Below are 57,998 nucleotides of genomic sequence, written 5' to 3'. Positions count from 1 at the left end.
AAAAAAACAATTAATTTATCAAGAATTTAACCTCGTATTAGTTTCAAAGAGCTGGTATATAAGATTTATACTTTATTTTATTTAATTCTATTGGATTTTTTTATTGAAAACGGCTTCGAAGATCAAGTTTATGTGAACTTGTTTTTTTCCAAACCTAGTCCTAATGTTCAAATTGTGGCTAAAAGAGGAAAACTGCTTTATTCTCTTTATTTGGGAATCTTGATATTATCTTTAGGGAAATTCTTCCTCCAACATATTAATTTTAACTGTACTCTGTATTTTTTGAAATTTTTAAAATTATCCTCTATTTGATGTTTGAAAATCTGAAACACAAAATAAATAATTCAAAAGTTAAAATCTCGTTAAAAAAAAAATTGAAAGACAAAAAATATATTCCAAAAAAAATTTGAAATACAAATTTTGAAATACATTATAAAAAATAATTTCAAATTTTCAAAAATTTATTCTGGAAATACAAATCTAGAAATGTATTTCAAGAAAAGGATTTTGGAAGTATTTTTCAATTCACATATTTCTTTCATTTAAGGTTATTTTTATCATTTTAATGGTAAATTAGGTGCAGATTAAAATTGATACTGTGCAGGAAGAATCTGTCTCATCTTTATTATGAAGTTTTTGGTGGGCCAATAAAAGATAAAAAAAATTAAGCTTTTAGTCGATAAGGTTCATCTTGTAGTTTTTTTGTCGTTATAAAATTAGGTCTATCAAAAGTAATAATTAACGACATATTTATGTAATTACCATGATAAAGTTTAGCACTAGAATGATGATATATTCTCATGCTTAAGTACAAAATATTAAAATTACGACTCCATATAAAGACGGTTAGTAGAAAACTATCCTAAAAAAAATTGTGGCAATTTTGTAGTTATATTGTATTTTTAACGACGGTTCTTGAGACATAAAGACGATTTTGGGAAGAATCGTCATTAAAAATTGTTTTAGGAGAGATATAAAGACAATTATGGAAGGAATCGTCGTTAAAAAATGTACATTTTTTTTAAAAGTGTTGTGTCGCATGCGTCTCCTTCTCCTATTTTGTCTCGTGTTCATTCTTCTCAATATCACTTCTCTCACTCTAACTATCACGCATTCGTCTCTCTGTCACCACACTCTAGTCGCGACCTCCATCACACCACGAAATCACCATCGTGCAACCAATTGTTGTGCAACCTCCACCACATTGCGAAATCGTCTTCGCAAACCTCCATCACTCTAGCCGCGCGACCCCGCCCCAGTCGCACTGCACCGGAAAAGCACCAGCTCATGTGACACTGCAACCTTCATCCTCAGCCTCAATCACACCTTACCGAAAACGCATCAGCTCCGCGCTGCAACTTTGCACCGATCACAATTTTCGCGTCCACTCGCCCCTCATTGGAGTTCTTCCCTACGCCATTTTTTTATTTTTATTTTATTTATTATTTACTGAATTAGCGACAATTCTAAATTCATTGTTATAAATTGTTAATTTATAACTACATCTAAATTAACGAAGATTTTAAAACCGTTTTGGTTAATGTTATTTTATGCGGTAATAGTTATTTCCAAAACTAATTTTAAGACACGGTAAATTTTAAATTTATTTTCCCTAACTAATGGAAAGTTTCTTTACATAACTTGTTATGCTATGTGTTAATGAAATATATGTTATTATTTTAATTACTTTTCATCACTCTTCGTTGTAATATGACTCTTCCATTTTTAAAGACTATCTCTTGAAGTTATATTGTGTGAATTTTCCATCTCACATTCCAACACATGAATGTTTAAGGTTATCATATTAGAATAAAGCATTATAAAGTTTGAAGTTTAATACTAAACCAAGTTTAAAAAAAAATCAAATTTTAAGTGTTCCTAAAGTTCAAAGATTAAAAAAAAACATAATTATTGATAATAACTACCTGATTTCAAAATTTATCACAATTACATTGATTAGTTTGTTATATCTTTATTTACAGAATAAACATGAACTATATGTTCATCATAACCTCCAAATTTCAAGAGTTTTTATATTCTTATCAGTCATTCAACTGTAACAATGTTCATTAAATTTGTTATAACGGAATTGAAAATATTCTCAAACATTATGATCTAAAATAGGGAACATAGATTTTTTTTATTTACCAGAAAAATGATCTGTTTAAAACAATTAATGATTTAGACTTAAATAACGTTTAACAACCTACAAAGTATGATTTTGTTATACAAACTCTAAATCAATATTTCATAATTTGAGAAGGAACTTTTATTGAAGAATTTTTTAGAAAGTTTTGTCCAAAATGTAAATATTTACAAACAACATGATAGCAGTGAATATAATTTCTATTAAAATCTAAAGTCAATATATGTATCTAATAATTTTTTATATTTTGTTTTAATTTAAATTCTTAACAAATATTACCTTCAATGCATATACGAAAATCAAGAGAAAAATTAGAAATAAAAGATGAGGAGAGAAGACCTTTTAAAAAGAAGAGAAAACCTATTTAAAAGCCGTCTTCAAATTGTTTTGTTCAACAAACAACCTAAGAGGAAAGTGTCAAGATTAACATGATATTTTAGCAAAAACTATTTTTTTTTTTAGATTAAAAATTGTTTTGTTTCTATTTATATTAGAATTACCGCTTTATAGATTTGAAATAGATATTTTGCATAAATATATCATATATGACTTTTTTTATTAAAGTTTTAGAAAAAAATAGCTATATAATTATAAGACATCTTAATCCGAATAACCTAATCTTAATACATTTTGACATCTCCATTAGCATCTAGTATTTTCAAACATGCTCTATTTATTTATATTAAACACTTCACATGGGATGTTATGATTAACACTTCAGATGAGATGTATATGTTGTTCACCTTAGCCCACTCATTCATTGAAGTAGAACTTGTCCATTCTTTGGGCCACTTTGACAAATTCTTTCACATCTTCATATTTAAAACCTTCATATGCTATAATATGCTAATTAGATTGTTGAAATGTTTTGTTACTTTGGCACAATATTCCCAAACTTTTTCTGAGTTATTTGACCTTCCATTTTTTTTCATAATTTTTGTTTTGTTTTATAAGGTATTACACATAGATAAATGTTGGGATTCCTCCTTAATTTAATGGGAGACCATGATCAATGATTGATAACTGATCCATTGAATATATTCAATGATGGTCATTCCAAAAGTTTTTTGGAATTGTAGCTCTTTTTTGAAAATGTAATGAACATTAATCTCTTTATGAAGAAGTATTCCTCTCATCCTCTGTATAAAGAAAATTTTGAGGGAGAGAAAAACAAGCAAGTGAGAATAGCAACATAGAGAGAAATGAGAGAATAAATAACCACCATAATGGTGAGATTAGAAATCCTAGTGAGATGCTAGAAAAACTTTGTATTCCATCTTTCTTGGTTGAGATTATAGATTCTAGTGAGATGTTAGAGAGACTTTGTATTTCATTCTTCTTGGGTGAGATTAGAAATTCTAGTGAGATGCTATATAGACTTTGTATTCCATCATTCTTGGGTGAGATTAGAAATCTTAATGAGATGTTAGAGAGACTTTGTATTCCATCATTCTTGGGTGAGATTAGAAATCCTAGTGAGACGTTAGAAAGACTTTGTATTCAATCCTTCTAGGGTGAGACTAGAGATCTTAGTGAGATACTAGAAAGACTTTGTATTCCACTATTCTTAAGTGAGATTACAGAGATAATAGATATCCACCATAGTATGAGATTAGATATCATAATTAATATATATATATATATATATATATATATATATATATATATATATATATATATATATATATACACGCGCATGTGAAGTGCAATCCTTACCTTATACTTATCTTATACATTAATTATTGGTTTTGTAGGATTGAATTAAGTATAAACATAATTAGTAAGATATTGTCTATAGCTAGTCATATACCCTTTAACTAAGTTAGTTTTTCTTATTTATCTCTAATGTATTATGATGATAAAAAAAGAAAAAACTCTCAACAAAGATCTATTTATACCTTATTGATGCTTAAAAATATATTTTCATAGTTTTGTAAATGTATGAAAATATGAAGCATAAAATAAGGAAAATACAAATGTAGTTTGTGAAACTTAACCAATTAAACTTGTCATTATTATGAAAAGGGTTAAAGTTGTGTGGGTCCAACGTGGAAGATTTATTTACTCCATTCCATGTTGCCGTGGCAATATAAACCACCACCTCTTTAGTGCTGATGATTTGGCTTCTACCACTACCAGCCTAACATTGTCACATGCATGGACGGTGGTGCCTTCTGTTTTGTACGCAAAGGACATTAACTAATAAGTTTTTGAATGGTCCTTTATGCTTTATTTATAATCATACACAACAATGATGCTTGTATATATGCATATATATAGTTATATTCCATCATAGTTAAACGAATAACCTCATCTCTACACTTTCCTTGGTATGAAAATCTCATGCCTACCACCACATATCCTATGAACCAATTTATCCAGTTTTCTTCAAGTGAAGCATGTGGAGATAACACATTTGTCAACATGCATGGAGTCATGTAAGTTTGCAAATATCAACTCCTAACTAAAGGATTGAACCTAATACTTAATGAAAAATGGAGCAGTTATGGCAGAGAAAGTGACTGAAAAAGTAAAGATAGATGACAAAGTCTCAACAATTGAAAAATGACGATGCTCACCACCTCAGAAATAGTTTGTCACCTCGCACATTATGCGTAGTGGTGGGGTCCTCCTACAAATTCATATGCATATATGAATAGATTTTGTAAGCCACGAACCACCATTTCGTGCAGTAGAGGTATTACATTGGAACACTCTAGTTTACTTTCGGGTAAAGGTACTATTACGTTTAGTTTCCTGCCACTTATTGCATTTGTTTTTTATCTCTGTTCACTAATGTTAATGTTCATAAAGTCTAGATATGATTTTATTTTAAATAGGTTTATTTATGTGGTTCACATTGGTAGGCATGTTTCAACGCATTGATTATTTAACATAAGTCATGAAATGACTAATACTTACTAACTTGCTATTTTCCTAACAAGCAGATTCCAGTGGAGAGTATCGAACTATAAATTCACCATTTGGCTTCTGTGTTAGTAATCCTGTGATCTACTTGATCAGTGGTGTATTATCTTCTGATCAAATTTGGTGAGTTAATGCTTAAACTTTTATACTCCTGCTTTGAAACTAGTTAGCTATGCATGTTTTAGTTGGTTCTATTTCATACTTTTTCAGTTGCTCATATTCTTATAAGATCATCAAAGTGCAAATATAGTGTTCATTATGCTATTACTGATGTTTGTTGCAGATTTTGAACTTCAGCTAAGATGGATACTGCTCTCAGGAATGCTGGAGTCAAGTACGAGTGCTTGCTTTTTGGTATGATTGGTGCAACTCAGTAACCTTTTTGCCTCTTGATTTAACTTCCCTCCAGCCTGCTAGAAAATTGCCCAATGAAATATTGGCTCAGTTTTATTTGGAATTGTTGGACAATTAGCAAACCTTAAATAATTCAAATTTTCTTGTTTCAAAAGGGAAATAAAGGTTAATGATGGTGTGTTTTCCCCCTAAAATAGAAAATGGAACTGATTTCTAATTCCAAACGTTGGTCACAGATATGGATGACACTCTCTACCCGTTGAGCATAGGTCTCAATTTGTTTTGTCGCAAGAACATACAAGGTACATATTCTAGTGTTATAATAAAATCGTGTATATTCTAATTCAGGTAATCTCATATGTGATTCAAGTACTATGTCAACCAATCTTTTATCTTTTGCAGAGTATATGCTAGAACACTTGCATATTGAAGAAAATGAAGTGCCAAAAATGTGCTTGGATTTGTATAGAGAATACGGAACAACTATGGCAGGATTGAAGGTATGAAGATTTGGTTCTGCCTCATTTTTCTCTTCATCATACTTCTGAAATCGGTTCACTGTCAATGATATGAACTCACTGGTTTTACGTAGTTTGAAGAGAAATTATTTTTCTACAATGTTTTCTACAACTAGGATAGATAGATAAACATAGGAATGAAAAGAAAGATAAGATAAGAACCATGATGGGATGAAAAGAGACAAAAATGAATCATTTGTAAGAATAAATAATTCTAATTTGAAGCCTTAATTTGATTTAATAATTCCTCTCAGGTCCTTGGTTATGAATTTGACAATGACGAGTTTCATGCTTACGTTCATGGAAGGTTACCATACGAGAAACTGAAGCCTGATCCAGTATTAAGGAACCTTCTGATTTCCATGCCTCAACGTAAAATAGTATGTCAGGAAAAAAAGTTAAACCTTGTACATTTTAAATTTGTGCAGTGAAGAGCATTCCATAATATCCTTTGACTTGAAAATGTTATTTCCAGATATTCACCAATGCAGATCACGCACATGCAGTTAAAGTTCTCAACAGAATGGGTTTGGAAGATTGTTTCGAGGGCATCATATGCTTTGAAACGCTTAATCCTCACAAACAATACATGGATTTACCGAATGATAATCATGTTCTCACGGATATAGCAGAGAGTGGATGTTTCAATTCCCACACACGTATCCTCTGTAAACCATCTGTGGAAGCCTTTGAAGCTGCTATTCGGACTTCTAATGTGGATCCAAAGAAAACAGTAAGATTGAGAACTACATGGGATTATTACTTATGTTATATGGTTATTTATATAATTTTTTTACCCTCATTCTAAAAACTCTAGGAATCAATTCATAGCAGTTCTATCCTATCTTCTGCAGATTTTCTTTGATGACAGTGTTAGAAATGTTGCAAGTGCAAAAGTGGCTGGACTTCACACTGTTATAGTAAGCTCTAGTCTGCTATCTATGCATTTAACGAGAAGATAGAAGAAATTAAATAACTCAACATTCCTGTTCATTTGTTATGCAATATGGCAATGTAATCTAACAAGTAATAACCTATTGATGGCAGTTGGGGCATTCAGATTTGGTGCCTGGTGCTGATCATGCCCTGAATAGCATTCACAATATCAAAGAAGCATTACCTGAAATATGGGAGATTGAAGAAAGCAACCAGCAGCAAAAGATTCAACCCCCAGCAGTGGAAACCATGGTCCTAGCTTGAGTTTTGCTTCCATGAAATATTTTAGCACACTTATCAAGCAAATCAAGAGTTACAATAAGTTTGAAATCTCTCCATAGCATGGCGGTGCTTAGATATATAAATGTTCAAGTTGGCATTTTGAATGGATGAGAAAGTTGTAAATGTAAATTGCAGAGCCAAAAAATGGTGAGAGAAAAAGCATCTACTCATGTACTAAATAAGGTTTTCCATTGGTCTGGTAAATGGTAATACAAGATATGTTGTTGTATCTCTCTGAACAATAGTTCACTAAAATGCACCAACCGAGAGCAATGGTAATTCAGACGCATATAAACACTGCAAATATCCACACCCCTACACCCTTTTCAACTGAAAATATTAATTGACAGTTTGAAAATTGTACTGCATTTCAGTGTTAAGATAAACTATATAGTCAGTTCACCAGTAGCAATCTTGCATGGCCTCTGAGGGCTATGAAACTTTCTTGTCTCCTGTGTTCAGGGTCCTCTAAACATCCATTCCATCAATGCAATCTACAGACACAGCATTAAGGTTCTCTAACCATGGAGTCTACAACATAAATCAACATCATTTACTTAGTAAGGCCAAAACATAAACAAATTTTAAGCTATGTGTGTATGCAATGGTTGAAATGAAAAACCTTTGGATGGCTTAGCTAAGGAATTGAGCATTAAAATAAGTGAACCTACATTGCCAGAAATATTTGTGTATAATGGACCAAAAGTTGTTGCAAATGTATTTGGTCAACTTCATTTAAGAAAAAAAAAAGAGTTGATTTTTACTATAAGTAATAATTCTTCCTAAGGACAGATATCGACCACAAGTGAATTATAAGTTCTTTGATTATGCCCATATAAAAATTATTTATATCGATTTTTCATATATAATTTTTTTTTAAGAATGTTGTCTAATTTTTCGATCTCTCGCATAATTATAATAACAACTTAGAACAAAACTCAGACGCTAATAGCAATTAACATTTCAAGTTTATTCTTAGTTTTCTAGGATTAGATTGCTTACTGTGTCGCGTTAATAGGCTAAATGATAAAATATAAAAAAAATGTTCAATCTTTCTTTGCATCTTTTTCTCTTTTTAGTTCAAATTATTATTCTTTACTCAAAATCTTCGATCCTTCCTAAAAATCTGCAATTAATACCAAATTTGAAAATAAAATGTTCTTATTAAATAAAGCTCATAAAAATATAAAAAGTATAAATTTATAAATTAAAAATTATTTTATATGTAAATTAACAATAAATCTTTATAAATGTTTATATTTTAATATAAAATATTACTGAAATTAGACACTTTCCACAACTTTAAAAAAATTAAAGAAATTTCGTGACAGAAACACATAATAATACTTAATTTTGACAAAATTGCATTTTTTTAGCTTACTTTTAATTCTTCATATTTGATTTTGGTTTTTTAGTATCAAAATTCGCAATTTTTTATATAATACTTAATTTTGTATACGGTGTTTTCTTGTCCAACTTAACGTTAATCCTTACATATTTATCTAAATACTATTTAATTAATTAAAATATAAAACACAAAAATAATTCATGATACAAAATTAAAAATTAGACAAAAATTATAAGTTGTGAATTTTTCTTATCAATAGCAAGCATTCATTATTATCCTCAGTGTAATAGATGAAGGTGGTATTTTTAATTAACTATTTAATAACAAAAATAGTTGGGTTAAGTTGTAAAGATTTTTGTTTTGTTGGCGACAAGTTCAAGAACATGGCTCACGTAGTTTTGCGTTTTGCAAGAAGAAAAAGAGTATGGTAGAGAAGAGAAGAGAGCACCACAGAAACAATGCGCGCCATTCCAGTTTCCTCAGAATCACACTCCGCTTTTCTATTCCCTCAACCACCCCCTTCCTTCTCTTCTAATTCCGTTCCCATAACTCACTCCTCTCTCTTCTTCTTCCACCCTTTTCATTTCAAGCCCCATCATTCACTATCCACTCCCAAACCTTTCTCCTTCAAGTGCACACCCTTCTTGTGCACTGCTGCTTCAGAACCCGACCATGTGGGGGTTGAAGAGTCGGAAGATTCCTTAGTTGAGGATGGGGTGTGCATAGAGGTGACGAAGCTGGATAAGAACTCGCGCAGGATCGAATCGAGGATTTCCATTGAAGCTTCTCTTTCTTCCATTTGGAACATCTTGACTGATTATGAGAGGTTGGCTGATTTTATTCCTGGCCTAGCTGTCAGCCAGTTGCTCCAAAAGGGTGACAATTATGCCCGTCTTTTGCAGGTTCCTCTCTATCACGTGTTGTTCTCCAAATGGGGTTCTTAAAGTTTGATTTTTTATGAAATTAGTTGCATTTTTTTGGCTGTTTGGCTCACGGTGCATTGTGCTGATTTGATTAATCTCAAATTAGGTGCTAGGGTTGTTTTGGGCCTGCTTTCATTTTCTGAATCAAAATCCTTTATTCTTTATTAATTTGGAGACGTAATTAGAGTATTTCTTATTTCATTACTGAAGTTTATTTGTATTGGACTACCCTCGTGAGGACTTGTGCAGTGTGTATAGAAGTTTAATTGCTTTCTGTGTTGCTGTTGCTACGTAGGGATCTTCCTTTACGGGATAGTTTATTTTGCTTCTCTGTTGTGGAACTCATGGTTCTTATTACCTAGCCGCCCGGAAATTGCTATGTAAACAAGAGAGAGGGCACTTATGAATGTTTACCGAGTAACAACTTGTTAAAGCTTTGTCTTGTACTTCGTTCTTTCTTTTTGTTGTTCCATGTATTATTAGAAAACAAGCATCGAACAAGTGTTTTTAAAACAAGAGTGAATTTTTAGAAACAAGCTCCATTTTGGTATAAAATCAAATGCAGGCTAGGCATCAATTTTGGGTGATGATGGTGGCATGATACGTACATACATGAATACTAATTTTAGTGAGTGATATGTATTACAAACTTCGTTGGTGCAGCATTTTATCTGGAAATGAGAGTGTGACCATATGCTTACAGTACTATTATAGTTTTGGTTACAATGAATGATTCGGGTTAACGTCAAACCTTTTATATGATTACATTGTGGTAAGGTCAAACCATGGTTTTACCTAATTTACTTCATCTGAGTTGCAACCTTTACAAATTAATGTCACTGTATGTTTTATTTGACTGTTACCTGAACTAAAAATTTACATCATTTGAAGTATTTTCTTTGCTAATGTATTTGACTTGAATTATATTTATTATTTTACCTGAACAGATTGGACAGCAAAATATAGCATTTGGAATTAAATTCAATGCGAAAGGAATTGTAGATTGTTATGAGAAAGAATTGGAGACTCTTCCTACTGGTATTAAGCGTGAAATTGAATTCAAGATGATTGAAGGAGATTTTCAACTCTTTGAAGGAAAATGGTCTATTTTGCAGGTAGGAATTAATATGCTCCCTTGATTTCAGAAATCTTCTGGATCCAGGATAATATATCGCATCAATTTGCATAATATGAGGCACTTTATCATAAATATTGTTCAAAGGTCAAACTTTTCGTTTCTCAGATTGATGTTGTGAAATTCTGCATGCATCATTAATGGCTGACCTTCCTTGGCGAAAAACTAGAAGTGGAGGGTGATATCATATTTTGGAAACTTAAATTTAGTAATTAATTTAGTCTATTGACTAAGTTGTGATTATGATTTATGCAAAAGTTGACAACTAATATTTATTTTGACAAAAAAATACCTCCTTTGCCTTTAGCTATTGACAAAAAGGAATCTCCTTTGCTTTTTAATTTGTTTCAATATTTATTTTGAAAGATGTTCAAATTTTATATTACTTTGAAACCACATATTCAACGGGGTTGGTTAACATACTATACAATAGTAATTAAACAATGGTAATGGTTTTGCAGCATTTCAACAGTGAAAATTGTGAGCCGTCTCAAGTCCGACAAGGTAGTACAACTCTCTCATACGTTGTTGATGTTAAGCCGAAGTTGTGGTTGCCTATTCGTCTCATAGAGGGTAGACTTTGCAATGAGATAAAAACGAACCTTGTATCAGTCAGGAACGAAGCTCAAAAAGAATGAGTTATGTAATTAATGATATATTGTGGATCATACAAAAATGAATGCAAGTATAGTTTACTCCTCCTTCCTCATTTGGTAAATCTTCATGCTTGGTCTTACATGCCCTCTACATAAGAATATCTTCAAGGTCTGCCCACCCTGATCTTTACATTGAAGGTTGAATCAATATTCATTTTTAGACTTGTTGAATGTTGGGTTTGAACTAACTATAAAATTCGGGTGGTTCCAAGTTTTAGAGTTAATTAATTTTGTCATGAGTTAAAGTTCGTGATGTATATAAAATCAGCCAGTGTTTAATACTTTTTACAAGATTTTATTCAATGAATTGTATGAACTTAGGCAGGGCTCAAGACGATGATTTTGTAAATTTTCATCCACATTCTGCAGCATGGTTTATCAAAATCCAAGAATGACTATTTGTTATTCACACATGGATCTTGTTCTTCATTGATTATTTTACTGGTTTATGTGGATGACATGAACTTAATTGGACCTAATATCAATTATGTTGTTATTTTAATTAAAGGCTCTTGGTTTTCTCAAATATCTTTGAAGCTTGGAAATTGCTAAGCCTATCAAAGGAATCTTGAGTCAGAAAGTTAACTTTATTGATACTGATAGTCATTTCTTAGGTAGCAAACCTAGAACAGACCTATGGATCCAAATTTGAAACTTAGTATAATGAATTGCGGATTATATAAAATATTATAAAAGATTGTTTGGAAGAGTTACCTAGACTGTCTTTTGGCCATACATTGCTCAATAAGATAATTTCGTAGTCTTGGCTAAAAGGGTGTTTTAGAATATAGTAAAAATATGTCTCCGTCATTTATATTATATCTGCATTTGTTAAGGCTGCTTAGGTACAGGAACCAAATGTCAACACGTGAGTTGGTATGGGGTTAGTGTATTCAATAATGGTTATTTATTGGTGTAGATTGTTTGGTTCCATTCAATGGTGAGAGTAATTTGGAGTTTGTAGAGCCATTGAATGAAAGTGAAGGTCATCCATTTTCTAAACTCCTGCCACTAGTCCAAGCCTTCAGAGGTTTACAATTTATTCGAGTACCTTGATATATACAAAAAAAAATATAGTAAAAACATAAAAGCTAACATTCAAAATGGGTAGTTAGGTTCCATGTTTAAGAAGAAACTCTACCAGAATGGGCTTCTCGAAGGTCTCATGCCCGATGGAAACTCTCCACTGGCATTGATGTAGAAAATACGAGGTCACACTTGCAAGCTTGATAGTCAAGAGAATCAACTTCACCTAATAAATCCCCAACATCACTGCTTCCTGCAATCACAAGAACAGTTTATGATAACGAAGTGAATTGATTTAATTTGTTGAATAATGTATTAGGAATTCATTTTTAGACAATAAAAGCTATTCAATTAGGTTCTATCCCCATTTGCCATGTCTATACAACAACAAAGCAACCTAGTCAATTAATACAGTTTAGGTTGTTTCTTGCATGGCTGGGATGGAAATAAATTATACAGAATGTAGTGCTTGATTAGGGGTTTATCAACAGAGATATTTGTAAAAGAAAGATAAAAAAATGAAATTTAATATTTTATAAATTAAAATTAAAGTTAATTTTAATTTATAAAAAAAAATATGTTTTTAGTTCTTACACTTTTTTAAAAATTTGATTTTAGTTCCTACCTTTTAAAGAATTTAGTCCTTCAATCGTTAAATACTTTTTTTTCCAAAGATTTAGTATAAGCGATCACTTTCTTTTTAACTTTATATACATTTAATCCATTCAGTTTTTTTAAAACACTTTCCTTCACCTAATTCATAAGGCGTATAATAGTGTGTTTTCAGGACCAAAAGCACAACAGTGAAAGTGAAACTATGAAAGCAACGGTAGAACTGAAGCTCTGTGTGTCCAATGTAAAGGCCAGTCCATTCCCAAGGTTGTTCAGATTTGATATTTGATGCCTTGCCAATGTTCAAAACTCGATATATCTCTTAATACTGACTCATAAATATAATACTCTGATAACTACTATAGTACTGTAGACAGACCAAACAAAGAAAAAGAAAGCAATCAAATGATAAATGTGATTAGACTAAATAATATGTATTAATAAATAGCCAAAACATAAAAACATGAGTGGTTTACTTTTTGAACTGAGTTTGGTTGGAGAAAAGGAAAAGTGGAAAAAATAACAGATGATGAGGTTTTGAGTTAATAACAATGCATGGGAACACTGGATCTGTCAATCATCTTACATCTCTCAATTCTCAACAAACATTTTTTCATTAGATAGCCAATAAGCAACATCCAATTAATCTTTACATTGATTCCTGTAAGTATTTTTACCAATTGCTTTGAATTTAAGTTGAAGGACTTCATTAATGCTTTACCCTCACATCACTACTTCCATCTACCCTGTCCATAACAATTCCCTGTTTACAAATCATGCATGTATATATAAAGAGAGCAACTTGCCACATTTCTCACCATCCAAAACAAACATTCCTCTCTTATCTCTAGCTACATAATAGTTTTTTTCCTGTTTCCACTCATCGATCTAACGCTTTGCTCTTGCAATTGGTATAACTATCATCATCCAAAACATGTCACCAACAAACATTTTGGCAATTTTTGTCATCTTCTGCTCTGCCATCTCCTTTGCCTTTGCTTCTGACCCTGACACACTTCAAGACCTTTGTGTGGCACTTCCCTCTTCAGGTACTATGCATTACCATTCACTATTTTTTTCTCTCTCTCCCTGCTCTCATATGGTTCAAATAAATGTGCCAAAGTTGTGTTTTGGAAAATGGTATAATAATGTCAGTGGTGGGAATTAATCATGTGCAGGTGTGAAGGTGAATGGATTTGAATGCAAGGCAGAGGCAAATGTAACAGAAGCCGATTTCTTCTTTGCTGGCTTAGCCAAACCTGGAGTAATCAACAACACATTGGGATCTGTGGTTACTGGAGCCAATGTGGAAAAAATTCCAGGACTTAACACATTGGGAGTGTCTTTCTCTAGAATAGACTATAAAGCTGGGGGACTTAACCCACCTCACACACACCCTCGTGCCACTGAGATTGTGTTTGTGTTGGATGGTCAATTAGACGTGGGGTTCATCACCACAGCCAACAAACTCATCTCAAAGTCCATTAAGAAGGGTGAAATCTTTGTGTTCCCTAAAGGTTTGGTGCATTATCAGAAGAACAGTGGGGATAAGCCTGCTTCAGTGCTTTCTGCCTTCAACAGCCAGCTCCCTGGCACCTTCTCTGTAGCTGCAGCTCTTTTCAGCTCAACACCAACTGTGCCTGATAATGTTCTTGCTCAGGCTTTCCAGATTGATACTAAAGAGGTTGACAACATCAAGGCCAAGCTTGCTCCTAAGAAGGGTTAATTTAAATCCTGCTTAATGATAATCAAGAGAGAGGGATATGACTCATTGTATCTGTTATGGTGTTGCACTTTCCTTGTTATTATTTTTCTTTTATCATGTGTCCTTTCCTCGTTTATGTCCCATTGAGTATGATAATATATTTGTATGGCGGAATATGCAGTAGAAGGTGTCACCTTTTATGTGGGTATACTCATTTCTTGGTTTTGTGGTTCATTATTTTGTCAACACTGATCAATAAAGATTAGACCTTTTCCACCTCACTTTCTCTTTCATGTTGGTTAGAAGTTAAATCAGTTTGGTAAGACGTCAGAGACATCTTATAATTGGAGGCCATCAAATAACCTTTTTAACTTAGGTCCTCTCCAGTCAAACTACTCTTCACTCCTACAAAATCTGAACCATCAATAACAGTTGTTAAAGAGAGAATGGGATCAATGGTTTTATGTTGCAGAGAAAATTCTTCGGCAGAAGGGATAAAATTAATAGGGTGATGAACCACGAGTAAATTGGGTTTGGTGGAAAAAGATATTCATGGTGATTAATGTCCATATATAAAAGAAAACCAAAAAGTCTCCCTCCGCACATCAAGACAGCTGAACTTGTGAATTTGTAAATTATGAATTATAAGTAGACACAGGTTTCATTTTTGCAGTGTGTTCATTTCCAATCATTTCTCATTCCCTCAGGATATAAGTGCATGCATGCAATTAAGTTTGATAGGATCACTCCATTGAAATTGACTCAGATTTTAAGCATATATGTTTTTGTTTGATTTGGATTATCTAGCTGTTCTTTCGATTAAGAAGTACTAATTTATTTGATAACATATCCTCTTTATCTATATGCTAAGAACTTGCATTTTAGTGTATGCATGGTTTTCAGTTATCATAGTTTCCAATACACGTTGAATTGATGTTCCAAGCTTTCAAAATGGAAAACCAAACACAGCATTACTTGTTTGCCTCTTATTTGCCTCAAGCGGAGAAAAAAATACTAGTAGTTCAGGACTCTTAAAGTGTGTGATATGTATGTAACAGCATTATTAATATTAGTGTAACATCCAAGGCCGAGACCCTTGGTAACCACTAAACTTCAATTAACACAAAATTAAAATTAAAAGGAGTATTAGAGGTAAAATTATGCAAGATTTCAAAGGATTAATCCATAAAACCATGTTAATACAGATTCAAGAATAAGAAAGCACAATTCGTCCTTATATATAGGTTCTCCCACACCATGTCAAGATATTCATTTATTGAGCATTAATTATACTAAACAACCAAAGACAGAAAACTAATTTGACCGTCGAAAAACCTTTTATAAATATCCTTCTAACACTATCGACCAAGCACCAATACTTCAGCACATACGACAATAGTACACAACAGGAGAAAGATATTTTCTCGGTCCAATCAGAAACAAATCGCCCTGCACCCCACCGAACAGACGATAACAATACAATACACAACTGGATAAAGATACCTTCCTGATCCAAACATCCAACAAACTCTTGTTAAGATAAGTTTTAAATGGCTATGATACCATATTAGTTTTATAAATCTCATATAGAGAAAAAAGAGAAAAAATAAATAAAAAATAATATATTTTATTAATAAAAAATTGTTACTCACTTGCATTGTTAGTATTATATTTATATAACACATAAAAAATAAAAGATAAAAAGAATAACAAAAATTGATAGAGATAGAGTAATTATGACGGATGGAGCATTAAAACTAATAAGTTATAGTTACAATTGAAAAAGTAAATGAAATCATATTTATCATCTAATAAACTTTTCTAATTTATTGGTAAAATTAATAATAGTTCAATTTATATTATACATAGACTAATCATTACGAATCACCTAAATTTGCTTCACTTATTTTAATACTTCATATATATATATATATATATATTCATATTATCAATGTTTTCATTTGTTTCGGATAGTTCATACCAATATTTTACTAATATATGCTGATAAAGTGTCCAAGTTCTTGCATTTACCTGTGTATTGTAGCAGTAGGTGGGTGGTTGAGGGTAGCAGTGAAGGAAATGTGGTTGTAGAATGTTGAAGGGTAAAAACGTTACGTTTAAACTTTGGCATCCCATTCTCAAATGATGCGTTACTGCTAAGAACATGGGACATTCCAAACAAACAACTACAATAGCAGCAGCTGGCCCAAACAAACGTGCTGCCATAGACAAATGAAAACCAACTACTTCAATCTAAACACAATAATTACATGAAATTGTAAATCATTATTATTGTTTAAAAGATTAAATTAGACTGAAATAGAATGAGATAACTTTTTTGTTTTATACTAGATTAATTTGATACATTAATAACATTACATTTAATGTTATCAATCTGAATGTAGAGTTTAATTTATTCAAATTCAATTAACTCACTAATTTCGGTATATTGGTGAGTTTCAGGTAAATGTATGAAAACTTGTGTTTAAATATTTGAAACTAAAGTCCTATACACTATATTAATTTAAAATAATTTTATTTTAAAATTTTAAAAATAGATAATTATAAACATCTTATAATTTAATATGTAAAGATAAGTAAAAAGAATATTATGACTAATTAGCCTTAAAAAATATTTTTGATTTCAACTATCCATAATGTTGAAAGAAATAAAGTGAAATAAAGTCATCCTTGTTGTTTGTTTTATAAAAGAAACTCTGATATTTGTTAGGTTTCATAATTTGAATAATAAAACATTAATATAGAATATATGTAATATCACATATAATTATCTTAATTTGTTACTTATTTATTTATTTATTTATTTGTTTTATATACACGGCTATTAAAAATATTTTTTTCAAGTTAAAAGACATGCATTTTTATTAACTCACTAATTTAGAAAAAAAATTAATTAAGTTTTAAGTCATCATAAATTTAATTAAAATAATAATAATAATGTAAATATTAATAAAATTAATAATAATTATAATAAAAAATATTATTAATAATAATAGTAATAATAATATTAATATCAACATTAATAATAATGTTAAGATTAATAATATTAATAAATATAATAATAATATCAATAATAATATTAATATTAATAGTATTAATAATAATTAAAATAGTTTTAATAATAATATTATTAATGATAGTATTATTAATATTATTATTAATACTATAAATAATAATATTAATAATATTAATAATAATAATAGTAATAAATAATAAAAACACAATAATAATAATAATAATAACAAACTTCATTACTAAAGCGCATTTGGTTTAGTGATTATAAATTCATGTAATCAGTCGATTTAATTCAACTTCTTCCTACAACAAAAACATTAATATTATTAATAGTTTTAAGATATGATAACAATATAATAGTTGTACAAAATAATAATTAAAAAAACGGAATCACAACAATATTATTTTATATTAATTATAAAATTTCATATTTCTTAATATCTGAATTCAATTAAAATATATATAAATAAGTAAATATTCCATAAAAAAATTAATACAAAATTGATTAAAATAATCAAATCTGCGATGGATATATCACTTAATTAACCATGCAACAGTGGAACTGCGAGTCAGTGTCGCGCTACTAAAGCCCCAATCCATTTCCTAAGGTTATTCAGATTTGGCAATTGAGTCAAAGTTAATCTCTCTTTTTTTTTTTCTTTTTTTTTGTCAGCAAGTTAATCTCTCTTAATGACTCAAAATATAATATAATTAAATTGAGAATTGATTTTTCCAAAAATTTAATTTAGTTCATATAATAAGTACATTATTGAAACTATTAGTTTTAATGATTAAACACCTTTTTTCTCTTAAATTTAGACATATTTTTTTCTTCCAAATTTAAAAGTAATATTTAATTTAGACATATTGCATGGATAAAGTCTACATCTGACTATAATATGGCATCTCTCACCAAACTCCTCTTCATTAGACTGTCAATGTCTGCATATTATCTGCAAGCAACAACCTAATTCATACGTTGATTTCTATTTACATGAATAATTTTCTTTTCTAAGAAAGACTTGAAAAGTTCATAGGATTCCTATCAAGCCTTATTACACAATCGCTTTGAATTTAAGTTTAGGGACCACCGAAAAGCTTTATCAGCACATCTTTCCCATCTACTTACTATGTCTATAACCACTGCCTGTTTACAAAATAATGCATATATAAAGAGCCCAACTTGCCACAATTTTAACCATCCAACACAGACATTCCACTCAACTCTTATCTCTAATCACATCAAAAAATCTTTTTTTTTTCTACTTAGCATTTTGTTATGGTCCATAACATTAATGAGTAGCCCGATAACAAGGATCAAGCCAAAGAGATAAAACACCAAACCTAAAAATATTTTGATGATTATGACTACACTATTAAAGGTAAAAGGAAGTAATGGTTGAGAATCTCAGGAAACAAAGGGCATAATAGTATTTTCTCAAGTTGTTAAGATCTCATAGATTTATTTTTCTGTTGAGACATATTTTTACTCTGTTTTGTTTTGTTTTTCTTTTTTTTTGTTTTACTATTTTGGCTATATGTATGAGAATCTTTGAGAGTAAATGGAAGCAAAAATAATTATTTAGTCCTTTATTTCTTTTGGAGGAAGCCTAACCTGTAATATAAGCATTGCAATTTGGTGTTTTCATTGAGAGCCAAACACAGAGAGACGTCATGCCTATGTCCAAAAGTGATGAAAAATATTCTATTATGAAATTATTAGAGAGGCAGAAAACCTTATAAGAAGCAATGAATATTCGCATGACCAATTTGAAAACTAAGATGGCACTTCATATTGGAACCTGAGAAAATGCAATGAAGGATTCCACCCTTCAATCTTTTACTCGAACTTCCTTGAAACTGGATATGCCCTGTTTTGATGGGTCTGAACCATTAGCATGGATTTTCAAAATAAACCAGTTCTTTGACTACCACCGTACTCCAGAGGACCAAAGGCTTCAATTGGTTTCTTTTTTCCATGGAAGGAAAAACTCCCGCTTGGTTATAGTGGATGTATGATAACAACTTAATCTTAAGTTGGCAAAATTTCCTACATGCCTTAGAGGTTCGTTTCACACCATCACATTACAAAGACCCAAAAGGAGCCCTCTTCAAACTAAACCTCAATCGTGCGAGAATATCAAAATCAGTTTGAATCGCTAGCAAATTTTATCGTGGGACTCCCTCCTCCCTTCTTCCTCAGTTGCTTCATTTCAGGTTTTAAATTCGAAGAGAGGTGCAAGCCTTTTGATAAGTGCCTAATTTCAGTAATATTTCATATTAAAATATATGCATGCAGATTTATTGCTATTTTACATATAAAATAATCCCTAATTTATGAATTTATACATTTTTACATTTTTTATGATCTTTATTTTAATAAAAACATTTTATTCCCAAATTTGGTATTAATTGTAGGTTTATAGGAAAAATTAGAGATTTGGATTAAAGAGTAATGATTTGAGTTACAAAAAGAATATCGAAAGGTCCCAGAATGTAGAAAAGTGCCGAAAAAGCCAATTTTGCAATAGGAGATTCTTGCTCAAGCGAGAATGCTCCAGAATAGTTTTCGGAAATTGACGCCTTACTTTCTCAAGTGAGGGATTATCGCTTGAGCAAGAATGTGTCAGACATATTGAGTCTTTATTTTATATTTTATCACTTAGCCCATCAGCGCGACACTGGAAACAATATAACCCTATAAAATTATGTTAAATAGGGGGCTAGAGGCTCAACCATAGTGTGCCAAATTGAGAGAAAAACACCATGGAGTGAATTGTAACCCAATTGGGAGAATGAAAGGTGCTAGAAGTATGCGTGGCTAATTCTATCCTTTGGGATTGTGAGTAATATGCTCAAACTCTTATGTATTAAGGTGATATCTTATATATTAATATTCAATTCTTGATTGATTATTGGTATTGTTGTTTTACTTTTAATTTTCTGTGACAAATTGAGAATCTTAAATCTGACCGAGATATATTTTTAGGGTTTAGACCTAAACATCAATACTTAAAATATTTGAGGGCTAGAGATAGACTTGAAATGTTAATTATCATTAACGTTTGATTGTGATTTCTAAGTTGTTTTTATAAGTATGCGAGAGATGGATATTTAGGAAACATTATGCGAGAGATAAATATAAATGAATTTTCTACGGTCATCAATTTCAATTAAAGAACTTAATATTGACATGTTAATCAAAATACATAAGAGTGAGAGAAATGAAACCTAATCCCTATTTTTCCAACTTGAAGCAACTAATTCTTTATCTGTTTTCTTATTGATCATTGCCAACACACTCAATTCAATACTCTTTTTATTGTTTGTTTTGTTCTATATTTAGCAATTATTGTACTTGATAATTCATTGTTCCTTGTGGGATCAATATCCGTCCTTAGGGACAATTATTACTTCTGACAAACGCGATGCACTTGTCGTAGAAAGTCATCAAGTTTTTGGCGTTGTTACCAAGGAATATGTTTGATTTGTTGAGTATAGTTTCCTAAATATTGTTAATAGTCCCCAACCGAGCTCCAAAGCCACTGTGAAAATAACCTGTGTTATTATTGTGATGAACATTATCGACCTGGTAAAAAATGCAAGCAGAAGTTCATGTTGTTGATAATAGAACCCAGTGACCCAGAAACAAATGAGATTGATTTGAACAACCTCCTTCATATAGAGGCCCGACGCTAAATGAACCTTATTTGACCGACCTGCCAGACACAAACCCAACCCAAATCAGTTTACATGCATTGATGGGCCAATTAATTCCGCAGACCCTTAAAGGGTTCTCCAATTGCGACACTAGTAGATAGTGAGAGCACCCATAATTTCATCCAAGATCGCACAACCAAATTCTTGGGTCTTCAGGTTGCCCCTTAAAAAAAATCCACTTCTTAATGGAGAGGAGCTCTCATGTTCATCTGTTTGCAAACAGATACCGTTACCGTTGGGTCCTCACACATTTCCTGTGAATCTATATACGTTGCTATTGAGTGGGGTCGAGATCGTATTTGGAAACGTTAGAACCGATGTTGACTGATTATGAACAATTGACAATAAAATTTATTAAAGCAAGAAAATTAGTTGAACTTAAGGACCAAAACCTAATTTTGTTTACATAATACATATTCATTAAATTAAATTAATATGTACTCATAATTTAATTCTCCAATTTAATCTACTTCGTATAAATCTAAATATTTTCAATGAATGCAACTATTTTTAGGAGTTAACGTTGAATGTACCCATAATTTTGTTTTCTTCAAATTTTAGCATTTTCAAGAGTTATTCCTATATCTATAATGCCACGTGTTTTTACCACTTGGTTTTACTTTTTTATATTTTTAATTTTAACTTTTAACTTTATTTTGATTTAGCATAGAGCTTAAAATATTTATTTTTTAATCATCTCATATCCTTATATTTTTATCTTATTAATATTTTTTATTTTCTTAATTGTTTATCACTTTTTATTATCCTCTCCATTTTTCCCCAAAAATTATGAATATCATTTTTCATATTTGAATAAGAGTATTTTTAGGTAAACAAGAAGATAAATAATTGTGTTACCTAGGCACTTGGGTTTACTTTTTTATATTTTTAATTTTAACTTTTAATTTTTTTTTAATTTAGCATAGAGCTTAAAATATTTATTTCTTAATAATCTCATATCCTTATATTTTTTATCTTATTAATATGTTTGATTTTCTTCATTGTTTATCACTTTTTATCATCCTCTCCATTTTCCCCCAAAAATTATGAATATCATTTTTCATATATGAATAGTATTTTTAGGTAAACAAGAAGATAAATAATTGTGTTAACATATAATAAATTTGGTAGTAATTATCGAGTCACAAATTAATATATCATGGGTTTCTTATTTCATTATGAATTTGTACATTAAGTTGCCTTGAAATTGGAAAACATTAGACAGACATGAGAGAAATTCGTGATCAAATTTCAAACTATTACTCTTTTATCTTTGTCTATACATATTATTGTTAATTTATTAATTTGTTATTTTATACTTATTTTGAATTTAACTAATTTGTTAAATATTGTAAACAATTAAAGTGTATAAAATATTAACATTATTACAAAATTGTGATAATAATATAGTCTATATATTCAAAATATCCATTTAGGATAAATTACCAATATAAAAAATTATCACCTTGTTTACATGTTAAAGCAATAATTTTAAGGGGGAGTCAAAATCATATTTTTGAGCTAAATTTTATTGAAGGAAACAAAAATATTAAATTGAGAAGTGTTGTTAGCGAGTGTCGAAGGGGTAAAACGTTACGTTCAAACTTCTTCGCTGCATTCGCATACGATTCGTCTCCGCTAACATTAACAACGATGGAGGATTCGAAACCACAACAGCAGCGAAAGAAAAACTACCGACAGAGAAGCGCTCCAACAGACGAAGATCAGCGTCTTCAATCTCAGAACAACAATGAATCCGACGACGAACGAGAAAGAAGGTTTGACGCTTATTTCAATTCCGCAATTCTTATACGGAATTTTATGTCAGGGTTTCGGTTTCACTGATGCTATTACGCTGTACAGAATGGCATTGGAGGAAATCAAGCTTCTCCAGAAGCAGCGGGAGAGGAAATCGGGAATTCCAGCAAACCCTAGTTTGCAAGCGCAGAGTGGAACCGTCGGCGCTTTGGCTGCTAAAGCCGCCGAAAAGAACGACGGTGACGGCGGCGACAAGGATGAGCTCGTTCTTCAAGATACCTTCGCTCAAGAGACCGCTGTTATGGTTGAAGACCCTAATATGTGCGTCTAAATTATATTATGTTGTGTTTGTGCTGAGGCTTTTGAATTTGGATGTGGTTGTTGATGTTGGTGTATGTTGTATGTTGTTTGTTGATCAGGGTGAAATATATTGAGCACGAGTTAGCGAAGAAGAGGGGAAGGAATGTTGATGCTGCTGATCAAGTTGAGAATGAGCTTAAACGTGCTGAAGATGAACTTTATAAGATCCCTGAGCATCTTAAAGTGAGGGACTCTTCTTTGTTCTTTGCTCTTCTTTATAGTTTATAGCACCTGGTGACAGTATTAAGGATGTGAATTATTTGTCTTATAGTTAGTGTCTGATACATCCTGCTCTTTCGGTATGGATTACCTTTTCTTGGATTCTCCCTTCTTTTAAAAATGTTGTGTCCTGTCAGGTAAAAAGGCGAAATTCAGAAGAAAGCTCTACTCAGTGGACTACTGGTATTGCTGAGGTTCAGCTTCCAATCGAGTATGCTTTCTCATGCTTGTGCTGGGCTGTATTTGAAGTTTGAATTATTTATTGAAGAAGCATTTAATAATTGAGTGTATTTTTTTAAAAATGTTTATTTCTAGTTAATCATAGTTTGTATGTTATTCATCTAGGGGATAAACTGATCTGCAGTTTGATTACAATGGCTGCCTTTTGTTGACAAGTTAAAAGAAGACAGATCATGTTATTCAATGTTTGGTGCATTTTAAAAATAAATTACAGTAGGACATGGAGTTAGGGAGTGGTACTTGTTTTGTTCCACTGAAAGGGGTGGAACCAAGGAGGACATAATATACTTTGTTGTCTGCACACAAATGCTAACTTAGTGCCCGTATATGGGAAACAAGCAACCATATTTTAAGGACATTGGCATTGAGGCTTATTTTTTTCAATTTATATACTCAAAATTACTCGTCTTGTCCTTGCCTCCTTGCTTGATTGCTTTTTAAGGGTAATGATTTTTTTTTCGTTTCTTATATGTTGCGAGTACATGATGGTTCTTGTTTATTGTGTCTTTTTTTATCTATTTCAACAAGGGAAAAAATGGTATACTTTTTTAACCGATTTGACTTTGCATTTATAATTTTTTCCTGTTGAGTTAAATGTTGGCTACGTGTAGTCTCTGGGTGATTTTTAGTACCCATGATTGGAAACAAACAACCAAATTTTATGAATTTTGGTTTTTCAGCTAAGTGCTTTCATTCCATGATTAATATTCACAATGTTAATCTTTTCCTTGGTTCGTTGCTTTTTAACTGTAATAGTTTCTTTCATATGTTGCAAGTACTTGTGTTGTTTGTGGTCAATCTATTTAACGAGGAAAAAAGGGTGATGTGTCTTAATCGGTTTGATTTCATGTTTGCAGATATAAATTAAAAAATATTGAAGAAACAGAGGCTGCCAAAAAGCTTCTACAGGAAAAGAGACTTATGGGTCGGACAAAATCAGATGTCAGCATTCCATCGAGTTATAGTGCTGATTATTTCCAGCGTGGCAGGGATTATGCTGAAAAACTTAGAAGAGGTTTCATTTCCTTGATGCTGTTATTTTAGAGTACATTCAAATACTTGCTTGTTTACAGTCTCGATTTAGTTATCAGTGTATTCATCTTATGGCATTTGCCATAATAGATAGAAGTCTGACACTTTGTTGATTGTTTTAAAGCAATCTGTATCCTAATTACTGACTAGAAAGCCCCCTATTTGCAGAACATCCAGAGTTGTACAAAGATAGAAGTTTACAGGATGATAGTTCTGGATCCAAACAAAATGATTTAAGCACTGATGCTGCTGGAGCAGTACAGAGGCAGGCTGCAACAGATGAATTCATGTTAGAGCGCTTCCGGAAAAGAGAACGTCACCGTGTAATGCGAAGATGACATGAATGTATATTTGTGGCATACCTTGCAACAGTCCATCAAAGATTGGTGGAGGTCCTGCCTCTGTCGATTGGGATGACAATGCCATTGATTTGCACCAGTTCCTTAGTTCAAACTGTAGCCGCCAAAGATCATAGGGCTCTTTGAGCATTAATTTTTTGTTGGTTCTCTTTAGATCAAAAAAGAATATATATTTATTCACTGCCAGCGGCCTGTCCGACTGTTCAGTGGCTTATGTTATGAGGTAGCAATAGAATTGTGATAATCAGCGTTTCTTTGACTTCCTGAGAGGCTCTAAGATTGTATGAACAGTTTTAGCGAGGGCTACAATAGTGATGGGGTTACCTGCAGACTTGTAAGCCGATTTGGATGTATTGTAATGACACTCAAAATATTTAATCTATCCATTGAAAAGTTTCCTGCTACGTTGGTAATGTCAGAGTGCTCGTTCGAATTGGTGTAACAACCTTGTGTCAAATAATTTGTGTTACGATTGTATATTCTCGTATAATTAAAATTTATCTTGTTTATCTATCAAAACTAAACACATGTCAGAATTTTCAATAGATCTTTGTTCAATTGAGTTGGGTTAGACCCTTGACAATTTGATAAAAACAACAGTTTATACATCTTGTTCAATTGAATTAGATCCCTTGAAAATTTGATAGAAATAAAACTTGATTGTGATTACATGAAATTTTTAACTGTAAAGATGAGTAGAATTAATAGTAAGTATCTTAGTGTAAATAATTTAAATTTAATATTTAAAGTATCATTTTTAATTCTACCAAAAACTAAAATAGCTTATCGAAATCCTACTTAATGCAAAGCAATTTGTTACTTTTCCTTTATTGGCAGGTGAATCATTAGTTGACTCAATGCTAACTTAGTAAGTAGGCATGTTCAGATAAGAAAAAAGAGGGCTGGTAAAAAGAAAAACAGTTAGCATAGATGTTCTGCTTCGTGGGGATATATTTAGCAGTGTATTTGAACTACGAGCCTTTTCAGGGATGGTAGTACTGGGTAATTAGTCTTCATAATCTTAGAAAGTACTGGGTAATTAGTCTTCATAATCTTAGAAAGATAAGTAATAGGTATGTAGATAATTTTCCAAGATATAAGTGCGTAACTAGATCCACTTGTCTGGCCTTACATATTTGGTGGGCTTCATCACGAAATGCTAAAATTTCGGAGCCACAATCCCTTGAAAGCATAAAAATTTAACATACATTCCTCATATAAACCAGTCAGAAGCTGGATATAATTATAAAAAAGACGAAGTAGAAGAATGGTGCGTAAAATTTGTATGTATTCTTCCATTCATAACTGAACCTTGCTGATGAAAGACTGGCCAAATCTCCAATTGGACGGTGCCAAATCATTAGCTGTGAGAGTCTTTCCGTTACTGAGTTGGACTCTGAAGGACAAGCTCTGGCCGTTGAGGTAGCTTAAGCTTTGCCAGTTAGAACCCCAATTCCTTGACATAGATTCCCAGTTACTCATTTTGGACCCTTTGATCCAAACTAGAGAGATATCCCCTGCTCCTCCTACGTTGCTTATAAGCACCAGTTGGAAATAGTCCTTACCATTGATGGTAAATCTGATCCCTCCACTTCTTTTGCACCCAACTCTGCATCAAGTTTGAACATGTGTAAGTTGAAATAATTTTCACTCTCCACAAAATAAAAGAACACTGACATAACACAATATAACATACTTTCTGTAAAAAATTGGTACAATTCCAGCCTTGTACTTGGCTATCATCTCAAAGGCAGGTTGAGACATGTCAAAGTGTGGTCTAGGAGGATTACACCAACCCCCATTGTCACTGGGTAGTGCATAGTTTGGAGGGCAGAAATTTGTAGCAGTGATTGTAATGGAAGTGCCCTTGAGGCACCATTGGGGCACTTGGTTTGCGTCACAAACTATCTGATAGCAACCACCACATGACTTGCCATCATTAAACAAAGCAGTACTCAAAGCAGCTGTTTTTATTCCATAACCATCTGTGTTGAGATTTCCATAGCCACATGCACCACCTATACAAGTACAAACAACCAACTCTTTCATATCATGTGAAACTAATTCCTCTTATTTTGCACTTAAATTCGAATTGAAGAATGCTTTAATGTAATTCAGAAAAATAAAACATTAGTCAAAATGTAGAACATTTTTTACCCATTGTTCCTGAGGCATCACTTCCACCGTAGAAAGTTGCATGAGCTTGCAACCAACCTGCGGATGCTACTCTAAGTTCTGTGGTGAATAACACCACAAGTAGTATTAGACCACTGAAAACTAGTTTCTGCATCTTCTCAATCTCTGAGTATGATTCTGAGCAAGAATTTTCTTAGTTTTGCTTAAGATGACAAACTCTTACGATGTATTTATAACTGCTGGTAGGGACGTTTTTGCCCATAAAAAAAATTGACTCAAACTCAAATTCGTATTATCTAACAAAACAAGTGGTGTTGACCCAAAAAATGTTCTCTTATTATAAAAAGAATTGGTATCTAATACACGTCTTAAAAAAATAGAAGGCAGTTAGGTGGGTGTGAAGAAGACTCAACCCATCAAAATTGTACCCAAAAAAACGCTAATTGCTTTAATATAATATACATCTTATAGTTTCTTCTTATGATTGTTTAGTCTCAATATGCAGTGAAAGAACATGCTTTGTTGGTCATAGGATCCGTGGTACGTAAGTGGTACAGTCAAATACAGCACTTGCTTCAAAGTAAATCATGCATAATAGTGATAAGTTGAATAAATCACTTTTGAGTATTGTCAGAATGTTACACTATTTTAAATGCAAACTAACTAACAACAGATAGAAGAGAAGATTCTTCTCCTCCCTTCTTAACTTTAATCATCTCCAGATCAATAATGATTTAACTACAGATTCAATAAGTTGAATCAATTAAACCACGACATAGAACAAGGACAGATCTTTAAAATATTGAAGGGAGGAATTAAAAGACATTAAAGCAGTAATTTTAAAAGCTGAAAGCTAAAACAGATTTTAGAAGAAGTTCTTAAGCAATCTTTACTTCACTTGTGCTCGTATGTATTAAAAGGTGTTGTTTGTTACAATGTGCTAATAGTGATTTTTTTAGATTATAGTTTATATTCATAAAATTTGGAATCAACAGGTTTAAAAGATGTGAGTTGTTCCCAGTTGATCTGAATTCGTAGTCTGTGAATGCTGATATCAGGAAAAAAAATGCTAATACAGCTTTCCAGAACAATTTTATAATACACTTTTTACTATTAGTTGGATAGAATTTACAAAAGCATTGCTAAATAAATTAAACTTCACTTGTTAATCACCTTCCTTATTTAATAAGTCTGGTGTAAATATTATTTAATAATAGGATGGATATTAGAAACAAAGTCAATTTTTGCAAGCAAGAGGATGGAAGAAAACACGAGCTTTAATGGTGGTAGTAACATGCAATGGCCTTACCTTGTTTATCAAGAATGGAAACATTTTATATTGCAACTGCTTAAGAAGTTTTGACAATGATAAGTCAGCTATGAATATGGATGAATATATGGCATATATTGTGCCTTATCTGGCGGAGCTACGCCCATATGGCACATGGCTGATGCCATTCCTTGCCATTGCCATGTTCACCAAATCACTGCTTCACATACGAGGTCCCCTTTGGCCATTGCTGACTCTGAACTGCTTGTATATTTTCCCCTTAACCAATTTAAATCTTTTTTTCAAACAAAGAAAGATGGTGATACTAAAACTGAAAGTGTTTTATATGTTTTTTGTCCTGCATTTTCATTCTTAATAACTTTCATGTTAGTGATTAGTAACATTAAATATCGTAATTCACACTGATACTCTGTTTGTTATGTAGAAAAGAATACTGATTATAACTCATTCTATTAGTTTTTTCACTAATATTGTTTAAAATGTCTAAAGTTTAAACTAGAGATAAAATTCAATACACGAAAAACATATTTAACCCAAGATAATATTATAATAATGTTAAAATATCTTCTAACTCATTTTCCTCTTTAAAAATTACAATAATTTAATAAGATAAAATTAATAAGAGAAGAATAAAATTATATTTTATCTTTCCACCAATATTCTATCTTATATATTACCATGTAGCCAAACACTCATTTATTAGTATAATGACGGTTAAAGTTAACAATAACATCTTTTATATATATATTTTCGCTAGACTAACCTTGATCCAATGTTAATATATATGGTATTATATTGAGAAGAAATGGAGGACAATTAAAAAAAATGTTATGTGAATCCCACGATATATTATTTGGATATAAATCAAGAACAAAAACCTTTTCATCTTTTATTCAAATACTTGGTTTTGCCATTTGAAACTTAATGATGTATTACATGAACCCTGCTCTCTCTCATTTATTGCTACATTTACAAGATGATATTGCTTTACCTAGAATGAGGGGTTATTTGAATCTAACTTACTATTTATTTTAAGAAACTTGTTTTTCAATATGTTAAACCTAAAGAAAATAATTTAATCATCTACTACAATTAAATTACCAAAATTTAAGGTGTATGTCTCAGTAAACATTTGAAGACAAAAATAAACAAAACCAATTTCTTTACAATTAAAATTATCTTACAGTGTGTAGAAATTATTTTCTGTTAATTTTTTCAAAATTTAATTTTTAAATTATGAAGGAATTAATTTTCAATTTTCAATTTTTCTTCTAAAAAAGATGTTTCCTCCAAACATGTTCTTACTATATTCTCACGTTCTCACTTTTATGTTTTATATTACACCGACATATATATGCTATTAATTTAAATCCAATCAACTAGTTTTCCTTGTGAACTTACTTGGTTAGAATTTAGTGAAAGTAATTAAAAATTCTAAACAAAATTTAAAAATAACTATAAGCTATTTGATTGAATTTTTTCTATAAAGTAACCAAATTTACTAATAATGTTGGAGATCCCACATCGACTAGAGATTAGAGCCTTTCATTGTATATAAGTGGGTGCAAACCTCAACCCTATGAGCCGGTTTTATGGGGTTGAGTTAGGCTTAAAGCACCCTGATTTTCTGATTATCTTTTTTAAAAGCTTTTTTCCGGAACATATTTTCTCAAACTCATGAAATGTATTTTGGAAAATAATTTTTTTCAGAATAATACGTTTTGAAATGTATTTTTTAAAATGGATTTTGGAAAGAGCTTTTCAGAATGAGAATGAATTAGATAAGAAATTTGATCATTTCATCTATTTAATGAGATGCAAGAAGAAATACAGGATGTGAATTGATAGTTGACTGATTCTCCCTACACCTGATCATTTTGAACTGACACCGAATTGTAAACATGAAAAGACTAAACTGTCCTTAATGAACTTGACATTAGGTTAGTGAGAGATTTGCACCCAATACATGCACCCAACGTTTTTCTCTTCTTCCTTTCTGCAGTGAACCTTACGACGCAACACTCATCTTCGTCCGTCACAACCACCGTCGCAGACAGCATTGTCGTAGGAGCACCACTGTCGTAGGCAGAGCAGGACCTCTGAGGCATCGAAACCCAGGAGCGAACTTCGAAGAAGGAAGCATCATCGGAGAAGACAAGGTAAGTGTTGCGAATCTATTTATTCAGAATTCATGTATGCCTGCGGATATATTCATCCGAAACTCATCTGTGCCTACCGGATATATTTATCCAGAATTCAACTTTGGATACCGGATATATTTATTCGGAATTGATGGTTTGAGCTACGGATATTTTAATCCGTAGCACATTCCATGTCTTCTGGATATTTTTATTCGTATCACATTCACCATTCAATATTTTCAAAAGTGAAGAGACAAGGGCATAATAGGATTAAAAAAAACGTCGGGTGCTAGTCACAATTGATCGGGTGCAAGAAGCAATTGCCTTGATAGTTTGATGTGAATTGATATTTTTGTTGTTATCGAGTCTTAACTGTAGTGTAGAAGGTTTAATATTTAGTTTTAGATTTCTTTTTGCACCCTATATCTCTCTTGTGTAATTCTTTAAATACGAAAATTTCTACTTTGTCTTTGAAATTTGAAAGATTTTTAAATTGATTATGTAATTGGAAACTCTTTTTACTTCAAAATTGCGGAATCTTAAACTTTTTTTTACTTTCAATTTATACAATTGAAAGTAGTTTTTAGGTAGAACATTTTGGATTGGATAATCCATAAATTATTTTTTAAAATTTATATTACAGAGTTTGGAAGCTTCTTTATGTAAAAAGTGATTTGGGAGGTTATAGAATCTGGAAGTTCCTTTTATATTGCATTTCAATACACTTTTTTCTTTAGTTCATGAAAAATATAAAACAAAAATAAATAATATAAAACAAAAATAAGGGTGGCGGCAATAACAATAAAAGGAAGACTTAAGGGGGTGCCGGTAGCAAAAAGGAAAGTTTAATCTCTTAACCACCTCTATGGTTGCATATTGAAACTATGAGTTCCACGAATAAATGTCCGTTTTGCAATCTGCAGTTTGATACGAGAAAACGCGCGCATTTCAAAATCTGAAACGAGAGAGGTTTCTGTTTCAACCGTGGACTTGTACATTAAAAACATTTCTACACTTATCATATTCTTCGCTCTTTCATCAAACGAAAAACTAAATTCATCAATCTTATTTGTTTCTTGTTTCTGAGTTTTTGGTGAGTAACTGATACGTGCTACTCAATCTTTCATCTATATTATTACACTGTTTCTTTCGTTTCTAATTTCTAATGTCTTCGATCCTGCTTTCGCATCAGGTTTGCGTTGTCGTTCAGCTAACATGATTGTGTTATTTGGAGCGACTCTATACTGAATATGATTTTACCTTGCCTTTCTAATTTGGAATGTTCAAACTCAGACACTGTGCTAGGGTTTCGGTCAAGTCAATTGCACTTCAGTCTAATATATGCTGATATTTTACAGTCTTAGGTTAATTTTGTGAATGTTTCGGTTATACTCATAAAATTGCTTCTAAGTTGCGAACATTAACATCATATGTGGTTTAATTTGTAGTTTTAGGCGTCAATGTCAACTCTAAGGGAAAGCACAGAGAGCGGAGCTACGAGGAAACGAATGAAACCGGAGGTAATTGTTTTTTTTGTCTTTCAATCTTTTTGTATCCTGAATTTACCTTCCGTTCTTTTCGGCGTCATTTATATCTTGTTTTTTATTGCATAATAAATAGGTGGAAGAAAAGGTGGGAGATGAAGCGGAATCAAAGACTGTAGAAGAAGAACAACAACAAGAATTTGAGGCCGACGTTACTGGATCTGAAGAAATGGAACTCAGTATCTCTCTTATTCTTGAGAAGATTGAGAATTATACCCAGAGGGTAGCTATATTTAGTTATACACCGTGTGAAGCTTGGAATCGTTGTGTATAATTAATTCATCTAACTCTTTCACATGCTGAACGAATTGCATGTAGGTGTCTGAGCTCCTAGAATCAGGGAAAACAATGTTAAGGGCGCTAAGCGATGAATTTGAAGGGAAAATTATTATGTGAGCTGTGAAGTTGTCACTAAACATTCAGAGATAAGAACTCTTTTACCTTTAATATTGTTAGCTTTCTGCGGTATGATCGTACTTCACAATATGTAGGATTCACAAGCATCAAGTCGAAAAATGGCAGGAAGAAATCAGAGAATTGCGTGCACTCGATGCTTCAAATGAGGAAGCCAATGCTCTTCTGCATAATGCTCGATATCTTCTTCAGCCCATTCGTGATGACTAGTGAGGGTAATTTTCTGATGTCTAAGATCGTTCGCCCTTGTTCCCCCATGTATTAATAAGAAAAATATATAACCTTGGTATGAGTTCTTTTATTGTCAGTAGGAATTGAACAGAGGTTTAGAATAACTCACGCAACCTGTTCAGCCAATCGAGTTAGACTCTCTTGACCTTGGTAGGTGTTTGAATGAGTGCTATGATACCCAGGGAAATACTCAAGCAGTGTTGAGTCATATGGAATTTAAGATTGAATTAGTTTGAATTGGACTGTGGTCCATCATCTGGCTAATCTTAATGTGCAATATATACTCATCACAATTGGTTAATATGGGTGGAATAGCATAATTTTTACTAGTAATAACACTCGATCGGCAAATCTGTCGAATTTAATTTCGACAGCTGGCAATTCAAAAGCAAGAAAGCTGTTGTTTTAATTTAGCAAGTACTACATGGTCAAAAGATGCGTGTCAAGTCCTTATTTCTTAATGCATTTTTTATCTGAACTTGCCTTTTCTTGAATCCAATTTGTTTTGACGAATTTCCCGACTATGAGTTGACCTATGCTAGGACCTAACATTTGTAAGGTTTGACATTGAGATGTATGTTCACATGCAGGTTTTCCAAGGTTTGCGGATTGAGTGAAAAATCATGAGATCTATAATGTCTTACCATTTACCTGGATCCCATTTGTGCATTGTTAGATGTAGTCTCTACATATACATAGAAAATGTATAGATGGTTAAATAAAAGGAAAAAAATTCAACATTACCAATTTAGTGGTTGCTTTGCTTGGTAGCAAGTGAAGGGGAAAACTTTAAGGTTTATAGATATCGATACACTGTGCAGGAAATTAACTTTTATAGCTTTATTTGTATTCTGCTATATACTTACTGGCTAACAATAGGTTGAGAATATCGTACAAAGGACAATATGATATGAACATTGCATTGAAGAGAACAACTAGCCATCAGTGGAAAGAATGATAGCATATGCATGTTATGTCACTGTTTATACTCTAGTCTTTGTGTATAGATTCCCTTGTTCAGTAGTCATGAATCACTGAAGGACATAAACCACAGAAAGGATAAAAATACTCTACACCTGATGAGTTGTAATCTCATCGTTAACGCTATTCAAAGTACATGACAGTGTTGGCAGATTTAAGTTATGCTGAGGCAAGGATTACTCTACGAATGAGGTGACCTGAGGAAGCAAACATAATTACGCTATTTGCACGTTTTTTAAGTCATCCTCTTATGGCTTTTTTTCATTTAGCATGGATTTGGGTCTAGAACGCAAATATGGTCACCTATATTTCTCGATCAAAATGTTTGTTAAATTCATACAACTTCACTTTTAACTTGGACAAGTAAAATGAAACATAATTGTTGTTTCCACATTATTCCTGATTTGTTTTTCCAAATTATTGAATTGCGAACATATTTTAGTCAGTGGTCCCAAATTGCAGCAGGGAAAGAAGGGGTTGGAGATACGGAGAAAATGCAGAGTATGTAACAATTCACGATGTTTTAATGGTGTAATTTTCATTAAAAAAATATTGGTTTATTTGAGCTTTTCATCTTTTTTGCTTGTTTTCGGAATACTTTTTAAGTTTTTGAATTTTTATAAAATTTATTCAATAATTCTTTTATTATAATCAAGAGTGTTACAACTATTTTTTTCTAACAACCTAAAAATTAAAAGATTGATAATAATTCAGCCTTAAATATAATATACAAACTTAATGAAAATTTGACACAATACATTTTAAATAACAAAAAATATTATTTTAATAATCACGTTTTTTATTTTATCTTCTTCACTTATTTTTTTATTCAACATTAATAACACTACACGGGCACTTTTGATAGAGTCACATTGGTTTTCTTTTACTGAAACATATTTTGTTTTAAACTTTAACATGGTTATTTTTAATAAAATGGTTGGACCACATTAGATCTTCTGCAGATTAGATAGTAAACTCTGAACATGCAAACAATTTATTAGTTTTATGTTATAAAACGTTTTACAAGTATAAAAACATAAAAAATAGAATAAATAAATATTTTAGGATTATATTCATTAATTCATTTTTCTCAATTTATGTTTTTTACATTTTAATATGTGAAAAATAAATTACAATAAAAATGAAAAATAGTAATGAACAGTTGTCATTTATGGGTCATTTAATTCTAAGGTATAGAAAGAATTATTTGCAAAAACATTAAATTTTAATAATCAATTAGATTAAAATTAAATTGACACTATATCACTTGTCCTCTAGATAGCAAGACACACGTCATAGTTGACACATGTCATAGTGACAAACATATGACGGATTGATCTATTATTCTATATCTTACTTTCACGCTAAGTTTTTGTTCGTAATTTTTTATGTGACAATTTTTTTTAAAAAGGATCTTAAAATTTTTATGATAATTTTTTTTAATGTTATATTATTATAATATAGTTTATATTTATTTTGTAAAAAAAATATAAAAATTTATTTCAATAATTTTTTTATTACAAGTAGTAAGAGAGTATAAAATTTGAACTAAGAAAAAAAATCAATTTCACAAGATAAAAAATATATTTAATCTAAAAATAATTTTTCTTTCAAGTCACAACTTAAAAAAAAACTTCGGTGATCATATAACTCAATAATTACTTCAAATAAATTATCTACTTTTCCCAAAAATACCAAAAACTTAAATAAACTATTTTAGTTTATTTTTCATTAATCCTCTTACTAAATTTTATCAACAAACAATAACATATAAAAAAGATATATTTTAAATGACTGACATTAAATATTTCTTTTATTAATAAATTACTTTTCACCTATCATTACTCCCAAGTTAAATATATATATATATTAAATCATTTCACCACTTCCTATCTACATGTGTTTACAACACTTTATCACTTACTAAACAAATTAATAAAAATAATAATTAAACAACTTCCCAAAGAAACTCAAGATTGGATGTACACAAGCAAACTTCACAGTCAAAAGCTAATAAAACATCAATCAAAATATGGTGTATTTTGAAACCCCGAATTTCATGATTTTCTTATTAAAAAAATATATCAAAGAGATAAGAGAGAAGATATAAGATTGTTAAATATACGACCGCTATAAATTCAATATTTCTCATATTCAACAATCAATCCATACAAAAAATAATAAAAAAATTCAACAATATCATAATAATTATTTAAATTGTTGTGTTAGATAACTTAATCTAAATTATCCTGTTTATAATGTTTTTAAAATAAGTTACACACTACAACTAAATCCTCAAAGTTCACACTCTTTTGTTCTAATTTATTTGTCAGGGATTTCAACATTAATATTTCACATAAAAATTATTGAAAACTTATTTTACTCATAAAGAAATAATACTAAAAAAAGTCTGTCTTTGATGATTATTAAACTTGACCTAAATTTTATATCCATTTCTGTCATCAAAATTTTCTTAAAAAAAGTCTTACATTATTACAATTGAAACGTCATAATTACATATTTAAAAAAATAAAAAATAAAAATTTAAGGTTTTTGGAATCAACTCCTTATTCTAATAAGCTTATATAAAAGTGATATTTTAAAATTAAATATTTTATTTAAATTTCCCCTTAATAATAACAAATAAAAACGAGAAGAATAAAATTAAGATAGGAGTAAAAATCTTATATTTAAGAGGAGATAAATAAAAGAAATGATAATTACTATGAAAATAAGGAAAAAATAATTTTTATTTTATTTTGTTTGGATTAAAGAGTAAATTTTGGGATAATTTAAGGAAAAGTGAAAGGAAAGTAAATTTTTTTGAGTTAAAATAAATACAATTGAAAATGAATGAAAAATTTGTAAGTTATACGATAAATATAATTAAAACTATATTTTTAATTAAAAAATAAGATTATAACTTTTTTTATATTTAAAAATAATTAAAAAAATAAAAATTTAATTTAATTTATTTATTAATATATTTAATTTATTTGTAATTAAAATATTATTTTCGGTATTGTTGTCAACTTTTTAAAAAATTATAAATTGTATAAAATTGTTGGAAGATGAAATTGTTAATTTTTGTTTGTTTCAATTATAAATAAAATCTCAATATTTATAATTATAAAAAATTAAAAATTTAATATTTATAATTATAAAAGATGTCTTCAAAATTTAAAAAATGTGATAAAATTTTAATAAATTAAAAAAAAGTTACCCATAAAACTGAAAAATGTTATAATTTTTATTATTAGAAGACCATATCACTGCTTATTATTGTTTCTCTTTTGGATGATTATATTATATTATTTCTTTAGGGTCAGGGTTTTTGTTGCTCACACCGTCTTCTCTGCAGCGCGAGTCACCTAGGGTTTACAATCTCGCAGTTCAGAGAATATGGCGACAGTGGTGCCAACCTCCGAAGAAGACGCTGCACTCTCCGTCGTTCGATTCACCTCTGAACTTGCTTGGGCCGATGCCGGTCCCGAGGTCTTTCTTCCTAATTCTTCTCTTTATCTTCCACTGTCTTCAGCACTTCTCTGTGTTTTTCACTCGATGTAATTATAGATGCCTCCTTTTTTTTTTCTTTGCTTTTGTGTTGGTTTCGGTATGAAATATTTGCTTTCCATTGTCTGCTTGGGACATGACGGTCTGTTCAGGATACACTGTCTATATGCTTAGTTGAAAATGCTTGGAGAACTTAAAATTTAATCTGAATTTGTAAAACTCGGTGATTTTGGATTGAATACTCAAATTTTCCTTGGAACTTGTTCTGCATCATTATTTTTGCTGTAGATATTTCCAGATTCACGTTGCTGTTCAGAAAATGAAAGAGGGAGTGACATTTAATTGTTCGTTTGGTAGGTTGGATGGGAAGAAATTGATTTAAAAATAGCAGGAATAGTATTTTTTGTATGTAGCTTTAGGGTTGGTCTACAATATTTTCCTCTATTGCTTCTCTGTACACTCACTCTTCTTGTTACATTGTTACATGTGTCGCGTTGTTGCATTATTGTTTGAGTTTGGTGTTTGTATTATTCATGAATTTAGTTCTTCCCATCATGTTTTGTCAGGTTGCTGAGCCACAAGTTAGTAGACTCTGCATGGAAGCTGAAGAGTTTATTGTTATGGGAAAGTGGTTGGAGCTAGCATCGTTGATGATTACCTCTGCTGAATTGATTTTCTCAAAGGTTTCCGAAAAAGGTAGAGTTATATTTTTTGCTTGATATTGGTATAAACAGCTTTTGGTGTTGTATTCCTCTTGCATTTTGGCCTAGTTCCACTTCATTGCTGAAAACATGAGCCGTATTTGGTGTTTATGTGTTATGCAAATCATCTTTGCTGGGATTCTCCTGCAACTGTGCCACTTTGGTTGGTTGTGCATTGTTGACCTGTGGTATTCGCTGCTGTCTTTCTTCTTTATTCTCTTGCATTCGTGGCTTCCTTGTTGGTTGTTTCATTTCTCGCTTTTTGCTTTAGAATCCAATTTGTTATTGCATAGAGAACTGCTCAGGGTGATAGGATATGCCATTAATGGTCCAGCTCAATGTGAGTGTGTTAACAAGTTCTGCCATATCTTGTATCAGATATAGAGTCCATCTTCACTATCATTTGCAATCTTGTTACAAAGACTGTGAATCCAGATGAAGCAATGGAGATTGTAAAGGTTGTAACTGCAAAAATACTTCAGCAGCCAAACGAAAAGCCTGCCGTGCGATTGAAAATGTAATATCATATGATGCTTGGTTTTAAAATTTCTGGTGATGCATGCTGCTGTGAATGTTAATATTATTGTTTTTGAAATATCTTTTCTTATCTTTTCTCTGCAGTTTGATCAATCTGTACAATCTTTTGGAGACTCCATACTGCCAGTTTTATGTCTACATGAAGACTCTCAATTTAGCCATTGATGGGAAAGTCACTGAATTTATTATACCTTCATTCAAAAAGATTGACTACTTCTTGAAAGACTGGAAAATTGGGATACCAGAACAGAGAGAGCTCTTTCTTGCCATTTCTAACATTTTGAAGGAAAATAGAAGGTATAGCAGAAGTGAATTCCTATTAATGCCAATTTTATTTATTTCCTCTTAAACTCTCTTCAGGGTGGGAGTACTGTACTACCTTAAGTTTTTTACCATCAGACTGCTCTCCTATGCGACAGCAATCTTCTATCTATCTTTCAATCCTCTTACATGTTTTTTAAAGACAAGTAATTAGTATTTCATCTTATTTTATCTCAGCATGTCAAAGGATGCTTTAAAGTTCCTGACCAGTTATCTGGCAACTTTTTTGGGAGAAGATGCCCAAGTTTTGAGTGAAGCCAAGGAGGAGGCTGCACATGCAATTGTGGAATTTGTAAGGGCTCCTGACATCTTTCAGGTACCTTCTCCAATATGTAATTATGATGTTTAATAGATTGTACAATCTTTCAGTTTCATCTTCCTTCACTGTTCAACTATTTCTAGGAGTTAACTTTTGTATTGTCTAATAATATCACATGTTTTCGATTGCTTCTGTTGCTTTGATGCTGCATGATTTTGTGGTCTGTGTCTGGATGTGTATAATTATATATAAGTATGAACCAGTGGAAATTACAATTTTCTGATCAGTACTTAAACGACATAAGGTGATTAGGGCACTTTCTTGTTATAGGGTAGGCCGACTTTATTTAGAAATTGCAATTTTTGTTTGCCATCATGGTTTTTTACTTAGACACCTAAGTTTGCCATTTTTAATGCCATTGTTGGTCTAGATTGATATGAGTTCTGGAAAAAAAATTCACTAAGTTGATTATCATGTAGTGCGATATTCTAGACATGCCGGCTGTTGCACAACTGGAGAAGGATGCCAAATATGGTTTGTTATATGAACTTCTTAAGATTTTTGTCACCCAAAGGCTGGATGCATACTTAGACTATCATACTGCAAATTCCACCCTGTTGAAAACTTATGGTAAACACTGTTCATGAACGATTATCATTTACATGTAGTTACATAACTGCGTTTTACTTGATGTTACTATCAAAATGTTATGATGTTGTTAGGCCTTGTACATGAAGAATGCATTGCTAAAATGAGGCTGATGTCATTGGTCGATCTTAGCTCTGATGCATCTGGCACCATTCCATATGAACTTATCAGGGACACATTGCAGGTAAATTTGTATTTGGTTTCTATGTGTTGTAATTGTGTTCTTCGTATCATAAATGAAATCTTGCAATGCCTCTTTCAGATCAATGATGATGAGGTGGAACTGTGGGTAGTTAGAGCAATAACTGCCAAGTTAATTGATTGTAAGTTGGACCAAATGAATCAAGTAGTCGTTGTTAGGTATGTTCTACTTCCATCTATTGTCTTTCTCTGAACCCTACTATCTTTCTATACTATAATCTGGACACATGGATGTGCACCTCTTGGCCATGATTATTTTGTTGAGCATCATATATCTCCCCATGTTGAAAATTCATTTTGCTGTTATGCACAATTTAATGCAAGTGTTAAATTTGCAGTCATCCAACTGATCGTGTGTTCGGTCAGCACCAATGGCAAGCACTGAGAACAAAGCTAGTGACATGGAGGGTAAACAATTTCTTGTCTATAATTTTCAGAACTATAATTAGTTATGCCATAATGCACACAAATATTTATAGTATTCCAATTTTTGTACAGCCATCCACATAGTACGAGGATGACAATTGAATTCATAAATTCATTTTAGAAAGAAAAGAACTATCGTTGTTAACGTTTTTTAATCAGAATTTTTGAAATGCTTATGACTTTTTTATGAATAAAAATGCAGTTTGTTTACCACCAACGTAAAAATTTCATTTATTCACTATTGATGGTGTATACATTTTAAATATTATTATTTTTTCCTGGAGAATGTTTGCATCTGCTTATCTAGCTAGCTTTTCACATTAGATCATTATTATGCGATATGTTCTACATGATGGTAGTGCACTTACTCGGATTTTGATTGTTGAGTGATATGTGATGAAGTGTCATTGCTTCGGCACAAGTAACTGATGTTATATTCACTCTGACGTTTGATTACATGTTTCCTATTTTTAGGGAAATGTTGCAAATGTTATCACTACCATTCAGGCAAACAAAATAACGGAGGATGGGCCCCAGGCAGCCCAAGGTTTGGTAGCTCGGTGAGGACGTTTTCAAGTGAAGCAATCTGAGTATCTAGATTTTATCCAGGTGGAATTTTTTGATCTTAAAACAGTGTAATTTGTTTTGTTACAATTTTATAAATTTATTATAGTTGACTACTGACTCTAATTGTACTACCCAACTTTGGGAGAGAGCTATTATTATTGAATTTTACGTTTTGTTGACCTGCCTCACGATTGCGTCGAGGATATTCTCCCAGTCGGTCCTTCACCTTTTATTGACCCAAAATAATAGCTAGACTGAAAGTCGGAATTTGTGGTCTTATCTTGTCAATTTAGTTGGGAGTTTAAAAATGCCATATTTGCCTAATTGCTCGAGGTGCTACTTTTTTGCTGTTTGAATCTGAAAAACGGTGTGGTAGGGTACTTGTTCTCAAGATCACTGAGTGGTGTGTCTCGCAATTGCTAGAGGTGATACATGTATTGCGTAAAATTAAGATGCACAACTTAAGTTGTCACATCAAAAATTGATATCTAACCATGTTTATTCTGCTTAATACGTGTACAATTACCGAATGTCATTTTATGCTGTGGTATTTTTCACTGTCCTCAACAAATGAGAAATTGTCACGGTGAATAATCTCACTTTTAAAAATTAGATACTTGTTCAACTAAAGTGCAACATGAACTGAGTTAGAAAGATCAGATACAGTTGAACCTTGAAGCAAGTCTTATTTTAGTTTAACAATTAATTTTTTGATAACTGGATACGAGAAAATGTACAGGGACTTTCATTCAATAGCAAAGATGCAGCTAATGTTATCGTTGTATATCATTCCTAAAATACTTATCAATCCTGTTATAACTCTTGTTTGGTAAATTATTTAGACGACAATATTCTTACCTTTTTTAATTTAGATAGTGTGATGTTTTTTCTTCATTATTTTTAAGTAAGTGAAGGTTGCTTGTAGTGAACTTAGTGATTAATGTAAGTTTTATAATGATTATATTTTTGTTCGTTTTCCATTTTTTTAAACGTCAAAACCATAAAAAATCAACAAGATGAAAAAATGGAAAATAAAATTAAAAAAAAATTACTTTTATTTTAAAGAATTCGAAGACAATGAATCTTCTAATCAACTTTCTCACAAACAATCAACTGATAATAAAACATGAAATTAAAATAGAGATGTGCAGTTGTTAGAGGTAATTAAAAAAATGAAATTATGTTTATTTAAATTATTTAAAAAATTTAGAAAAATTAAAATCGATTTTAAAACTAATATGGAGGTGAAGGTACTAAGTTAAGCTGCTATACTTCTAGTGTGTCGTAGGCTAAATCGCCCGGCCCAATGTCAGAAAAAGATTTACCAGGGCGCCGCACAGTCGGAATGTACTAGAAGGAATCCAAACATGAGTAAAGAGACTGATTGCCACCAATTACAACACAAGTGAGTGGAGTGATAACAACAGAAGAGAACAAACACGACAATGGCTTCTTTGTGTGGGCGAGGCACAATAACAGCAATACGTCGCACTTTAATTTTGACCTCCAACTCTAACACTAATGCTAACACCTTCAACCACACTTTTTCCTCACTACTTTTACCGCCTCCATCCCCACCCATTTCGGTTTCAAATTCTCACGCCCTTCAGCGCCATTTCAGTTCCACCAAAAATCCCGTCGACACCAAGCTCAACTTCTCCCTCTCCGACTCCGACTCCGACTCTGACGACCAAAACATCAATACCCAAAAAGAAACCGGCAAAACAAATAGGGTAGTCCCACCCCCTTACGACCCCTTCAGCAAGAAGCCCGCAACAGAAGACCCGAAGGACCCAAAGGACTTGCAACAGATTTTCCACGACATGAGGAGCGGCGATGGGTTGTTAAACCACGCAGTGAAGATGTTCGACGCATTATCCAAAGACGGTCTGACCCACGAGGCACTGGAGCTCTTCGGCCAGATCAAGGACAAGGGTCAGATGCCCGACGTGGTGGCCCACACCGCCATCCTCGAGGCCTACGCCAACGCTGCGCAGCCAAAAGAGGCTCTCAAGGTTTACATGCGCATGCTCGCTTCTGGGGTGTCGCCCAACGCCTACACCTATGCTGTTCTCATTACGGCTCTTGCTGCTGATGCAAAGTTTGTGAAGGACGCTATTAAGTACCTTTTGGAAATGATAGGTAAGGGGATGAAACCCAATGCAAAAACTTATACCTCTGTGTTTGAGGGGCTGCTGAAGGAAGAGAGAATAGATGAAGCTACATGCTTGCTGGAGCAAATGAAGGCTAAGGGGTTTGTTCCCGACGAGAAGGCTGTGAGAGAGGTTCTAAACAATAAAAGAGGCCCTGTGTTTAGAAATCTCATAAACGTTCTTTTTGGCAAGTAGTCAAACGTACTCAACTCTCACTGTAACATTGTTTGAACATGTTCAAGTGTGATAATGAAATATATTTCTTTGTCTTTGGTTTATACATGTACTATTTGTTCGTTATGCATTTCACTTTGGTCTGCATGGATGACAAATAGTAGATAGCGTAATACAAACACTCGTCACAACATTGGTAAAATTACGGCCGAGACTAAATTGTGTGACAGAAAGTAATATCATGATTCATGAACTAGTGAAAACCATATTCCTTGTCATTTTTTGAAACATGACGGTTAAGCTGACAAAACAGCATTGTACAGTTAACTGTTCTTGCCACAAAAAATACAATGATGCCGCAATGAAATGATAAAGAGATATTACAATAAGGGTTAAGACAAAAATGTTCATTCTTTAGACGGGTGGAGACCTCTCCGTAGAATACTAATAAAACAATAGATATGTAGTGTAAGATCGATTCTGTGATTCTTTGGGGAAAGCATCTTCAATTTCTTGAACCCCCCACGTGCATAGTGCAGCTCAAAGCATCTTCAGGGCATCCATAGTGCAGCTCCCTAAGTATGGGATTAGGTGGTGCCAGAGCGAAAGATGTACAGACTAGAAAAAGTCTCGTTTTTGGCGACAATCTGATGCTCGATGCCCAGGTTGTCCACAATTAAAACAGGCCCCTCCGTGCCCGCCGCCTCTGCAAATGCACGTTCAAATTTCGTTACGTATTAAATATTACATAGATAAATAGACACAAGTAAAACAGTTACTATAAGTTTATAACTTGGGATGTATAACCTGTTTGGTGATGAAAATCTGTTTGATCGTCCACCTCCAATTAGCCAGTCATCGCCGCAGTTTTTTCCCATTCGAGACCTGTTGTTGCCTGATCTGAAATTTCTACCGCCTCGTCCAAACTCATCATCAGAGTCTTGGCCTCCTTCCCATCCCCGTGAACTTTTAAAGCCTCTTTGATCCCTAGAATTAGAACCCCTTCGGTTACTTCTGTCTCTGTCAGAAAACTTCCCATAGAAATCACTTGCAGGTTCATCATCTTGCAAAGGAGGTAACTGCCAATGCAATGTGAATTTACATTTGTCAAATTGTTATTCCAATACCATAAACTGATACCAAAATAAGGTTGCTTAGTAGGGGGAGTACACTACACAAACAACAAAAATTAGAAAAGAAGATTAGCCAAACTTTGTTATTTACCTTGGTGATTTTGGAAATAGTGTTCCCAGATGGCACTTCCTTTTTTAGCAACTCTCTAGCAATTTCCTCCGGGAGATCAAAAACAGCTCCTTTAATCTGATACAAACATTACCAACTTTAGAATAAATTGAATGGTGCGATGATTATCTTAGTAATACTGAAGTTCCTTACAAAAAAACTAGCAGAATAGAAATAAATAGTAGTACTCAGCTACAGACCCTCTCATCTGCAATTAAATGTATTTTTCCAACTTCATCAGCAGCTGAAGAATAAACATCAGAAAGAAACCCAGTGACAGATCTTGCAGAAAAAAATCTTCCAGAAGTGTCTGAATCTCGAGTCAGTTGCAAAGTAATCCATCCCTACAACACCCGAGTTTTAATAAACAATAAAATAACCCATGCCCACACATCAGACACACACATACATATATATGAACTTTGATATTTAAGAAAAAAAAAAACAGTTAACTTAGAACCAATATTGTGTTCTAATTTTTCTTTGACGATTAGTTCCAGCTTAAAATCAAGGATCAACTGATCAAAATATTAAACGAGTAGCAAACGTTAAATATCAAAACCATTTATACCGTGATATTTAGCTTTTTATTGTGCTGAATAGATTTTCATTAGATTCAGATGGCACATCCTTTTCATGAAATATAAATCATTATGTATAGTATCCCAGAAGGAATATGGGAAAACAATAAATCCTTTAGAAAATTTCAAGACTTAAATTGCAATTTGAAAACATATGCTTCTACAACACCTGTTCATGATTGATAAGAGACCGACATGATGGAGGTCTAGAGAATCCACTCATATGTGCTAGAGCAGCTGCAAGGGCTCTTGCTCCTTGTTCTTCAACCAGTTTTTGTGCAGTTGCAGTGAAAAATTCAACAGACTCTGGATGAACTCTATTAAGTGTAGCAACAACTTGCTCAGCAGATGACTCCAAAATTTCTTCCATAGCTGGTGGACTAATGAATTCAAATTTGCAGCCAACATCATGCTCAAGGGATCTAACTGTTCTCTTCTGGCTACTGGTGTACATCAATATGGCAGTACCCTCTTTTCCTGCACGCCCAGTGCGACCAGAGCGATGTACAAAAGTCTCAGCATCATTGGGAAGTTCATAATGTATAACCTGAAAAAACAAAGTAACACCAAGGAGCTTCTCAATATGTTGACAACAGACAGCAGTTCGGTATTTGACAAAAGTATGAAAGTAGATTTGATTTCAACAAGATTGTATTACAAGTTACAACAAGCAAACCAAACTTAAGAATTGAGATATTTTAATCTCAAATAGGCAATAAAGATCTAATCCAACCTAGGGATAAGATATCTCAAGACTCAAAGTACAAGACCCTCATTTTCCAACAATTGAATAAAACATGAATCTTCATTAAAAATCCTAATATCTAAATTACAATAATCCAAGTGGCTGGGTTTACTACTTCAACGTTAGTTGGCATCAAGTATAAAATTAACAATAGAAAATAAATAAAAAAATTGCTAAAATTTCAAGAAAAATCTTAATAAAATAAAAAGTTGGAAAGAAGGACTTGACCAAAAATCATCATTTTGGACTTACCAAATCAACATTGGGAATATCAAGTCCACGAGCTGCAACATCAGTGGCAACAAGCACTGTGAATTTCCCTTGCCGAAAACCATTTAATGTTCTCTCTCTCTGATGCTGAGATATATCACCATGCAGTGCTTCAGAAGCCATACTTCTCGTTAATGCCATCGATACTTCATCAGCATCCCTTTTTGTCTGCGTAAAAACAATAGTCTTTCCACCCTTTGCATAAACCTAAACAGCACAATAACATTCAGTAAAATTATTGAACTTGAAGTATATTCACAAATTTAAAACTAATTAAATTTGACACACATGTAGTTTAAATTTGCAACAGTAAAATGAGCCTTAGAGAATTCTTAGCCATAAGTTCATGTCAGGGTATAAGATTGTGATTTGTAAAATCATAACAGCAAACTTACAGTTATAAGATCAGAAAGAACTATCCGTTTTGAAGTGGCAGTGGCTGATAAAGCATAAAGTTTGATCCCTTCAGCAAGTTTCTCTTCTTGTTCACCAACCTTGTTCAGAAGAAAAGGGAAAAACATCATAATCAATTTCCTGTCATTAAAACACATCTTAATCATGACTAATTTTCATTCCAGAATAATGTAAGCATTATTAGAATGCACAATTGCATCTGTTTGAAAAAAAAAAGAATCAGAAGAAAAAAAGTCAGTTTAGTGGAAATTCATTCATGCTTTCCCTCTGTCTCTCCGAATCCATTATATCAAACATACAACAAAATGTTTCCAAACAAATGAAAAAAGTTTATGATGAGGAATTGCATCACTGATGTTGTAGATTATTTAAACACACAGTGTAGTTATGACCAGCTTTTTACTCACCCAAAGAAGCCATGTAATAAGTCAGTAACACAAGCTAAGGATTATGCTAATGCGGTCAAGACAAAGAACCTTTCTTTCCAAGGTTCCATCCAGGTCAGTTTTAGTGTTTTGCACCAATAAGTTACAAATAGTAGGGGGTGGTTACACGTACACCTACTAGATTTTGTAGTCAGGACAGATTGAAATACAATTGATAAATTACTAATTATGAAATAATAATCCACTTGTAAGTACAGAACATGTCTTCTATACTGGACAATATTTTGAAAAGTATCCTCACAGGCTCACTCATTACCAAAGCAGACACTGTTTTAAACCACAATCCAACATATCACACAGAGCCTATTTCCCTGCACAGCACCACTTCTTGTTATGAGAAATCTAAGATGACCATGTTATGTGTCTCGTGCTAAACAATGAATCTACACTCGTAGTCCATAAATAAGTAAGTGCATAACAACTCTGCACATTCAGAGAGAAGACAAGCCAACAAAAGCAACAAAAGATTTTACCAAATCAATTGTCAAAGGATTGTTCAAATGCTTTCTGGACAGTTTCTTGACCCAACCAGGCATGGTAGCAGAAAACAGCATGGTCTGGCGCTGCGTGGGAACCTTATCCAAAATGACCTCCACATCCTCCTCAAACCCAACAGCAAGCATCTGATCTGCTTCATCAAGCACCAAATACTGCACCTCACTCAGATTAAGGCTACCTCCATTCACTAGATCAATTATTCTACCCGGTGTTCCAACCACCACATCAACACCGCGCGAAAGTGCACTCTTCTGTGTTACATAAGAAACACCCCCATAAACACAAACCGTTTTCAGGTAAGGTGCTGATTCTTGCATCTCCTTCTCAACTTGCTTGGCCAACTCCCTAGTAGGTGCTAGGACCAATGCCTTGGGAAGATTCCCATGCCTCCTGCAAAAATTAAACACAAACGCACACGTGAATATATGAAGCAAGATAACCTAAAAGACTAAATCATATGCATGAATAATAATAGTGTGGACCTGTGAGAATTTTGCTCATGACCATCTTCATCAGCAGTGAGGCCCTTGAGAATTGGAATTCCGAATGCCAATGTTTTGCCAGTGCCGGTCTTTGCTCGAGCAATGATATCTCTACCTTCTAGTGCAGGCAGTAACACAGCTCTCTAATCACACCATAGAACAAACGTTTACATTTGTGGTAGTTGAAAAAAAAAAGAAAAAAAAAAGTACTGATACCTGAATGGGAAAGAGGCTTGTGATTCCACGTTTTTGTAGGGCATGGACGAGGGAGGAAGGTAAAGACAACTTGGAAATGTCGAGTTCGTGGTCGCTGACGTGGACAGGGGTGGTGCCGGGTTGGTGGTCATAGCCAAATTGGAGGCTATTGTTAACGTCGTCCAGAGTTAAACCCTCGAAGGGTTGTTGGGTGAGAATGGAAGAAGTGGGGGTGGCAATGGCCGAAGGAACGGAAGAGAGCGTGGGGTTACGGGGAAGGGCGTTGAATGAAACGGAGGTGGTTGGTCTTCTGAGGAGTTGGAGAGAGGGGTTTCTGAATATGGAAATGGAAGAAGAGAGAGGTATGGTGGAAGAAGAAACCATGTTTGTGCTGTGAAGAAGAATATGAAGAAGAAGAAGAAGAAGATGAAGAAGAAGATGAAGCGGCGAGGGGATAAGGCCACGCACTTTGTTGGCTCTGAAAGTATGGCCTTTTAAACCTCTCTAAGGCCTGTCTCTCTTGCACTGAATCAGAGATACTTGAATTTCGATTCGGATCTTTTCCGGGTCATGTCTGCAATACAATTTATATAATTATCATTTAATATTTAACCTTTTTTTAAATATATTTCATAATTTATATAAATTTGGTTGACATAAAAATATATCATGTATTAACAATGTGATTTTATTATTTGTTAAATTTTATGTTAACTATTTAAAAAATATTTTTTTTATTGATTAATCCTGTAAAGCACTCCTTTATTAAACATGAACATAAGAGTTAAATTAATTAATATTAAATAGCTTTTAAATGTGCGTAATTCAGTGTTCAAATTATTTTACAATATTTCTATTTCTTTTCTTCATTATGTACTATATCTGTTTATGTTTACTCTGTTTTTCAATTTATATTATTAAAAAATCATTTACGATGTAGAATTTCTTAAATTATAATTTACAATACATTTGGATTAAGGAAAATAAAATAAAAATATAAATTTATTCATAAGTTAAAATTAATTTATAATGACATAAAAATTTACTTGTAACAGTTTTTAAAATTACTTATTTAGTTATATAGAATGTAATTTTAAGTTGTCATAATAAACTAATTTGACTTTTATATGTTTATTCAAAGCTAAGCCTATAAAATTGTGTTTTTTTTAAATGCCATAATTTGAAAACGTGGAATTAAATAAGAAAAGTTACGGCATTTAAAGAGATTAAAAATTAAACAGATAAAGACGATTAAGAAGAATAAACAAAAACATTAGACAGAGAATATAGGAGTAAGAAAAAAGTGTGAAAAATAATATAGTAATAAAACCTTAAAGCAAACATGAATTAAATAAAGCATAAAAAATGATCGAAATTATATATTTTTCTGTACCGTTGTGCATGTGAGCACTGGGGGAATAGAATTAGAATTAGAAAGGAAGAAATTGAGGTATTGGCGTGTTAGCGGCACTGTGTCTCCCCTTCCAAATTCCGATTCCTTCATAGCCGCCATTCTTTGGTGTCCACTGCATCTTCCTCTCCTTTTCCCGTTCATTCTCTTCCGACAACTTCCCAGATCTGCTCCTTTTCCCGCCAACAATCTTTTTCTCCCATTCTGCCTAGGGTTTACACTATCCTCTTTCTACCGGCTCCTGCATCAGCCTTCGTGTCATGAATTCGGCTCCGTTGGCACCACTCGCCGATTACCGCTGACGGAGATTCGAAATTCGGCCTCAAAATGGTTCCAATCTTATTGTACATCGTCGCTTTCCTTTGCACGTGCGGAGCTATTGCGTTGTCCTTGCTTCACATTTATAAACATCTTCTCAATTACACCGAGCCTACTTATCAGCGCTTCATTGTTCGTATCGTTTTTATGGTCCCGGTAAGTCATTCATTATTAATGCCTCTTTCGGAATTTGATAATTTATCATTGTAATAATTATTATTAACGAAGTTTTGTCCTTTTTATTTTCGGAAAATTAAAATATAAATTGTTTTGTTGTTTTTTTTTACTATTGTTTTGGTATAGCAGCTGAAATCTGTGCTGTTGTGCTTTGTTTTATTTGCCGTCTTTAGTAGCTTAAGTGATTATGTTACATTTAAACTTAGTTGAAATATGAAATTAAATGCAAGTTATGGCGTGGGTAGCATGCATGTCAGAAAAGATTGTTAAATGAGGTATTTGTGTTAATGGAGAAATGGAGATTGTGCGTTGTTCCATTTTCTTCGTCTTTGAAATTGAAAGTTCTGGAAATCTTTGCAGCTCCTTTGGTGGTCGCACCTTCGTTTATTTGGTTTTTGGTTTGGTTCTAGGCCACACCTGTTTTACTTTCTGTATCTGAGGCTTTTTTGCTGATCATTCGTTACAATTACTTTCCCGTGCCGTGTATATGTGATTCCTAGTTCGTTAAAAACATTTGTATATATTTTATTTACTCTCTATTTTCATGTCACTGAGCTGTTGATCTTTTACTGGGAAACATACCGGTTTGCTTTCTGTTTTCTGTCTGTATGATTTGGTCCACTCAATTTTAAAATTTAATTTTCTAACAGGTTTATGCGTTGATGTCATTCTTGTCGCTTGTTCTACCTGATGGTTCAATCTATTTTAATTCAATCCGGGAAATGTAAGTTATTTTATGTTTCTGTTTTTGTTGTGGTTGTTGCCATCTTGAATTTTAATAATTTATTTTATTATTTTGTGTGTTCGTTTGTGTATCCTGGTTTACATGTCAATTTTTATTTGTTCCTTTTGTTCGTGTAATTTGGGAGATAACCTGTATCCGTTTATGGCTGAACTACATGCAATTATTCTGCTTAAATCTTATCTGGGTGAATAGTCAGATCAGAAGTAGTTCTAGGTGTCATTCTGTCCAGAAATCCCTAGAAGTTTCTTGTGGAACTTACTGGTTTAGTATCCTTCTCCGGATGGAATCAATCCAACCCTGCGTACAATTTCATGTCTTTTCCTTTTAAAAAAATAGTTTAGCTTTTGTACATATCTGATCATGTAGCCACTGAACAGAGCTTGAGAGTAGTATTATTGTTATTCTCATATTCTGTTCATTACGTGACTACTGAGAGGTGGCAAAGGAGGATGTTGCAGCAGAAACCCTGCTTATTCATGTGATGTTGACAGTCTTTTACATTTTTGAGTGTCCCTGCCTTTAATTCGTTAATGTCATTTGTTACTAGTTTAAAATATAAATGAATTTGTGACCTATTTTATCAACTGGAAGCAGTGCATTTAATAACATTATCCTGGCTGCTTTTTCAGCTATGAAGCTTGGGTTATTTATAATTTCCTATCACTGTGTCTCGAATGGGTTGGTGGTCCTGGAGCAGTAGTCCTAAGTTTATCTGGACGGATTCTGAAGCCATCATGGTTTCTGATGACTTGTTGCTTGCCTCCAGTGGCACTTGATGGGTGAGTTTTTGGTAATCTGATTCATATGTTTTTAATTTTTTTATTTCAAGTTTCTGTGCCTGAAAATTGATACCTAGAATTTTCCTTAGAATTAATGTATTGCCAACTTTTGTAAGTGGGATTATGTAAGTTGTGTTATTTGAAAAACTACGAAGTTTTGTGCGAATGTAAAATCTTCGGATCCCAGGGAAACAAAAGTATGATTCAAACATGTAATGTGAGAGCTTTATTATTATCATAGTTGATGATCATCTCTCATTCCTGAACATTCTGCAGGCGTTTTATACGCAAATGCAAGCAAGGGTGTTTGCAATTTGTGATTTTGAAGCCCATTTTAGTTGTTGTTACACTTGTACTTTATGCAAAGGGGAAATATAAGGATGGAAACTTCAGTCCAAAGCAATCATACTTGTATCTCACAATCTTCTATACATTCTCCTACACAATGGCTCTGTATGCTCTTGCTTTGTTTTATGTGGCATGCAAGGATCTGCTTCAACCATTCAACCCAGTCCCAAAGTTTATTATAATAAAGTCTGTTGTATTCCTAACTTATTGGCAGGTACTTCTCATGCCTCTTTCTTTTTATGGTCTATCCTTTCCTTGTATTATCAACTCTATCTGTTGCTTTGTGTAAGCTATAAGACTTCACTTCTCTAGTTTTTTGCTCAAAACCCAATTATTTAAAACATCTCCCAACTATATTAATAACCCCCATAAAAATCTCTAGTCCAGAACTGATTCTAGTAATAATGGAGTGAAGACTATGACTCATGGGTTTGTGTATATATGCTAAGATGTCATTTTGCTATACTGCCATGATTAATTTTTGGGCTGTATAAGACTGTAACTCTTGTCAATCATGCAAAAGTTGTTCTGCTATTCTATGAGATTTAGAGTTTGAAAATGATTCACTGTTAATTTGATACTGTATTCCTGATAGAGGTTTGACGCAACTTTTTGTTTCTGATATTTTAGGGTGTCTTAGTTTTCCTTGCTGCAAAGTCAGAATACGTTAAGGATGCAGATGAAGCTGCTCTACTTCAAGATTTTATCATTTGTGTTGAGATGCTTGTTGCAGCTGTTGGACATTTTTATGCATTTCCATACAAAGTATATGCTGGTGCTAACATAGGTGGATCCCGTGGGTTGTCAGCTAGCCTTGCTCATGCTTTGAAATTAAATGACTTCTACCACGATACCGTCCACCAGGCCAGTCTCACTTTTAATATTCTTCACATAGTTTTACTTTACCATCATAATTCTATGCATCAGACTCGATGTATTACTGCGCAACCATCATGTTGCAGTTCTAGTTCCATGGAATTTTCTGTATAATTCTTTTGTGACTCAATTTGCTTGTTTAATATCTGCTGACAGTTTGATATTGCTTCTGGCAGTTTGCACCGACATACCATGATTATGTTCTATACAACCACGGTGAAGGTGAAGAGGGACCTAGGAAGTATAGGTCACGAACTTTTGTTCCAATTGGCCCAGAAATGGACACTGTGAGAAGAAATAAGCATTTGTTTGGAAACAAACCAGATGACATACAGCTCTCGAGCTTTTCTTCTAATAGTAGCTCTGCCTCAAATTCTGGTCTCAATTCCGAAGTGTCACATACTGGTGGAGTAAAATCTTCCTTGCTCGTGGATGTGTCAAATTCTTTGTCTGTGCCCTACGATATGACACTTATTGACTTGGATGCATCCAGTTATCCTGAAAAAGTTCCAGCAGCTGATAAAGCCGGTACTCGGCGATAATGAACATTCAGAGCCAAGTTAGTGGGAAAATTGTCACTGTTGAAGAGAGGAGAGAGTAATAGGGGCATCCTGCATCCTTCTCTTCTAGGGGAGAATTGAGTTAAGTGTGGTTTGTTTGATTCCAGGAAAGCGTGTAAGCAGCAGGTCTGGCGCTGATCGCTATGTCAATGCTGCTTAAAAGCCCTAATCTCTCCCAAGACCCAACAAAACCAATTTTTGATAATTGGTCTTCCGTGTTGATACTGTGATTGTCTCCACTGATTGCGTATCGTGTGCACATCGTATATACAGAAACAGAAATAGTTGGCTTACTTCAAACACGACAGATCCTGAGTTGAGTGAATTTGGATTATAACTAAACTAAGATCGATTATTTTCTCCTTCGCACCATGAATACAAAACAATGTTGGATTTCATACAATATCATTGCCATCATTTTTACCCTTTTTCAAAATTTGCTGTATAGATTTTTATTTCAAAGATTTTCTGCTTCGGGAATGTCTTCGCTTGCAGATGATGACAATATCTATTGTATTACTGCTAGCTACTCATGTGGGCTGAATCACGTTTTTTAATCCTTAGTTTTCCAAGGATATTTTTTTTTATTGCTTCGAGACAAAGGCCTCAAATAACTGAAACCTTGCACGACCCATCTTTCATAATTTTATATTACGCAGGAATTTTTTTAATTATACTAATGTGCAAAAATAAGTGCTAGCCCTTCTTTTCTTTTCTTTCACTCTTAATAACTAAAATGTAATGTTACTGTCTACATCTACGACAAAAAAAAAAGGGTATCATCAATATACTAATTTATATCAATAGTTTGCACTTCCATCATGATCATATGTGAAATATAAAATGACCCAGTAATTCCTTCATAAATTGGGATACATCAAGCATCTTTTAATATTTGTCAATTGGTCGTCGCCTTCATCAATAGCTTTTGAAAACAACTCATGCTTCCAATTCACACAATTAATTATGATTATCTTCAACATGTAGCATCATCCTCTTCATCATCATCATACATTTCGTTTCATATTGTTGCCATTTTTCGGTTGTATTCAGGCACTATCTGCTGTTGTCGCCTACATCACAACGTTTGGTAGTGACAGTAACTACTGGTCCTTTTTGCATTTATTGGAAGACGCCTATGCTCATGCTTTGGTTCACCAACAATGCTTTTGGTCCCACTGGTTCGGCAATGATGCTCCTAGACCCCCTTCATTGGATGTCTCTGATCCAACCCTACCAAAACATCCGTGGAGCCCACAAAAGTAGAAGGAAGATCGTCTCCACTTGCATGGACCTATACGGATAATATATGTAGGAGGAGATCATGGGAGTTTGTTTCTGCTTAAATAATATTACTCATATACATACACAACATAAACTGCCACAATCTATAAACAGAAAGTAATAAGTGCAGGGTCAAACAAGTAAGGTCGATCACAAAAGTCACCGTCCATATAAGTGAGTTTCTTTTTAGATTAAAGTTTAGGGAAAGAAGATGACACGTCAACAAAAATATCTCTCTACTCAGATATCTGATATATTAGAATATCCAGTTTTACTAAGCTCAACAACCTCTTGGAGTAGTCTAAGTACATGTATGTATTCACTTCATCCAAAATCACTTTAAAACATCAGATAATAGTTTTAGATAAATATTCTTATGTGTGTAAAATGATTGACTTAAAACAACTTTTAGTAATTTTTATGTTTGGATAAAAAGTATTTGTACTGAATTATATCATTGACTTCTAGAATAAAAACTTCTGTTATTAGTTTTTCAAACTGTTACACAAATCCATGTCCACGTGTTAAAGTGCTTACAATAATGTTACATGAGAAGAGAGAAAAAGGAATACGAGTGTTGTGTTTGACTTTAGCTACCATGGTGGCTTAGCAAACATAGCAAAGTAAAATTAGGGGCGTTGAATTTCTACAGCTGAGAGTTCCTTCAGACCCTTTTACTTCGCCTCTTCCACATACTTATCTTATGATCTCTGACAAAACCCTTTTTTCTATTAAATATTTTAATGGCTCTGACTTGAAGAAGACAGAGCCAATTATATTAGCTTGTGTGCTACTTTTCCTTGTGTGTTTTCCCTCTCTTCTTCTTCTTAAGGACCCTCTTTCATACTCCACCGTTTTCTCTCTGATTCAGAACGGTAGTGAGCTTCAGATATCAAGTATCAAGGCATGGGTAGTGTGAGTTTGAACCCATTGTTTAAGAGTGAACCTTTCGGGTGTTACTACTACAACAACAACAACTACTACCCTGAGCAGAACAGCACCATGTTGGAGAAGAGGCTGGTATTCCTGAGAAGCTACCAGTTCTGCAGAAAGAAGAGTCTGACAGAGAGAATCAAAGGGTCTTTGGTTCGTGCCAAGAAAATTGTGTGGCTAAGGCTAAGGTCTGCCTGCAAACTGAGGAGGTCCTTGATCTTCTTTTCCAGGTTTAAATGCGGTTTCTATTACCGCAGGAGAAGGTTCTTCCAGCTTCTACACACCACCAACAACCGAAAAAACGAATCTTCCTCATGTTTATGGTAAATCAAAAAGAGAGAGCGAAACCTCATCTTCTCACATTCAGAGTCAGACACCTCTATCATTCTTTTCTTTTGTTTCTGTTTTCTTGTTATTAATCAACCAGCTACAGTTTCTCAATGAGTTTGTGATGGCCATTTGAAACTGTTACACATATTGTTCATTAATCTCAACAAGTTTGGCTTTGCTTCTGTTTCTGTTCCTCGTTTAATCGTTTTGCAGAAATAGAAATATGGAAACTGTTTCTTCTTTGTCCCTCTTTATTTTAGGTGAATTTTCTAGATCAGTGTATAAGAAAATGAGCACAGAGCCATCTACATCTTTAATTTAATCATGTTTAGTATTTCCACGTATGTTTTCATTGTTCACCAAAATTGAAGTGATTGATTAACCAAGTTGGGCAGAGAGAAAATGGTCAATTCTAAACCAGGATTTCATGCATGTTATTAGAATTAGAAACTTCATCCCAATATTATAGTATAAAGTATGCACATACACACACTCCAATGAACGTTTTGGGAAGTACTTCGAGTGTGTGGTCCGGCAAAGCTGTAAGGAGTGAGGATTATGGTGGGGGACCCTTTTGTTTATTAAAGAGATTGCAATTTGCAATTTAAGTCTAAGATTTGAGTTCTCTATGATGGAACGAAGCACAAAAAAGTATTTCGAACTTCCAGGTTTGAATAACAGGCTATTAAAATAAGTATTTGTACCTCATAATTTTGAAGTTATAATCTAGTATAGAGTTCACACATCTTATCAGTAAAATTGGTGAAGAATCATCGTCACCATGAGTTTGAATGTGTTTCTTTTTTAGACATTCGTATGCAGAGGCAGCTATGTTTGGTGGTTGCTTCTTCTGACCATCAAATTTATCCATGAAGAGGATGGTGTGAAAAGGGGAAACAAAAGTTATTAGAATTTCTGGTCAATTTATTCACAGTCCAATATAAGGCACAGTGCCCATCACAATACTTTTCCACCAAACTAGCTTTTAACACTTTTCCGTTTTTAATATTAAAATGAGATTTTTTAAAAGGTAAGAGATAAAAGTATTTAGTTTTTATTTATTAAATTAATACCAATTCAATAAAGAAAATTAGAATGTCCTGACAGTAGTATACAAGTTTTTAATACATGTTACTCAATTATTTATCATAATATTATAAGTTTATTAATTTTTACTATAATTAAAGTAGTATATAAGATGAGTTCGTATTGATTGATGATGCAAGAATCCTTTTACTAACATTGTATGGATTTTAAACTTTCAAAATATACTCATTATGCTAATTACGAATCTTCAGAATTAATTATTTTTATTTTAGTGTTAAAATTTTAATTTTGAATCCTTAATTTTACCTAATACTTCATTGTTTTTATGATGATTATTTACTGCATAGTGATGCATGTAACGTGTATTATTGCGATATCATGATGAAAGCATTTGACACAGTTGATAAATTGAAATAATAAAGGCTAAACTATAAGAAAAAATAAACCAAATTTAGGGGAAAAAATTTTTTGGTCATTGAAAAATGTACTTTTATAAGATTTTTTTTCCTTGGCATGTTGTGTTATTATTTTTTTATTGTGGTAATTAACCAGATAAATTGAGACGTTGTGAAAGGTGAAGTAAATAACACGTTCATCATATTTAAAAACAACTAAATAAAAAAAGCTTGAAAATTACTCAATGTTCATCATACTTATTTATTCTGTGTATTTACCATTTGGTTTTTAGCTTGAATTTATTTAGTTAAATATATATAACATGTTGTGTGCTTCTTCACAAAACCACATGACTATTTTCTGGTGGTCAAATTGAATCTCCTCAACATC

General features: G+C 32.7%; 10 protein-coding genes across 15 annotated transcripts; 8 read left to right on the top strand and 2 right to left on the bottom strand.

The window, feature by feature from the left end:
* Window positions 1–4,448: 4,448 nt before the first annotated feature.
* Window positions 4,449–7,393, top strand: LOC137830145 (uncharacterized protein C24B11.05-like). Of its 4 annotated transcripts, none has more exons than XM_068637310.1 (9): window positions 4,449–4,844; window positions 5,095–5,197; window positions 5,358–5,428; window positions 5,665–5,730; window positions 5,831–5,928; window positions 6,201–6,326; window positions 6,422–6,679; window positions 6,801–6,866; window positions 6,994–7,393. In XM_068637310.1, exons 3-9 carry the CDS (start codon window positions 5,377–5,379, stop codon window positions 7,144–7,146), a joined length of 819 nt encoding a protein of 272 aa, XP_068493411.1. In that variant the 5' UTR covers window positions 4,449–4,844; window positions 5,095–5,197; window positions 5,358–5,376; the 3' UTR covers window positions 7,147–7,393. The 4 variants fall into 4 exon arrangements, with proteins under 4 accessions (XP_068493411.1, XP_068493410.1, XP_068493412.1 ...); XM_068637309.1 differs by having other exon boundaries at window positions 4,831–4,883; XM_068637311.1 differs by lacking the exon at window positions 4,449–4,844 and adding an exon at window positions 4,990–5,009.
* Window positions 7,394–8,852: 1,459 nt separating this feature from the next.
* Window positions 8,853–11,279, top strand: LOC137830144 (uncharacterized). Of its 2 annotated transcripts, none has more exons than XM_068637307.1 (3): window positions 8,853–9,414; window positions 10,383–10,550; window positions 11,032–11,279. In XM_068637307.1, the coding sequence occupies exons 1-3, from the start codon at window positions 8,971–8,973 to the stop codon at window positions 11,206–11,208; spliced, it is 789 nt and encodes a 262-aa protein (XP_068493408.1). In that variant the 5' UTR covers window positions 8,853–8,970; the 3' UTR covers window positions 11,209–11,279. The 2 variants fall into 2 exon arrangements, 1 of the variants encoding a protein (XP_068493408.1); XR_011084161.1 differs by having other exon boundaries at window positions 8,865–9,414; window positions 10,383–10,657.
* A 2,388-nt stretch (window positions 11,280–13,667) lies between these two features.
* Window positions 13,668–14,850, top strand: LOC137830143 (germin-like protein subfamily 2 member 4). The gene is made up of 2 exons (XM_068637306.1): window positions 13,668–13,913; window positions 14,043–14,850. Exons 1-2 carry the CDS (start codon window positions 13,799–13,801, stop codon window positions 14,588–14,590), a joined length of 663 nt encoding a protein of 220 aa, XP_068493407.1. The 5' UTR covers window positions 13,668–13,798; the 3' UTR covers window positions 14,591–14,850.
* A 7,982-nt stretch (window positions 14,851–22,832) lies between these two features.
* On the top strand, window positions 22,833–25,697 carry LOC137830141 (protein COP1 SUPPRESSOR 2). Its single transcript, XM_068637304.1, has 6 exons — window positions 22,833–23,103; window positions 23,189–23,404; window positions 23,503–23,626; window positions 23,800–23,873; window positions 24,760–24,917; window positions 25,103–25,697. Exons 1-6 carry the CDS (start codon window positions 22,979–22,981, stop codon window positions 25,270–25,272), a joined length of 867 nt encoding a protein of 288 aa, XP_068493405.1. The 5' UTR covers window positions 22,833–22,978; the 3' UTR covers window positions 25,273–25,697.
* A 650-nt stretch (window positions 25,698–26,347) lies between these two features.
* LOC137830139 (putative expansin-A17) lies at window positions 26,348–27,642 on the bottom strand. Its single transcript, XM_068637302.1, has 3 exons — window positions 27,451–27,642; window positions 26,990–27,311; window positions 26,348–26,902 (listed from the first exon to the last, which is right to left on the bottom strand). Exons 1-3 carry the CDS (start codon window positions 27,581–27,583, stop codon window positions 26,593–26,595), a joined length of 765 nt encoding a protein of 254 aa, XP_068493403.1. The 5' UTR covers window positions 27,584–27,642; the 3' UTR covers window positions 26,348–26,592.
* Window positions 27,643–31,770: 4,128 nt separating this feature from the next.
* LOC137828206 (uncharacterized) lies at window positions 31,771–33,982 on the top strand. Of its 2 annotated transcripts, XM_068634676.1 has the most exons (7): window positions 31,771–31,954; window positions 32,054–32,225; window positions 32,310–32,381; window positions 32,482–32,628; window positions 32,724–32,797; window positions 32,897–33,034; window positions 33,641–33,982. In XM_068634676.1, exons 3-6 carry the CDS (start codon window positions 32,322–32,324, stop codon window positions 33,027–33,029), a joined length of 414 nt encoding a protein of 137 aa, XP_068490777.1. In that variant the 5' UTR covers window positions 31,771–31,954; window positions 32,054–32,225; window positions 32,310–32,321; the 3' UTR covers window positions 33,030–33,034; window positions 33,641–33,982. The 2 variants fall into 2 exon arrangements, with proteins under 2 accessions (XP_068490777.1, XP_068490776.1); XM_068634675.1 differs by lacking the exon at window positions 32,054–32,225.
* A 3,328-nt stretch (window positions 33,983–37,310) lies between these two features.
* Window positions 37,311–41,392, top strand: LOC137830138 (uncharacterized). Its single transcript, XM_068637301.1, has 10 exons — window positions 37,311–37,526; window positions 38,111–38,240; window positions 38,624–38,762; window positions 38,867–39,079; window positions 39,281–39,419; window positions 39,842–39,992; window positions 40,085–40,194; window positions 40,273–40,370; window positions 40,550–40,619; window positions 41,112–41,392. The coding sequence occupies exons 1-10, from the start codon at window positions 37,434–37,436 to the stop codon at window positions 41,199–41,201; spliced, it is 1,233 nt and encodes a 410-aa protein (XP_068493402.1). The 5' UTR covers window positions 37,311–37,433; the 3' UTR covers window positions 41,202–41,392.
* A 1,104-nt stretch (window positions 41,393–42,496) lies between these two features.
* LOC137830137 (pentatricopeptide repeat-containing protein At4g38150-like) lies at window positions 42,497–43,635 on the top strand. The gene has a single exon (XM_068637300.1). The coding sequence runs from the start codon at window positions 42,650–42,652 to the stop codon at window positions 43,550–43,552; it is 903 nt and encodes a 300-aa protein (XP_068493401.1). The 5' UTR covers window positions 42,497–42,649; the 3' UTR covers window positions 43,553–43,635.
* Window positions 43,636–43,785: 150 nt separating this feature from the next.
* On the bottom strand, window positions 43,786–48,996 carry LOC137830136 (DEAD-box ATP-dependent RNA helicase 3, chloroplastic). The gene is made up of 10 exons (XM_068637299.1): window positions 48,426–48,996; window positions 48,210–48,352; window positions 47,703–48,117; window positions 46,765–46,863; window positions 46,352–46,576; window positions 45,524–45,901; window positions 44,974–45,117; window positions 44,756–44,851; window positions 44,339–44,610; window positions 43,786–44,237 (listed from the first exon to the last, which is right to left on the bottom strand). The coding sequence occupies exons 1-10, from the start codon at window positions 48,786–48,788 to the stop codon at window positions 44,150–44,152; spliced, it is 2,223 nt and encodes a 740-aa protein (XP_068493400.1). The 5' UTR covers window positions 48,789–48,996; the 3' UTR covers window positions 43,786–44,149.
* Window positions 48,997–49,650: 654 nt separating this feature from the next.
* Window positions 49,651–54,054, top strand: LOC137830135 (uncharacterized). The gene is made up of 6 exons (XM_068637298.1): window positions 49,651–50,289; window positions 50,961–51,034; window positions 51,685–51,834; window positions 52,111–52,396; window positions 52,813–53,046; window positions 53,235–54,054. The coding sequence occupies exons 1-6, from the start codon at window positions 50,143–50,145 to the stop codon at window positions 53,598–53,600; spliced, it is 1,257 nt and encodes a 418-aa protein (XP_068493399.1). The 5' UTR covers window positions 49,651–50,142; the 3' UTR covers window positions 53,601–54,054.
* Window positions 54,055–57,998: the final 3,944 nt, after the last annotated feature.

This window comes from Phaseolus vulgaris, chromosome 7 (genome assembly GCF_000499845.2).
Source record: "Phaseolus vulgaris cultivar G19833 chromosome 7, P. vulgaris v2.0, whole genome shotgun sequence".
Classification (NCBI taxonomy): domain Eukaryota; kingdom Viridiplantae; phylum Streptophyta; class Magnoliopsida; order Fabales; family Fabaceae; genus Phaseolus; species Phaseolus vulgaris.
The sequence above is the reverse complement of the archived record's forward strand: the minus strand, read 5'-3'. Positions and strand labels throughout refer to the sequence as shown.

Excerpts from the sequence above, each read along its gene's own strand:
- LOC137830145 (XM_068637310.1), top strand. The coding sequence starts at position 5,377 with ATGGATACTGCTCTCAGGAATGCTGGAGTCAAGTACGAGTGCTTGCTT. Across the intron at positions 5,731-5,830 it reads TTGTCGCAAGAACATACAAG|AGTATATGCTAGAACACTTG; the intron begins GTACATATTCTA and ends TATCTTTTGCAG. Across the intron at positions 6,327-6,421 it reads CCATGCCTCAACGTAAAATA|ATATTCACCAATGCAGATCA; the intron begins GTATGTCAGGAA and ends TGTTATTTCCAG.
- LOC137830144 (XM_068637307.1), top strand. The coding sequence starts at position 8,971 with ATGCGCGCCATTCCAGTTTCCTCAGAATCACACTCCGCTTTTCTATTC. Across the intron at positions 9,415-10,382 it reads ATTATGCCCGTCTTTTGCAG|ATTGGACAGCAAAATATAGC; the intron begins GTTCCTCTCTAT and ends TTACCTGAACAG. Across the intron at positions 10,551-11,031 it reads GAAAATGGTCTATTTTGCAG|CATTTCAACAGTGAAAATTG; the intron begins GTAGGAATTAAT and ends ATGGTTTTGCAG.
- LOC137830143 (XM_068637306.1), top strand. The coding sequence starts at position 13,799 with ATGTCACCAACAAACATTTTGGCAATTTTTGTCATCTTCTGCTCTGCC. Across the intron at positions 13,914-14,042 it reads TGTGGCACTTCCCTCTTCAG|GTGTGAAGGTGAATGGATTT; the intron begins GTACTATGCATT and ends AATCATGTGCAG.
- LOC137830141 (XM_068637304.1), top strand. The coding sequence starts at position 22,979 with ATGGAGGATTCGAAACCACAACAGCAGCGAAAGAAAAACTACCGACAG. Across the intron at positions 23,104-23,188 it reads GACGACGAACGAGAAAGAAG|AATGGCATTGGAGGAAATCA; the intron begins GTTTGACGCTTA and ends TACGCTGTACAG. Across the intron at positions 23,874-24,759 it reads GAGGTTCAGCTTCCAATCGA|ATATAAATTAAAAAATATTG; the intron begins GTATGCTTTCTC and ends TCATGTTTGCAG.
- LOC137830139 (XM_068637302.1), bottom strand. The coding sequence starts at position 27,583 with ATGCAGAAACTAGTTTTCAGTGGTCTAATACTACTTGTGGTGTTATTC. Across the intron at positions 27,312-27,450 it reads TGATGCCTCAGGAACAATGG|GTGGTGCATGTGGCTATGGA; the intron begins GTAAAAAATGTT and ends GTACTTGTATAG. Across the intron at positions 26,903-26,989 it reads GTACCAATTTTTTACAGAAA|AGTTGGGTGCAAAAGAAGTG; the intron begins GTATGTTATATT and ends AACTTGATGCAG.
- LOC137828206 (XM_068634675.1), top strand. The coding sequence starts at position 32,322 with ATGTCAACTCTAAGGGAAAGCACAGAGAGCGGAGCTACGAGGAAACGA. Across the intron at positions 32,629-32,723 it reads TTGAGAATTATACCCAGAGG|GTGTCTGAGCTCCTAGAATC; the intron begins GTAGCTATATTT and ends AATTGCATGTAG. Across the intron at positions 32,798-32,896 it reads TTTGAAGGGAAAATTATTAT|GATTCACAAGCATCAAGTCG; the intron begins GTGAGCTGTGAA and ends CACAATATGTAG.
- LOC137830138 (XM_068637301.1), top strand. The coding sequence starts at position 37,434 with ATGGCGACAGTGGTGCCAACCTCCGAAGAAGACGCTGCACTCTCCGTC. Across the intron at positions 39,080-39,280 it reads ATTTTGAAGGAAAATAGAAG|CATGTCAAAGGATGCTTTAA; the intron begins GTATAGCAGAAG and ends ATTTTATCTCAG. Across the intron at positions 40,195-40,272 it reads TTATCAGGGACACATTGCAG|ATCAATGATGATGAGGTGGA; the intron begins GTAAATTTGTAT and ends TGCCTCTTTCAG.
- LOC137830137 (XM_068637300.1), top strand. The coding sequence starts at position 42,650 with ATGGCTTCTTTGTGTGGGCGAGGCACAATAACAGCAATACGTCGCACT.
- LOC137830136 (XM_068637299.1), bottom strand. The coding sequence starts at position 48,788 with ATGGTTTCTTCTTCCACCATACCTCTCTCTTCTTCCATTTCCATATTC. Across the intron at positions 46,864-47,702 it reads ATCCTTTGACAATTGATTTG|GTTGGTGAACAAGAAGAGAA; the intron begins GTAAAATCTTTT and ends CTTCTGAACAAG. Across the intron at positions 44,611-44,755 it reads CTATTTCCAAAATCACCAAG|TTACCTCCTTTGCAAGATGA; the intron begins GTAAATAACAAA and ends TTGCATTGGCAG.
- LOC137830135 (XM_068637298.1), top strand. The coding sequence starts at position 50,143 with ATGGTTCCAATCTTATTGTACATCGTCGCTTTCCTTTGCACGTGCGGA. Across the intron at positions 51,835-52,110 it reads CCTCCAGTGGCACTTGATGG|GCGTTTTATACGCAAATGCA; the intron begins GTGAGTTTTTGG and ends AACATTCTGCAG. Across the intron at positions 52,397-52,812 it reads TATTCCTAACTTATTGGCAG|GGTGTCTTAGTTTTCCTTGC; the intron begins GTACTTCTCATG and ends CTGATATTTTAG.